This window comes from Loxodonta africana, chromosome 27, assembly GCF_030014295.1.
Source record: "Loxodonta africana isolate mLoxAfr1 chromosome 27, mLoxAfr1.hap2, whole genome shotgun sequence".
Lineage (NCBI taxonomy): Eukaryota > Metazoa > Chordata > Mammalia > Proboscidea > Elephantidae > Loxodonta > Loxodonta africana.
In genome coordinates, this window is record NC_087368.1 from 12,793,561 (window position 1) to 12,865,649 (window position 72,089).

The following is a 72,089-nucleotide window of genomic DNA, read 5'->3' on the forward strand; positions in this document are numbered from 1 at the left end:
CACTTCCCCCAGGTGCAAATCCAAGGGGGCACCAGTCACGTATGTAGTGACAGCGTGCAAAATGACATCCCAGGTGCCACAAATATTAAAGGCTCCTGACTGAGGCAGCTGGACAAGAGGGACAGAGGGGGGAAGGCATTTCTGCGGATGCATCGCCACTATCCCTTATGTGTGGGTCCAAAGGGCTTAATAGTCATCCCATCAGGCTGTTCCCTCGTTCAGCAGTCTTGAAGCATAACATGCGAGGAGGTGAGTGTGTCAACACTGAGATATAGACCCCCATCTTATTTCCTGCTTCAGCAAGTTTCCAAGTGCAAGAGAGAAATTTAGTAAATCTTTGACCAGAGTAAATTGTAAAAAACTGAAATCCATGTTCCTAAACTGCTTTTAGCAGGATTAAACTGAAATTAGCAATGCCTGCTTTTAGGCTCTTTAGCTGGCATAGCAAACTTGGGTAGTTAGGGAGGTATCTTTACTGTGGACAAGTCAAGATGTGGAAGGAATCCACCCAAGAAGGGAGGTTTTGGCACAGCTGCCTTTGTGTAAAATGCCCCTAAGAAACACTCCTTTCATGATAAGGATGTAGAAACAAGTTTCAGGAAGAAACCTTGGGCAACAGCTCTTTAGCTAAGTTCTCTAGGCAACCAGAAAGGTTTCACTTGGATAAGCATTTTCTAAGAAAGAAATCTTAGCGTGAGTTCTTATCAACAACTCTGGCCACAAGAAATGTTTTACATCAAACTAGACATTTTTATAATCTATTCTGAAGAGCACGCATTGTAAGTATCCTGTGACTATGATTGTAAATCTTTGTAGCCCACCTAAGCATACCTTAGCATTTATATCCGATAGAAGGCTCTTCCCTGCTTTGCTTGACCCGCTCTCTTCTGACTTCAAAGTTAGCCAACCAATGATTTTTGCTGAAATTTCTTTTCTTCAGCCCTGTAACCATCTCCTGAGACTCTCTTTGAAATCGTCATGTTTTCATTTATGTGAGCTGGTGGTTTCCTCTATTCAAATAAATTTTTGGAAAACAAATATATCCTCTGAATTCTCACTTACAGCCTGAGTGGTTTTTGCTACAGCACACATAACCAAGTAAGTGAATTGTTTAATATACTTAGAGCAAGGCAGGGCTATCCAGTATTATGGAGAAAACCCCAAAATAAATACATTAAACTTTCTATGGTAGAAAAGTGACCAACAAGTCTACCATGATCGAACAGTCAGGGCACCAAATTTATATAAAAAGTAAATTAGTAGCATTATAATCTGAGCTGGACTGGAAAATTATATAAACTGGATGTGGACTGACACTAAACGAGTCCTCCAACTTGCAGTTTATTTATATTAACTCCTAAGCTTTACTCATATAATAATATCCAGGGCCACCAAGAGGTGGTAATGTCCTAAACTCTTGTTGCAGACCCAGGCATGACAGGGGCCCCTCCAAATGGGATTAATATCACAAACATAAGTATACTTTTTTAAAAAACTTAAATTAAAACAAAAATCATTTTTTCAAAGAACTTCCAAGTATAGCTTAAAATTGAGCATAAGATGTGACTTCCCTTTATGGGTTTCCAAAACGGGAGTTAGTGTTCGTGGACTTAAATTGTTTTCAAATTTTAAAATTTTTGTGTGGAAGTTTATAAACTTACATAGTCCAAGTATTACATGCATATGTAATAAATTTTTATCCTGGTCTTTTATGTATACAATTTCTATTATGAATTCCATTTGTTTTGTTTTTTAATCTTCAGGAAACCTTGAATTATCAATTTGTCATGTGCCTGATTTTTTCTCTCGGTGGCACTGATAGTATCAATATTAAATGTTATATTTAATAAATATATCCACACATTACATTGCTTTGGATAAAATTTTAAATTGTGAGCTCTAACATTATTTATTCTGATCTAATAAACAATGAACTTTTTATACCCTTCACTTTCATTCTTCTGATTTTAATTGAAATTTTAATGCATTGTAGTGTGTGTAAGGCATATTACCTATTAACAATTACCTAATATGCTTTTTTTTTTATTATTATTATGCTTAGGATAAATTTATGCACTGAATACAACTATAATACTCTTCCCATCTTTCTAATACCTTAACAAGTAAAAATCAATTATTTACATTTTTTTCTCGTGATGCTGCTAATCTCTACACGTACAAAGTCTAAAAGATTTGCTTTAAAGAAACTGCCGTTGGGCCTCCAACATCTTCCTTCTCGTTGTGTTTGTATCTGCAAGTCTGAGAGAAATTGTTAATCAGGACTAAATGCTAGTAGTAATGTAAGAATTTTGTTGTTGTGTGCAATCTAGTCAATTATGACTCACAGCGACCCTGTAGGACAGAGTAGAACTGCCCCTCAGGGTTTCCAAGGAGTGCCTGGTGGATAGCAGCCTGAGTTAGGAGCCCCTGAGTGTACAGTTTAATGCTAAGACTACAAGCCAAAAGATTGGCAGTTCAAACACACCAAGAGGCTCCTTGGAAGACAGGCCTGATGTTCTGCTTCCAAAAGATCACAGCCTTGAAAACCATATAGAAGAGTTCTACTCTGCACACTTGGGATTGCCATGAGTCAGGATCAATTCCTCAGCAACTAACAACATCAAACTTAGTCATGGCAATACTATTATTGTGTCCAATGTACACATGGAAAAAAAAAAAAGAACTGAGAGAGGTTAATTAGCTGCCCCAAATCATCCAGAGAGCTGGAATAAAACTTTAAATTTCTTTCCTAACCATATACAACGAGAAAGGTACATCCCTTTGTAAGCAGGAAGCTCAATTTGTCCCACAGTAAAACAAAATCTATCAGGTAGCAAAGTACTTCATAATGAGCTTTAGCTGTCATTTCTTTTCAAAGAGAGAGGAGACAGAGATGGTGCCTTGTTTAATGAGAGCTTGCATGCAATTCATTTCCTTTTAAGGTAGAATATAATCAAGAGTCCTTTGATTTTTCTCTAAGCACCCCTGCTATATGGCAACCTTCAGAAAACATCAATCAGAAAGATGTCAGAGGGAATGTCCACATGAATCGTGTCTTTCCTATCATGTGCACAAATGACCCATCGGGGCTTATTTCTTTGCAACTCTGACCCCAGGGACAAGACCTGTCTAGCTCTGTTTACTGCCGTCTGTTCAATTACAGTTGGATAAGAAAATTGGAAACAACTGTAATTTCCAAAATATTATTTGCATAAGTTTTGATCTATATAGATATCATGCAGCATTTTGAAATCATGCATTTTAGAAAATTTTTAAATATTTAATGTCAATTATAAAAAAATTTTATTAAAAAAAATTTTTTATAGGATACAGTAAATGAAAAAGTCAGTTTATAACAATTTTTAAGATTATGTCTTAGACTGGTATCTTGGTTTGGGTTCCCACAGAAGCCAACTGTCATGGTTTGAATTGTGTCCCCCCAAAAACATGTGTCAGCTTGGTTGGGCCATGATTCCCAGTATTGTGTAGTTGTCCTCCATTTTGTGATTGCAATTTTATGTTAAGAGGATTAGGGTGGGATTGTAACACCACCCTTACTCAGATCACCTCCCTGATCCAGTGTAAAGGGAGTTTCCCTGGGGTGTGGCCTGCACCACCTTTTATCTCTTGAGAGATAAAAGGAAAGGGAAGCAAGCAGAGAGCTGAGGACCTCATACCCCCAAGAAACCTGCACCAGGAGTAGAGCACATCCTTTGGACCCAGGGTCCCAGTGCCTGAGAAGCTCCTCTACCATAGGAAGATTGAGGACAAGGATCTTCCTCCAGAGCCGAGAGAGAGAAAAGCCATCCCCTGGAACTGACACTCTGAATTTGGACTTTTAGCCTACTTTACTCTGAGGAAATAAATTTCTCTTTGTTAAAGCCGTCCACATGTGGTATCTCCGTTATAGCAGCACTAGATAACTAAGACACAGACCCTGAGTCAAGAATTCAAGTACAAGTAACTTATTTAGAAGGTGACCCCAAGACATACCAGCAGAGGAGAAGGGAAGTGAGACAGAAAAGTGAAGGCAGCCAATATAAGTTATGTTATCAAGCAAGTTCCCACTGTGGGCAAAGAAACTTAATCCCACCGGGGAACTCTGGAGTCAACGTAGACTGCATGGCTCAGAGTCATCCCACAGAAGGGGTAAAGAACCTGGGGTAAACAGCAACTTCTGTCAGTCATTGTTTGAGAGCTGCTCCCAGGAGGTGTTAATTCTCTGGCACTTTCCGCTTGCCATGCACAGGTGCAGAATAGGCTCTACCTGCCAAAAAAAAAAAAAACTCTCAGGTAAAAATATGCAGATACTAGCAGTTGGAATCAGGCCAGGGTGAGGTATTGTTGTAAGAGCTGAAGGGAAAATTAGCATCATGAGAAACAGAATTCAAATGCTAATGGACTCCAGACTTTCTGGGGCCATTGAACTGGATGAACCCCCACAACTATTGCATTGAGGTAATCTGTAAACTTTAAGCCAAAAATATCCCTGAAGCCTTCTTTAAACCAAACAACAATTTAGCTTAATTAGTAAAGAATGTCTCTGCCTTGAGCATTGTGCTTTTTTAGGATCTGTCTATATGGGATGAAACTGACAACAGCAACCTGAAAGATTAGATAAGAAACTTAGGGTGCAGCGAATTTCCGTTAATAGGGAAGAAACAATTTGGAAAAGAAGGGTGAGAATGGTTGCACAACTCAAAGAATGTAATCAGTGTTACTGAATTGCACATGTAGAAATTGTTGAATTAGTGTATGTTTCGTGCAAATTCTGGATGACAACAAAAAATTTTTTTTAAATGGGCAGAGGAGGCGGGGCCTAGATGGCAGAGTAGTCAGACACTTCCTGTGGTCCCTCTTACAACAAAGGCCAGAAAAAACAAGTAAACCAATTATGTATGACAATCTAGGAGCCCTGAATATCAAAGACAAAGTTGAGGAGTCAGACTGAGTGAAGGCAGAAGGAGTGACAGCTCAGAAGGAGCGATGATTTGCCAGACCTGACCTGGCTAGCACCCAGCAGACTGGATAGGCCACTGCATGCAGACTGAGGCAACCAATATCATTCAGGACACAATTCCCACAGCAGGAGAAACCAAGTGGCAGAGAGTCTGCTCAAGCCTCCAGAACCAGGGACATGTGGCAGGCACTGATTCTGCAAAAGTTAAATGCAAGTGTCTAACCTACTGCAAGGGATCAAAAAAAACCTTCCCCCTCTGGGAAGTATGCCTTTCCAATTTACCCTCTCCCTACCTGCTCTGCTTCAGTCCCAGTCCAGCTTCTGTGATTGCCACATCCCCTGGGCCGGAAGTGGGACCCATCACCTGCCCTGAGCCATTCTCCCAGCTTTGGAGAGGGAACAAATTAACAAACAGGAAAAAATAACCTGCCAGCTCCCCTAAGGCATGAACTCAGGGCAAGCAGAGCCCCTTTGCCTAGGCACAGGCATAAGGGGTTCATGGACTTTGAATACCTTTCACCCCTGCCAAGACCTGTGTCGTCCTGTTTCAACAGCTAAGGCCCTCATTAGCACAGTACATACAGTAGGGTATACATCTGAAGCCTATTTTCAACTGCAACAGCTAAAGGGGAGTGGCAGATACATGACATTTGACACCACATTAAGCAGGATCCTCACCTACTCACATCAGGGACCTGAGGACTGGTGGCTCTACCCTCTCCACCTAGCCACCCACTAAAGGGGCCCAAGAATAAGTGGTGCCTCCCTGTTCTTACAGCCAACAGCACTGGGTACCCGAAGTCTGGCTTCAAAACTCACCCACGTATACACTTTAGGGAACAGAGACACACCTTCCACCCAGGCACTCAGGGGCAGCCATCAGCCCCCTAACTTGCTCAGCATATAACCTCCTACTGCAGCCAGATACCTGTGCCTACTCCAATCATGACTACGTAGCCCTGCTCATCTAGGACTGCAGGTGAGAGCCTGCACCACACACTTGGTGACTGACAACCTGGACACCTGAGGTGAATCCACACAAGAAAAGTAAATGGAATCCTAGGGTTATGTACCTAGTAACAGCTCCAACCACCTGGTGACAGAATGTGAGAGCTTCAAAGACACCGATAATCAAAGTAGCTCACACAACCAGCCTATTTGGGCATATCAGAACAAAAGCAAACATAAAATAAATAAATATTATAATTTATTGATGGCTCAGAGACAAGAGTCAATATCAAATCACATAAAGAGGCACACCATGATGGCTTCAGCAAAGGACCAAAGCAAAGAATCAAGAAACTCCCGGAGGAAGATAAGATCTTGGAACTACCAGAGGTAGAATTTGAAAGATTAATATACAGAGCTCTTGAAGAGATCAGGCAAAACAAAGACCAAGCCAAGGAACACATGGACAAAGCAATAGAGGAACTTAAGAAGGTTATACAAGAGCATAATGAAAAATTTAACAGGCTGCAAGAATCCAGAGACACAGCAAACAGAAATCCAAAAGATTAACAATAAAATTTCAAAATTAGACAACTCAATAGAAAGTCATAGGAACAGAATTGAGGCAGTGGAAGTCAGAATTATTGATATTGAAGATAAAGCACTTGATGCCAATTTATTTGAGGGAAAAATCAGATAAAAGAATTTTAAAAAATTAATAAACCCTAAGAATTATGTGGAACTCTATCAAGAGGAATAATCTACTAGTGATTGGAGTACCAGAACAGAGGGGAGTAACAGAGAATACAGAGAGAATTGTTGAAGATTTGTTAGCTGAAAACTTCCCTGATATCGTGAGAGCTGAAAAGGTATCTCTCCAAGAAGCTCATTGAACCCCACACAGGGTAGATCCCAAAAGAAAGTTATCAAGACATGTTATAATCATACTCACCAAAACCAAAGATAAAGTGAGAATTTTAAGAGTAGCTAGGGATAAACAAAAAGTCATCTACAAAGGAGAGTCAATAAGACTAAACTCTGAATAGCGGTAGAAACCATACAGGCAAGAAGGCAATGGGATGATACATATAAAGCCTTGAAGGAAAAAAAATTGCCAGCCAAGAAATATAATGGTGAAATTAGGGCATTTCCAGATGAACGGAAGTTAAGAGAATTTGTAAAAGCCAAACCAAAATTACGAGAAATACTAAAGGGAGTCTTCTCGATGGAAAATCAATAATATCAGATAACAAAACAAGACTAGAACACAGGACAGAACAACCAAATATCAACCTAGATACGGAAGTCACAAAAATAAATCAAAACTAAAACATGTAAAAGATGACAACATTAAAACAAAAAACAGGGACTAAATAATGTAGTCATAGAACTTTCATATGAAGAGGAAATGAAGGTGATATTAAGAAATAAAAGATTGTTTTAAACTTAGAAAACTAGAGGTAAATGTTAAGGTAACCACAAAGGAAAGTAACAATCTTACATATCAAAATGAAAAACATAAAAACTCAGCAAATACAAAATCAACACAATGAAAAAGATGAAAAGAAAATAAAGAAAAATGGCTCAGCACAGAAAATTAAGTGGAACAAAGAAACTGTCAACAACACACACAGAAAAAAAAGAAAAAAAGACATCAAAATGACAGCACTATACTTATACCTATCAATAACTATGCTGAATGTAAATGGACTAAATGCACCAACAAAGAGACAGAGAGTGGCAGAATGGATAAAAAAACAGAGTCCATCTATTTGCTGCCTAGAAGAGGCATACCTTAAAGACACAAACAAACTAAAACTGAAAGGGTGGGAAAAAATATATTAAGCAAACAACAATCAAAAAAGAGCAGGGGTGGCAATATTAATATCTGATAAAATAGACTTTAAAGCAAAATCCACCACAAAGGATAAGGAAGGGCACTACATAATAATTAAAGGGTCAATAATAGGAGGACAAAACCATAATAAATAATCACCCACCCAATGACAGGGCTCCAAAATACATAAAACAAACTCTAACAGCTTTGAAAAGAAATATAGACAGCTCCACTATAGTAGTAGGAGACTTGAACACACCACTTTCAGTGGAGGACAGGACATCCAGAAGGAAGTTCAACAGAGACACAAAAGATGTAAATGCCACAATCAACCAACTTGACCTCATAGACATCTACAGAACTCTCCACCTAACAGCAGCCAAGTATACTTTCTTTCCCAATGCAAACAGAACATTCTTAAGAACAGACCACATATCAGGCCACAAAGCAAGCCTTAACAGAATCCAAAACATTGAAATACTACAAAGCATCTTTTCTGATGATAAAGCCATAAAAGCAGAAATCAATAACACGAAAGGAAAAGAAAAAAGAAATCAAATACACGGAAACTGAACAACACCGTGCTCAAAAACTACTTGGGTATAGAAGAAATCAAGGACAGAGTAAAGAAATTCACAGAATCAAATGAGAATGAAAACACATCCTACCAGAACTTTTGGGACACAGCAAAAGCAGTGCTCAGAGGTCAAATTACAGCAATCAGTGCACACGTCCAAAAAGAAGAAAGAGCCAAAATCAAAACATTAACCCTACAACTTGAACAAATAGAGAAAAGCAAAAGAAGCCCTTGGGCATCAGAAGAAAGGAAATAATAAACATTAGAGCAGAAATAAATGAAATAGTGAACAGAAAAACAATTTGAAAGAGTTAACAAGACCAAAAGCTGGTTCTTTGAAAAGATCAACAAAATTGATAAACCATTGGCCAAACTGACAAAAGGAAAACTTGAGAAGAAGTAAATAACCTGAATAAGAAATGAGAAGGACAATATCACAACAAGCCCAATTGAAATTAAAAGAATCATAACAGAATACTATAAAAAAAAATTAAACTCTAACAAATTTGAAAACCTAGAGGAAATGGGCAAATTTCTAGAAACATACTACCTACCTAAACTAACACAGGGGTAGGACAACAAAATAAACCTATAACAAAAGAAGAGTTTGAAGAGGTAATTTTAAAACTCCCAACAACAACAACAAAAAAACCCTGGCCCTTACAGCTTCACTGGAGAATTCTACCAAACTTTCAGAGAAGAGTTAACACCACTACTACTAAAGGTATTTCAGAGCATAAAAAAGATGGAATACTCCCAAACTCATTCTAAGAAGCTACCATAACCCTGATACCAAAACCAGGTAAAATAAAAAAGGCACCACAAAAAAAGAAAATTATAGACCAAAATCCCTCATGAACATTGAAGCAAAAATCCACAACAAAATTCTAGCCAATAGAATTCAACGACATTTCAAAAAAAAAAAATTCAACATGACCAACTGTGACTCATACCAGGTATGCAGGGATGGTTCAACATCAGAAAAAAAAGTCAATGCAATCCAACACATAAATAAAACAAAAGATAAGAACCACATGATCTTATCAACCGATGCAGATACCACATTTGAGAGAGTGCAACACCCATTCATGATGAAAATTGTCAGCAAAATAGGAATAAAAGGGAAATTCCTCAACATAATAAATGGCAGTTATACAAAGCCAACAGCCAACATCATCCTTAAATGGAGAGAGTCTGAAAGCATTCCCATTGAGAACAGGGACCAGACAAGGATGTCCTTTATCACACTCTTATTCAACATTGTGATGGAGGTCCTAGCCAGAGCAATAAGGCAAGAAAAAGAAATAAAGGGCATCCAAATTGGTAAGGAAGAAGTAAAAGTATCCCTATTTGCAGATGATATTATCTTTTACACAGAAAACCCTAAAGAATCCACAAGAAGACTGTTGGAACTAATAGAAGATTTCAACAAAGTATCAGGGTACAAGATAAACATATGAAAATCAGTTGGATTCCTCTACACCAACAAAGAGAACTTTGAAGAGGAAATCACCACATTAATACCATTTACACTAGCCCCCAAGAAGACAACATGCTTAGGAATAAATCTAACCAGAGACATAAAAAACCTATGCAAAGACAACTACAAGACCCTACTGCAAGAAACTGAAAAAGACTTACATAAGTGGAAAAACATACCTTGCTCATGGATAGGAAGACTGAACATTGTGAAAATGTCAATTCTACCCAAAGCTATCTACAGATAAAATGCAATCCCAATCCAAATTTCAACAACACTTTTTAACAAGATGGAGAAACAAATCACCTACTTCATATGGAAAAGGAAGAGGCCCCAGATAAGTAAAGCATTACTGAAGAATAAGAACAAAGTGGGGGGCCTCACACTACCTGGTTTCAGAATATATTATACCGCCACAGTAGTCAAAACAGTCTGATACTGGTACAACAACAGATACATAGACCAATGGAACAGAGTTGAGAATCCAGATGTAAGTTCATCCACGTATGATCAGCTGATATTTGACAAAGGCCCAAAGTCTGTTAAATGGGGGAAAGACAGCCTCTTTAAAAATAGTGCTGGCATAACTGGACATCCTTCTGCAAAAAAAAAAAAAAAAATGAAACAAGACCCATAACTCACACTATGCACAAAAACTAACCCAAAATGGATCAACGACCTAAATATAAAATCTAAAATGATAAAGATCATGGGAGAAAAAATAGGGACAACACTAGGAGTTCTAATACACGCCATAAACAGAATACAAAATGTAACTAACAATGCACAAACACCGGAAGAAAAACTAGATAACTGGGAGGTCCTAAAAATCAAACGGTCATCAAAAGACTTCGCCAAAAGAGTAAAAAGATAACCGACAGACTGGGAAAAAATTTTTGGCTACGACATATCCGACCCGGGTCTAATCTCTAAAATCTACAAGATATTGCAAAACTTCAACCACAAAAAGACAAATAACCCAATTAAAAATGGACAAAAGATATGAACTGTCACTTCACCAAAGAAGACATTCAGGTGGGTAACAGATACATGAGGAAATGCTCACAATCATTAGACTTTAGAGAAACGCAAATCGAAACTACAATGAGATACCATCTCACTCCAACAAGGCTAACATTAATCCAAAAAACACAAAATAATAAACATTGGAAAGGCTGTGGAGAGACTGGAACACTTACACACTGCTGGTGAGAATGTAAAATGGTACAACCACTTTGGAAACCAATTTGGCGCTTTCTTAAAAAGCTAGAAATAGAACTACCATACAATCCGGCGATCTCACTCCTTGGAATATATCCTAGAGAAAAAAGAGCTCTCACATAGATAGATATATGCACACCTATTTTCACTGAAGCACTGTTCACAGTAGCAAAAAGACTGAAACAATCTAGGTGCCCAACAGTGGACGAATGAATATACAAATTATGGTATATTCACAAGAGTTAATACTATGCAATGATAAAGAACAACGATGAATCTCCAAAACATCTCATATCATGGAGAAATCTGGAAGGCATTATGCTGAGTGAAATTAGACAGTCATTAAAAGACAAATATTGTATGAGGCCACTATTATAAGAACTCAAGAAAAGTTTTAAATACAGAGGAAAGCATTCTTTGTTGGTTACGAGGGTGGGAAACAGGGGAGAGGGGAATTCACTAACTAGATAAAAAAAAAAATTACCTTAGGTGAAGAGAAGGACAACACACAATACTGGGGAAGTCAGTATCATTGGGCTAAACCAAAAGCTAAGAAGTCCCCTGAATACAGCCAAACACTTCGAGGGACAGGGTAGCAGGGGCGGGGGTCTGGGGACCATGGTTTCAGGGGACATCTAGGTCTACTGGTATAACAAAGTGTATTAAGAAAATATTCTGCATCCCACTTTGGTGAGTGGCATCTGGGGTCTTAAAAGTTTGCAAGCAGCTATCTAAGATGCATCAATTGATCCCAACCCACCTGGAGCAAAGAAGAATGAAGAACACAAAAGACATAAGGAAAACATTAGCCCAAGAGACAAAAGGGGTCACATAAACCAGAGACTCCATCAGCCTGAGACCAGGAAAACTATATGGTGCCCAGCTACCACCAATAACCGCCCTGACAGGGAGCACAACAGAGAGCCCCTGATGGAGCAGAAGAAAAGTGCAGCGCAGAACTTAAATTCACATAAAAAGACCAGACTTAACGGTCTGACTGAGACTGGAGGAATCCCAGTAGACATGGCTCCTGAACTCCCTGTTAACCCAGAACTAAAACCATTCCCGAAGCCAACTTTTCAGACAAAGATTAGACTGGACTATAAAACATAAAGAGACCCTGATGGCATAGTGGTTAAGTGCTACAGATTGGCAGTTTGGAACCACTCCTTGGAAACTCTGTGGGGCAGTTCTACTCTGTTCTATAGGGTCGCTATGAGTTGGAATAAACTTGATGGCAGTGGGTTTGGTTTTGGTCTTTATAAAACATAAAATAATACTCTTGAAGTATATGCTTCTTAGTTCATGTAGACACACAAGACTAAATGGGCAGCTCCTGTCCAGAGGTGGGATGAAAAGGCAGAAACTGAGTGAATGGACACAAAAATCAGGGTGGAAACTGAGTGAATGGACACAAAAAATCAGGGTGGAATGGAGGAGTGTGCTGTCACATTATAGGAATTGCAACTAGGGTCACATAACAATACGTATATAAATTTTTATATGAGAAATTAACTTTAGCTGTAAACTTTCACCTAAAGCACAATAAAATAAAATAAAAAACTTGCAGAGCATACATAGGGTCTGCTATACCTGGGCATCCCAGAACTTAGAGCTTAAGACAAAAGCTGTAGGTGCTATTATTTTTTCAATGTGCAGTCCCAGAGAGCAAGAGTGAGGTGGAAGGGAATGAGACAGAGAAAGAAGGTTAAGGCAATTCAAGAGTGCATTTCCAAGCTGGCCATCACCTGACAACAAGTACGACCGATTACCCACTCATAAAGCTGCCCCCTAAGAGGATGCAGGAACTATTGCATCCCAGGACATCTGCCCAAAAGAAGAAAGGAGAATAAATTACCCCTCCAATTTTGTATCTTATTGTCAAAAAGCTTGCCGCGTGGTGCATTAACTCCTCAGGACTTCCAGATTCTGCAAGTGTGGGCACCATGGGTCCCATGGCTTCTCACACCTCAAAGGTAAGAGGGAAGCCAAGAGCGGGAGGCGAGAAGCATCCCCCGTGGTCAGGCAAGGGCTGTAGGGCTGTACTTGTGTGAAGTTGGATAGAACCCCCACATACTTGGTCATTCCAGTGGCAGCCAGGGTAGGAAAAGCGGCCAAAGGCCTCGGGGACAGACTAGGCCAAGAGAATTTGAGGTGCTGCCTAAGATATACCAGAAACATTTTCCTTACATTTGTGTTTACTACATATTTGTGTACATGAACACACGCACACACAACACACATTCACATCTTAAACACATATAAAAAAAAGTAACAGTTTTTAAAAAAGACAGTGGCAGAGATCCAGTCAAATTTTATTTTCTCCTATAGTTTTTGGTATAGTTTTAATATTTTACACAACCAAAGTAAAAGCAACTGGTAAAAAATAACAATAATAATAATAATAATAATTACTTGATGGGCATAGACAAGACTTTCCTCTTCAACAAAAGCTTGAATCTTTTCAGAAGCTGTTTTCAAAAGCAAAAGGAAGTTACTTTTAAAACATGAGAAGTATAACTATTGCCTTACAGTAAAGTTAGTTTCTGAAGAATTTGAAAATATGCTTTGTTTCTATATATTGCATCTCTCATTCATTCAATTAGTCAACAGTTAATACTCACTAAACACTCCCTGAGTTCCTACTATGCGCAAGGTACTGTGTTAGTCCCTGGTGATGCCAAGAAGAATGACCACATCCTGGGGGCTTATATTGGAGCTGGGAAAACAAAGTATGGCAGAGACAATTAAAAAAAAAAAAAAGGTGGCCATCAAGTCAACTTCAACTCCTAACCACAGTGTGTTTGTCAGAATAGAACTGTGGGTTTTTAATGGCTGATTTTTAGAAGTAGATTGCCAGGCCTTTCTTCTGAGGCATCTCCAGGTAGACTCAAACCTCCATCCTTTCAGTTACCAGCCAAGCATGTTAACCATTTTCACCACCCAGTACAAACAAAAACCAAAACCCAGTGCCATCGAGTCGATTCCAACTCATAGCGGCCCTACAGGATGGAGTAGTACTGCCCCATACAGTTTCCAAGAAGTGCCTGGCAGATTTGAACTGCTCACCCTTTAGTTAGCAGCCATAGCACTTAACCACTATACCACCAGGGTTTCTGCACCACCCAGTAACAGAGACAATTAAAACTCACTGGATATCCAAAAGCTTTCTTGCATTTCCCAGTCTCCATTGCAACCAAGTTGGGGCCATGTGACAAATTTTGCTCAATGAACTGTGAGCAGAGTGATGCATGTCGCTCATGCGCTAAGGCAACTATGATCTGGAGTGGCCCCTCCAACTCTCTCTACCCCTGCAGCAATGGGCTTGGAGGCCACACTTGCACGATCACATAACTACAAGAGGGACAAGGGCTGCCAGGCCTGCGTCAGAACTTGCATGAATGAGATATAAGCCTTTATTGTGTCAAACTACTGAGATTTCAGGGTTTTTGCCACAGTATGGCCAAGCTTAGCCTGACTAATTATAAATAATTACAAAACTCCATGTGATGACTGATGGAACAGGTAAATTCACTGTTTCACAGAGAAAAAGGAGTAACAAGGCTGGAGTTGCACACGTTGTTGTGTTGCTCTCGAGTCAATTCTGACTCATAGAGACTCTGCAGGACAGAGTAAAACTCCCCACCAAGGACCCACTTGGTGCCCACACATAGGGTTTCCAAGGTTGTAATCTTTCCATAAACAGATCGTCACATCTTTCACCCACAGAGCTGCTGGTAGGTTCGAACTAACCTTTCAGTCAGCAGCTGAGTGCTTAACCGCTGTTCCACCAGGGCTCCTGTGGAGTTGTACATACACCTCCAATATTGAATCCTAATACCCAAGTGGAAAAGCCACTTCCACCATAGCCTGGACCTACTGCAGACTCCGCCATTGCTCCGGAATCCACTAACAACTGACGGTCTTATGGGTTATTGTTTTCCAGGAAATATATCACAGTAGCACACCCATATACCTTGCCACCAAAAACCAGAGAGGCCTGGCAACTCACGTGCCTTTCTATGTGGTGACTGGGACAAGGTACAGCAATTTGTCTCTCACTTTAAAAGGAATGGGAACTCTGGTGGTATAGTAGTTAAGAGCTATGGCGACCCTATGGGGCAGTTCTACTCTGTCCTATAGGGTTGACTATGAGTCAGAATGGACTCGATGGCAATGGGTTTGTTTTTTGTTTTCTGGTTTTAAAAGGAATATCCTGACATGCCCCAGACCAGTGGACCCTTAAATATTTCATCAATGACCAGAACTTTTCAAAAGTGTCAGGGTACAGGTAGTGAAACTCAACAGTCTCCATTGCATTGCATCAGCCACACCCTATTTTCCTTATCATCCTGATGATTAAGAGATTATTTTTGTTTTGTTTTCGCCGTTTACAAACTTATGGGCATTTTGCAAAGAGATTGGGTGGCAGAGTTGCGTACCCTTCCTCCAAGGCAAAAGCAGACTTTCAAATAGAAATGGAAGTGGTGCCTTGAAGCTTCCCAGGAAGATTATCCAAAGGGCTGGGTTGCTGGGTTATCTGCAATGGGTACTGCTTTAGCCAAGGATTTTTGGGTTTAACTAATGGAAAGCCATTTCAAATTAGGAATAAAAAGAGCAGAGAAGGATATACTACAATACACGTGTCTCACTGTATCCTCCAGAAGGATGAGGACCAGGAAATGGAAGGCAATCAGGAACCACGGTGTCCTCTCCTGAGGTTCATTCTCATTCTCTCTCTCTCCCCCTCACCCCCACACTGTCTCCTGGCCCTGCTGCCCTGCTCACATGTGCTGCATTCTTCTTTCTCTGTACGTGTGCTACATTCTTTCTCTGTGGTTGCTATCCTCCTCTTCTCTGTGCGTGTAGGGCCCAACAGCTCCCAGGCCTGTGTCGCTTGTCACTCCACCCACTGCCAAAACCCACTGCTGCCTAGTCAATTCCAACTCATAGCAACCCTATAGGACAGAGTAGAACTGCCCCATAGAGTTTCCCAGGAAGGCCTGGCGGAGTTGAACTGCCGACCTCTTGGTTAGCAGCTGTAGCACTTAACCACTAGGCCACCAGGGTTTCCTCTTGTCACTCCGGTTCCAGCCAAACCCAGGAATGCACTTGTCTCCGTGCCTGTTCCAAACCCCCGGGAAAGAGAATTCAATGGGCCCAGCTTTCCATAAGGCATACCGTCAACTATGGCCAAGGAAGTGTAAATGTGGCTGCTGGGTTCTCATCCCTGTAGGGGTGGGAGCGGTGGAGTCACGATGAGCTGGAAAGAAACCTAAATATGTATGTGTGCCTTTCAGAATTGCTTTGATAACACTAAGAAGCAGCCTCTATAAGGGTAAGGATAGGTTCATTATAAGTCAGAATCTACTAGATGAAAATGGGTTTGGTTTTTTGTTTTTTTATAAGACCGATCATAACGTATGCCCAGCACAGGGAGACCTGGGTGGCCAGCAAGCAGCAGTAACGATTACCACAAAGAATGAAAAGAACGAGGGTAAGGAAAACACCTCTACTCAGAAACAACACTGAACGTTATGCCATGAGAAAAGCTAGAATCCAGCTACACCCATTTAATTCACTTTGAGTCCTATTCATTTCTTTCCATTGTGAGTTATAGGACATAAAATAAATATCTCTTTTAAATTTAGTTACATTTTTATTTGTATTGGGGTCCCTGAGTGGTGCAAACAGTAACGTGCTTCCTGCTAACTGAAACACTGAAGGTTCTAGTCTTCTCAGAAGTGCCTGGGAAGAAAGGCCTGTTGATGGACCTCTGAAAAATCAGCCATTGAAAACCCTGTGATGGACCACAATTCTATTCTGTTACATAAGGCTGCCCTTGTTACCTAAAGGTGGTCCTGCTCAGTGTGACTTCTCATCAATAAAGACACACCTAGGGAGGAGAGAGGAAGACCGTTTATTGCAAGTGTGCAGGAAAGGAGCAAGGAGGTGTATACCTCAAATCAAGCTCCCCGAACAAAGAGAGGCAGAACCTTTTATACCGTCTCTCACAAGGAAGTACATGCAAACTTTAGGTACTACATAGGTTATCATGGCATGCAGGCGCAGTAAGACAAATGGCATTTTTTCCCTTGGCACGTAGGCTATTAAACTGGGCTTGACTGTCTTGAGCCACACTCAGCACTTTGAGGACGATGCACAGGAGAGGGCAGGTGAGCAGTTCCCACCTGAACACACCCATAACCATCACCTGAGGCTTTGTTTCATAATGGCCAAGCAGCTCCTGGCTGTGTTGGCTATCACCGTGAGTCAGAATCTACTGGCTGGCAACAGGTTTGGGTTTCTTGCTTTTTGGGGGCGGGGAGGGGGGCAGTGAGGCAGTATTTATATAGGCTATCTTCAAAATTTAATTAAAAGATTGGGGAGACAATTAAGATTTTTAAGGTACAGTAAAAAGATCCTATATATTACTACTTAATTTCTAGAATGACTTCTCTAAGGACTGGTTCTAACTCACTCTCATGGCTCAGATATAAATCTGTGAGACAGCAGTTCATAAAATCAGTTACTACAGGTGTTGTAAATAATCGCGAATCAACTTTCCATCTTAAATTAGAAGATAGAAAACATTTCATTAAGCAAGAATTTTTGCCATTTAAAAACCTTTATCTTTGTCTAAAATCTTGTGACTTTTTGTTATATTTATGTCAGGAAAGATTGCCAATTCAACTTCATTTATTTAAACCACCATAAATGTATCATAAAATAGCACTAAATCAAAAGCAAATTGATGGTGTACAATATATCTGATGAACCTGGATAAGGCTAAATTAAAGAAATACACATACAATAAATATACACTTACTGTATTAAAAATACTAATACTGAAGTATCAAGGTTACCCAAAACAAGGAAGGACTAAGAAACTTTCAGAGATTGGAGGACACTATTCTTGTTGGGTGCCAATTCCTACTAATGGTGACCCCATGTGAAAGAGTCGAACTGCCTCCTAGTGTTTTCTAGGGTGTAATATTAACAGAAGGAGATTGCCAGGCCTTTCTCCCTGAAGAGTACCTGGGTAGGTTTGAACAGCCAACCTTTCCTTTAGCAACCGAGCACTTAATGGCTGTGCCACCAGGGCGCCTAAAAAGTAATACAGGGGGCACCTGGATTTGAACCAGGGACCTCTTGATCTGCAGTCAAATGCTCTACCACTGAGCTATACCCCCATTGCTGGTAACTAAGGAGACATTACGACTAAATGCAACACAGTATTCTGGATTGTATCCTGGAACAGAAAAAGGACATTAGTGGAAAAACTGGTAAAACTTGAATAAAGTTTGTGGTTTAGTTAGTAATGTCGCACCAATGTTTACTTCCTAGTTTTGCTAAATACACCATGGTTATGTAAACTGTTAACCTTAGGGGAAGCTGGGGGAAAACCACACTGGACCTCTCCCTACTGTTTTGACAACTCTTCTGTAAATCTAATCCGCCCACCAAAATTAACACAAAATAAAGTGTTTCAAGAAAGGGAGATGACAAGGGTCTGATTTATAAGATTGAATGCATAAACCCAAACCAAAAAACTAAGCTCACCACTGTAGAGTCAATAGCAACCCCATATGATTTCCAAGGCTGTAAATCTCTACAGAAGCAAACTGCTACATCTTTCTCATGAGGAGCTGCTGGTGGTTTTGAACCGCTAACCTTCTGGATAGCAGTCAGTCACTTTAACCACTGCACCACCGGGGCTCCTTAGAATGTTCAAAGGAGAAATAAAAAAATGTATAAGCAAGCACATGGGGGGACAGGGGGACACCTGTGTAGATGTGTATGTGTATATATACGTGTGTGTGTGTGTGTCTTTCTGGGTATATGACTGTGTTTGTATGTTGAGGGGGTCAGTATGTGTGAACACACATCCCTTCTGTGAGGGAATTAATGAGCCAAGTTATTTGCAGGAAACTGAGAGTGAGCACCTCCTTAAATATCGAGCACTAGGTTCCTTGGATAGCCTGGTAGTGTAGTGGTTTAGCCATGGCTGCTAACCAAAAGGTCAGCAGTTCAAATCCACCAGATGCTCCTTGGAAACCATATGGGGTAGTTCTATTCTGTCCTATAGGGTTGCTATGAGTCAGAACTGACCCAACAGCAATAGGTTTGGTTTGGTTTCTTTTTTAGGCACCTTGCTGACCTGAATTTTTAATGAAACTGCTAAGAAGAGCAAAAGAGCAAACAGGGGGCACCTGGATTTGAACCAGAGACCTCTTGATCTGCAGTCAAATGCTCTACCACTGAGCTATACCCCCATGACAATAACAGGCTTCATATAAACACTTAGGCTATTTTTATGACTTACATCACACCTCATAAATACCTTTTCTGTCTGAGGTTCCTCCTGGATTTAAACACGTCTCTAATTCCCTCCTAAGCACGCCCACCTCCTGCTTTTCACAGAGCGCGTATGCTCGTTCTCTTGCAGCATCTAAAGCTCAGGGCTGTATTCTCAGCCTAATCTTCTAAGTTGTAAAACACACCACCAACTGCTCATAGATCTCTGGGCACACCAGTGAACAGTTTTTTAGCATTATGAGCCACCAAAAAATGCTGGGATGTTATTAGGAGATCTTTATTAGGTATCCACAGATAGATTTCAGGGGTTCATGTACAACTCTGAAAATTATAGGCCAACATTATATATGTGCATTTTTTCATCAGATTTTCAAAGGTGACATCATTTTACCAGGAGCAAACGGCAGCCAGAGAGCCTGCTCACAATCTCTCTGAGGGCCTCAGACACCCATTCCCAACCTCACCACTCTGAGGTATCTACAGGGACCAGCACGCCCCAAACTAAACTTGTCATCTTCTTGCCCAAACCTGCATCTCTTCCTATCCTGCTTTGTGGTAATAATAATAATAAAACCTACTACCATCAAGTTGATCCCGACTCACAGCGACCCTATATGACAGAGTAGAACTGCCCCACGGAGAATCCAAGGAGCCCCTGGTGGATTCAAACTGCTGACCTTTTGGTTAGCAGCCAAACTCTTAACAACTACGCCACCAGCGTTTCCAATGATAATCATAAGGTAAAAAAAAACAGTTACTGTCGAGTCAATTCTGACTCACAGAGACCCCCATGTGTGTCAGAGTAGAACGGTGCTCCACAGGGTTTTCAAGGGCTGGTTTTTCAGAAGTAGATAGCCAGGCCTTTCTTCCAAGGTGCCTCTGGGTGGACTCAAGCCTCCAACTTTTCTGTTATCAGCGGAGCATATTAACCGTTCGTACCACACAGGGACTCTAATAACAATAGCTCGTGTTTATCGGGCATTTATTACATGCCGGGCAATGCCCTAAAAGCTCTGCCCTCACATTCTATGTTATCATCACAAAAACTCCCTAAGATAAGAAAAAAAAAAAAGATAGGTAGCATTATTAACATTCTGATTTTGTGGATAGGGAAACTGAGGCACAGAACAAGTAAAATATCTAGTCCAAGGACACCCAACTAGGAGGTGGTGGGCAAAGGTTCCTGTGTAGGCACAGGGCTGAGTGCAGGGCATGCCTCCTTACCCATCTAATCAGCCTTCCTCCCTCTCTTGGTTGGTGACACTTGGCTGATGACACTTGGTTGGTGACACTTGGTCAGTGATTGTGTTTTCAGTCATTTAGGCCAAAATACTTACAATTCTAGGCTTTTCCCACCCTCTCCTTCCCCAATTCCTGTTAGTCATCAGGAACTGTTGATTTTACCTTTGACGTCACTTAAGTCCTAGCACTTCCTAAGTGGCCTCCTGGACCCCACCCGGGGACAGATTATCCAAGAGGCAAGGTAAGCATGGTGCTTACCTTGCTTATCAGATCATCTGTAGTGAACAATTTCACATGGCTTTCACCACATCAAAGATTTTACTATGATGTGGTGAAACCCATATCAAAGATGTCCCTACAGAAGAGAGTTGAATTGCCCCCATAGGATTTCTAAAAAGTGGCTAGTGGATTTGAACTGCTGACATTTTGGTTAGCACCTATAGCTCGTAACCAATGCTGACCCCACCCTTCACATCCCTTCGCCTGGCCCACCCAGGGCAGCCAGTTTTAAAACAAAGTATACCTAAGTTACCACACTTTGAATGCCTTCAGGATAAACTCCAATTCTCTTACCACAACATGCAAATTTCCTTACATTTTGACCTCTACCTGTCTCTTCAGCTCCAGCTCCATCTTCTGCCACTTCCCGCATCATGTTCTAGGGTCCAGATGATTGGAACTGCATCCACCTGGCTCCATCCTAGGCCCGGGCTATTTTCTTTGCCTGGGACTCCAACCACCCTTTCCACCATCTCGACCTCCTTCCCACCCTCAATCTGCTGAGATATTATTCATCTTTCAAACCCTAATTGGCCATCGGCTCCCCTCCAAAGCCTCCCTTAACCTTCCCCTCCTCTAGACAGACATTATCAATGCCTCCTCAGCATGACTTCTGAACCTGACCTCGCGGTACAGCTCATATCACTGTTTCCTATATGGTCACTGTGAGTCAGAATCAACTCCACAGCACCAGGGTTTGGTTTTTTTTGTTTGTCTGTTTATCTTGATTATAAGGAGCCCTGGTGGTGCAGTGGCTAACCCAAAGGTGGACAGTTCTAACCCACCAGCTCCTCTGCGGGAGAAAGATGTGGCAGTCTGCTTCTGTAAGCAGTTCTACTCTGTCCTATAGTGATTCTATGAGTCAGAATTGACTCCACGGCAGTAGGTTTAGTTTGGTTTACTTATCCTGACTGTGAAGACATTGAAGGCAGGGATCATGCCTTTTTCATCTCCGGGTCCACACTTGCCACATTTCTGGCACATGCTACTATGTGCTCAGTGTGTGTTGTTCAAACTGATCTTCACTAGACCCCCACATGCCTGGGTCTAATGAAGATAGCCAATATGGGGGTGCTCGGCTGCAATAAATGAATTGGGAGAGGTAATAGAAATTCCTCAAAACTTAGAAAGAAAAAAGAGTTCGATTCCCAAAACTTCATTCCAGTTCACGTTGACTCCCAGCAAAGTTCTATAAAGACCCTATTCCCTGACTTTCCTCAAGGTACTGCCAAGTGTGGGCATATTTGCTGAGTGGTCCTTGCAGCCACAAGGTTCTAAACTTCCATAGATAGGACCCTGGGAACATTGCTAAGTGAGATTTTGTCACAAAGCTTTTAACTTTAGAAGAAGCATATGGGAAGCAGAATGAAGTCATTAAGAGTATGTGTTCTGAGTTCAAATCCTGGACATTGTAGCTTTTTTACTTCGAAGAAGATACTGAGCATCTACAAGTCTTCATGTAAAATGGAGATTTAGCAGTGGTGTATCTAGGGTATTGCACTGGCCCAGAGCAGTGGTGCCACTAAGCAGTTTCTATTAACCGCGGACGGCACTACATCCTTCCTCAAGCATTTGTTAATTAAAAGATTAACAGGCTTGACTTGTATTTTTGAGCTGATACTATGGTAAAGTTATCTAAAACAGGGGTGTCAGATGTTTGGACAGGGGTGCAATCTCAGTACTTGCCGTAGGCACCATTTTTCGTAGATACAATGCTGGCCATACCTGGTTGATAAAAACTGCCCAGTGGTGCCACAGCTCCCAGGGCCAGTGCAATACTTGCTACACCTGCCATACCCTAGTTACACCTATCTTTAGAATTTTGGTGGGAAATAGAGGAAATAATACAGTAAAGAACCTAGACTGGTGCCTGACATACCAGGAATGCTGGGCACATTGGCTATATTTGAGCAGCCGTGACCTACAGAAGACAATAATGTCAAGACAAAGTCAATCCATACTCTCCTAAAGCAAAAACAGGAGTGCTTAGGGGGCACCTGGATTTGAACCAGGGACCTCTTGATCTGCAGTCAAATGCTCTACCCCTGAGCTATACCCCCTGATGCAATATATTTGTTTTTATAGCCTATCTCTCTCTCAACATTCTGGTCCTAAAAACCACCAGTGACTCAAGGGAGCAATAATTACAGAGAATGTTGCCTAGAGGGAGTCTGGGCATCACAAGGCTTAGAAGTTTATTATTTAAAAAATAAAAAACCTAAATCCAACTCTTCCTACAGTGATTGGACTGGACAATGGGATGGAGAGGGATGCTGGTGAGGAGTGAGCTTCTTGGATCAGGTGGACACTTGAGACTATATTGGCATCTCCTATCTGGAAGGGAGATGAGAGGGTAGAGGGGGTTAGAAGCTGGCGAAATGGACACAAAAAGAGAGTGGAGGGAGGGAACGGGCTGTCTCATTAGGGGGAGAGCAATTGGGAATATGTAGCAAGGTGTGTATAAGTTCTTGTGTGAGAGACTGACTTGATTTGTAAACTTTCACTTAAAGCACAATAAAATTTTTTTTTTTTAATTCATGGGGAAAAAAAAAAAAAAAGACAGGACCCCTGAGAAGTTCTCTGAGCCAAGAAACTCCTCTTAGATTTGTCAATACCCAAAACAGTATACCCATCTGCTATATCTCACTTACAGCAAATCTCAGTTCTAGGTAAAAATCATCAGGTTCTCAACAAATGGCAGCATCAATATAACATGGATGATTGGATTCTTGTCATGTTTCCCTTCGCCAGGGTTCCTAGCAACCGAGAATCTCTTCCTCTTCAAAACTTCACAGAACTGAGCTCATAACTGGCACTCAACAGATATTTGTTTCATTAAATTGACTCTAGGAAAAAATATGTATAAATAACAATTTGTGTAAGAGTATTTCCAAGCCCTAACTGTAAGATGATTTTAGTCACACAAAAACAGATGGTCAGTGAGTTATACTCTTATGTAACATAACTTGCCTGAAATTTTGAAATATTGTCAACTCTGAAAGGTCATTTGATGAAGCCAAAGTGGCTACAAACAAGAACCTGTTAGTCAACTAAGTAAACTATTTATCATCATCCCAAAGATTCTTCTTCAACTCATAAACTCAACCTCAGTTGGAGCAACCTGTACTTCTGGGCCTCATAAACATCTGCTCTGGCCCTAATAAATCTTCCAGGTGTTTCTTATGGAAATCTTGCATGTTTGGACCTGTGGGGAAGTCTCTCTTCTGCTAATTTCCCAGACCATATACATTTTTCAGGTTTTCCAAAGGATCCTATGTTTGGAACACAAAATGTCAGGGTTGTAAGTGGATAGAAGAGTCCGGGAGATAGGAGAGACTCCATTCCTTTCTTTTTCTCCCATGCCTCAGGTTAAAATTGAGAGCTAAGAAAAGATTCACAATGCACGCTTCACTCATTGTTCTTTTCTTACCCTGGACATCAGTAGGAGTTGAGTTTTTAGTAGTAACGGATGTACTGTGCATTTCATATCTAAGAATCCCAGCTTTGGAAGGGATTTAGAGATCATTTATCCCAACCCCTTGTTTTGCAGACTAAGAAACACAGAGAAAAGCTAAGGTCCTTTCTTCCAATCACAGGGCATGTCAGTGGCAGGATCCGGAAAAAGAAACCACTCTACTACCAGCTCGTGAGAGGCAGGGGCCCTTCAGAAGCCCCCAGTGTCTCGCCCTATGCCTGAAACAATGTAGGTGCTCAGTAAATGCTTTTGAAATAAATATCAGAGTGTAGTTATATATAGGGTGACCAAACATTCTGGTTTGCCCGGGACTATCCTTGGGCCCTGAAAGTCCCTCATCCTGGGAAACCCCTCAGTCCTGGGAAATCCCTCAGAAAACTGGGCTGACTGGTCACCCTAGATATTACCTTCTTTTTTTCTCCTACACAGTTATTTCCCAAACGTAATCCTTCGTTTTCCACTGTCACAATTCTTACCATCCCCACGTGCCTCCTATACTAGTAAAACAAAACCCAAACCCATTGCTATCAAGTCATTTCCAACTTACAACAACCCTGACAGTGCCGTGGTTAAGAGCTATGGCTGCTAACAAAAAGGTCAGCAGTTCAAGTCCACCAGCCACTCCTTGGAAACCTCATGGGCAGTTCTGTTCTGTCCTAAAGGGTCACTATTCCTATGAGTCAGAAATCTTTACAGAAGCAGACCGCCACATCTTCCTCCCACGGAGCAGGTGGTAGATTCGAACTGCTGACCTTTTGGTTAGGAGCCAAGCATTTAACCACTATTCTACCAGGGCTCCTTCTTAAACTGGTACTTACTTAATATTTGTTGTGAAGTCAACCTACTATTTTTCACTCAGCCTCATCCTAGGCAAAAATACCCTTAAAACCATGCCAGTTGTATTTCTTTCTACTCCACATAAATAAAATACATAATTATTGAAATACTTTAAATTGTATTTTAAGTACGCTTGCAACTTGTTACACACTGTTCTAAGCACTATACAAATATTAATTTATTTAATACTGAAAACTACCCAATACTCAAAAAAAAAACCCACTGCTACCCAATACAGGAGGAACTATTATCATCTGTACAAATGAGGAGAACTGTACTCTACAAATAAGGTTAAGTGAAGCTAAATAACTTGCCCAAGGTCACAAGGCCACAGTAAATTTGTCCACTCTCAGCGGTAACTACAGCACACTCTGGGCAGCATAGTTGTGCCCTTACTGGCCCTGAGGCTCCTGTCTGCTTTTTGAGGTTTGTATAGCACACAAGGCCCAGAAAAACCCCTGCCACAGATAGGGGCTTAATAACCATGGTTGGACTGACCTGCTCTTGTGTTCCTAACTCCCTCTTACCTCCACCGTCAGGTGTGAAATTGCTGTCCCAAAAAAAGGGTCAAAACATAAGCAAAAGTTAACATATGTTTTAATTACAAGATACACAAGCCAAACAATCTTAGCACTCAAAAGTTTACATCCAAGCTACGAAAGGAAGGAGAGAGGATCACAGCACCAAGCAGCTTGCAGAGACCTCGGAAAAATTGTTGTTTAGTTATTCAAAATATGTGGTTTTGGAAACTGAGTCCCCCCAATACTTCTAGACTCCACAGGACTATCTTATAAGGGGAATTCAATTTTAAGTTTTTCGATGATTACAAGGTTTTCCCCCTTGTATTAAAATATTTCTTCTCAGTTGAATTCTTTTTCATTTTTTAATCCTCAGTTTCCTCAATTGAAACAAGGCAATTTTGAAATTAGAGGATCTCCTAAATGCTTCCCAACCGGACAATCTATGACTCACAATTAAAAATTATACCTCATCTTTACCTTCTAGTGGGGGACCAGGTCACAAAGTACAAGAATGACCAAATAAAGGTAGAAAAAAGGGATTAAACTGTGTGGAAAGTTTCAAATGCAGTATGTCTTGGTTAGCTAGTGCTGCTATAACAGAATGACCACAAGTGGATGACTTTAACAAAGAGAAATTTATTCTCTCATGGTCTAGTAGGCTAGAAGTCCAAATTCAAGGTGACAGCTCCAGGGGAAGCCTCTCTCTCTGTCAGCTCTGGGGGAAGAGTCTTGTCATCAATATTCCCCTGATCTAGGAGCTCCTCAGGTACAGGCACCCCAGCGCTGCATTCTTTGTGGTATGAGATCCCCATGTCTCTCTGCTCACTTCTGTCTTTTATATCTCAAAAGAGATTGGCTCAAGACACAATCCAGTCTTGTACATTGACTCCTGCCTCATTAACATAACTTCTGATAATCCTATCTCATCAATGTCATAGAGATAGGATTTACAACACATAGGAAAATGACATCAGATTACAAAACGGTGGACTATCACACAATACTGGGAATCATGGCCCAGCCAAGCTGACAGATATTTTTGGAGGATACGATTCAACCCATGACACAGTACAACATAAAAATAAAAGGAAAATATTTTTACCAGGGCCACAAGATTCACCATCAACATTACTACTCTAATTTTTTCTCATTTTATTCTTCAGAACATATTTCTTTCTTATGAATACTGTTAAAACACACAGATGTCTTACAGTATTGTCCAGGATTCTGGGGAGTTTTTTATTTTTAGCAATATCCGTGTTATAATATTAGAAAGAACTTGGGTAATGAAGCAGGAGTCCCTGCTTAGCACAAACAATTAAGAATTCAGCTACTAACCGAGAGGTTGGCAATTTGAGTCCACCCAGAGGAATCCTGGAAGAAAGGACTGGCGATCTGCTTCTGGAAAGTCATAGTTTTGAAAGCCCTATGGAGCAGTTCTACTCTGCACACATGTGGTAACCATGAATTGGAAAAAACTCAATGGCAACTGGGTTAGTTTTTCTAAGAACCAAGCCATCTCAAAAAACCAAACACGTGCCTTTTTGTAGAAATGGAGGGCACATGTAAGTGCTTATCTCGCTTGATGGTGAGCTACTCTGCAATCTCCAACTTAAAGAACAGATTTTGCCTGATTCACAGATCAAAACAAATTCTTCCTCTAACTCAGTGGCAAACCCACATGACTCTCCCTGCCCCCACTTGGGTATACCACCACCAGTACTCTGTATTCCACAGGCGCTCATTGTATTTATTTTAGCCCCTTTCATTACCCACTTAGCAACAAAACAAAATGCAGCCAATATTACACAGTAGTCTATTTTTCTGTTCCTGAAGAAGCAGCACCTAGATGTAGCCCCACGTTCAAAACTCCAAATCTATCGATCCTATCTTCAGGCTTCCCACTCCATTAACATGTGGTCTAGGGGAGTCTTTCAAGTTTTTGTTAAGTCTTCAGTCAGATGAGAAAGTTGGAGACTGGTGCATGATAATTTAATTAAAATTAAAAAGGAAAACAAATGTCCCAGGTAAGGGCAACAAAATGAATTATCACGGAAAAGGCTGGCCAAAACAGTATTTTGACTAACTGCTTTGCATTCTACATCTCAAAAGGCTTGTGGGGAGAGGGAAGTGGGGACTCTGTTCTACTGTACCCTTGAGGTCATAGCGTGTGCTGTATTTTGTTTTAAAATTCACTCTTATTCATTCTCTCTTTCTCCACCTCTCTCTACCGCTCTCTCTTTCTCTCTCACAAATGGATGTAGGTTCTCCCAGGGTTCAATTTATTCTCTAAGTGAAACAAAAGTCCTTTATCAAAGTACATTCAAGCTACTCAGATAGTCATTTTTCTACTCCAAAAGTTACGATTTCAGGAAAAGATGTGCCTGTTTTATGGAAAGGTTTGTTCCTTAAAAGTCACTGTAACAACCACATCAGTGTGTCCTTCCATGAATGCCTTCCCTAATTTATTTCACAGAATATTGTCTTCTCTGGCATATATTCCCCTCCCTAAACTTTCCTCAGAAAGTCTGAAAAATCACCAGTTTGCCAGCTGTTTGGCCAGTACCCTGAATATAAGGTTATTGGGCAGATAATTTAATTCATATACATGGTGGTTCACATGCAATCCACTTAGCTACACTGGAACTACATATCCCAGAATTCCCTTCCCTGAATGGTTCTCCATTCAGGTTGCCCATAAGAAAACGTGCAGGAGATGTGGGAGGTAGAAAAGATGCAGTAGGCCTGTTTACATTCATATGGAGGGCATAGGGTCGGGTGCTGCTGCAGTCCACTCACAGTCACCTGTTCACAGTAAGGGCTATCTTGTTGGCCCGGGGCAGCACAGTTCCTCTGCCTCCCACTGGATCCCCCGCCTCCTTCAGCTTCTCTGAATCCTGGGCCAAACTCCTGAGCAGCTGCAGAGTGAAACGTGCTAGCAGTACTGCAGCTCACTAGTATCGTTGAAGTTGAAGTTGGAGGCTTGAAGGCATTGAAAAACTAGAGTTCCAGATTGTCTTTGTGGGTTGCGGTTTGTCCTTTTCTCGCCCACTTCACATCTATCTTACCTTCCCAACTGCTGGCCTCGCTGACTTCAAGCCCAACATCGGACACAGGGACAAAAGAATTACTTACATTGCTTAGCCAGCTCCCACAATGGCATCAGGTTTAATCTTATTAGATATAAAATCCTTTATATCATTCATATGGCTGTGATTCTCTGATTGAATTTTAATTAATACTGTAGGAAATAAGTTAATAAATGATCTGTGGGAGCTGAAATGCTCTCATCTAACCCAAGCCTGCTTTGGAAGACCTCACAGTGTGGCTGAGGATTTGGGTAGTGGCATCCATTCTTGAGCGCTCACCTTCTCTGAAACCTCACTGTGAGCAGCCAACAGCAGAATGGATTCTGGCTCACCTTAGGGGTCTGTCATCCTCACCTTACCCTTAGCCCCATCTCCATTCTACTTCTCTGCCCTTGCATTCACCACTTTCAAGCCATGAACCTGCTGATCCCACCGATTCAATGTTAGTTTATATCTGAAATCAGATCTGTGCCTATCAAATCATGATTTCTGCAAATATATGGTTTGTTTATTTCTCATTAATCCTTAAGATAGCACTGCCATTGAAAACTTCAGATCCAAGTGTCTCTCCTTCATGGTTTAGAGGAAAGAAAACTAGGTTGGCAGTCAAGTCCAATTCTGCTACTACTGGTGTGAGCTTTGGGCAAACCCTGGAACCTCTTTGGATCCTCTAACCCTCATCTGCAGATCTCAAACATTTCATTCTAAATCAATCTTTTAAAAAACATTCTAAATACTCCAAGAGAAGCTCTGTCATAAAAGGAGCTGGAAGTAAATATTTCTAGAAGCAAATACTTAGACTTCTGTATATTCTCAAGCTTATATCCAACACAGGCGCAGCTGTGTGAAAGCATCTTCTGGAATGAAGCTCAGGTCAAATTTGCTATTCAATCATACTTACTAAATTAACTGTGGTTTTTAGTGTATTTATTTACATAGTTTTTGATGCTTTATTTTTATTTCGACAATATTTGTGTTTTTAATATATACTACCTCAAATTCTATTTAGCAATATGTGAAATATAAACTGTAAAGAAATATTCAAATATTCTGGTAGCTCTAAAGAAAAACCATCTCAGTGTAAAACTCCTTTATGATGTTACCTGGAAACAGTATTATATTAACTTTACCAGGAAGAACACAGTTCTCAAAGAGACCTGAGTTACTTCTAGGAAGAAATTTAGGCTTGAGAAAACACTGAGCATAAAGTTTTTGCTGATTTGGCCCAGGTTACATAGAGTGAAACAGCTTGAGTCTTTACTTATAAGACAACTCTTTCATCTACAATGACCACCCTCCCCCCTCCCCCCCGCCCCATTCTACCTGAGTTAATGAACACCCAGGCCCAGGTCCCCACTTTGTATACGGATTGTCAGGCACTGACTTCTGTCTTGTTCCTCTTACAAGGCCTAGGGGTCTATGTCTCCTTACCCAGGGACTACCAGATCCCTGATACAGAAGCCAAGCCCAGTGGCCAGCACTCTACTCTCTGTGGACAGTTAGTACACGTAGTGGTTGCCTCCTTGCCCAAATCTCTTGGGATTACCTATGAGGCCATTTCTTATGTACAATGAAGGATAATTCAGAGGGTAAAACTAAGAGCCCAGAGGGCAGAATCAAGAGCCCTGGAAAATCATTCTCAGTCAGTAGCACTGACCCCTAATCAAGACACTAGCCACATACGCCTAGCTGGATTTCAGAATTGCTGTGGACCAGAGGCTGCTGAGTGTCACTTGTTTTCTCCTTTTTTGAATGGGAATGTCTATTGCAGTTATCCTATGCCTCTCCTACCATTGTGGGACAAATAGTCAGGCTCTTTAGTTCATAGGTTTTCAGACTGAGAAGGGCAGTACTCAAGGTGATGGACATGAGAAACTGCATCTGAGAAGCTTCCTTTGCACCTGGACCTTAAGCCTGAGCCTTATGGGGTGATGAGACTTTGAGGGTCTTGGGGAGGAGTGATTGCATTTTGCACATGGGAAGAATGTAAACAATTGTGGTCATGGGGCAGATTGTGTTTTAAAACATGGTCCCAAATTTCTTTAACATCCTACTCGTTGAAAAATGGTATCTATGGTCCCCTCCCCTTGATTCTGGGAAGTCATCGGTGAAGCATCTCCAACCAATAGCATACAGAAGAAGTCATATTATGTGACTTCTGAGGCCAGGTCAGAAAGGGAAATGCAGTTTGTTATGTATTAAATTGTGGCCCCCAAAAATACATGTTGTACATGGAGGAACCTGGAAGACATTATGCTGAGCAAAATTAGTCAGAGGCAAAAGGACAGATATTGCATAAGACCACTATTATAAGATCTTGAGAAATAGTATAAACTGAGAAGAACACATACTTTTGTGGTTACGAGGCGGGGGGAGAGAGGGAGGGTGGGAGAGGGCTTTTTACTGATTAGTTAGTAGATAACAACTGCTTTAGGTGAAGGGAAGGACAATACTCAATACATGGAAGGTCAGCTCAACTGGACTGGACCAAAAGCAAAGAAGTTTCCAGGATAAACTGAATGCTTCACAGGTCAGCGGAGCAAGGGTGGGAGTTTGGGGACCATGGTTTAAGGGGACTTCTAAGTCAATTGGCAAAATAATTCTATTAAGAAAACATTCTGCATCCCACTTGAAATGTGGCATCTGGGGTCTTCAGTGCTAACAAGCGGCCATCTAAGATGCATCAATTGGTCTCAACCCACCTGGATCAAAGGAGAATGAAGAACACCAAGGTCACACGATAACTAAGAGTCCAAGAGACAGAAAGGGCCACATGAACCAGAGACCTACATCATCCTGAGACCAGAAGAACTAGTTGGTGCCCGGCCACAATCGATGACTGCCCTGACAGGGAGCACAACAGAGAACCCCTAAGGGAGCAGGAGAACAGTGGGATGCAGACCCCAAATTCTCACAAAAAGACCAGACTTCATGGTCTGACTGAGACTAGAGGAATCCCAGCGGTCACGGTCCCCAAACCTTCTGTTGGCACAGGACAGGAACCATTCCCGAAGACAACTCATCAGACAGGAAAGGGACTGGACAGTGGGTAGGAGAGAGATGCTGATGAAGAGTGAGCTAATTATATCAGGTGGACACTTGAGACTGTGTTGGCATCTCCTGTCTGGAGGGGGGATGGGAGGATAGAGAGAGTTGGAAGCTGACAAAATTGTCACGAAAGGAGAGACTGGAAGGGCTGACTCATTAGGGGTAGAGCAAGTGGGAGTACGGAGTAAGGTGTATATGAACTTGTGTGTGACAGTTTGACTTGATTTGTAAACGTTCACTTGAAGCTCAATAAAAGTTAATTAAAAAAAAAAATACGTGTTGTAAATCCTAGCCTCTATCAACTCAATGGCTATGGGTTTTATAGCTGTGGTTATAATCCTTTTTGGGAAAGGGGTTTTCTTTGTTATGTTAATGAGCCAGTACTAGTGTAGGGTGTGCCCTAACTCAATCTCTTTTGGGATTTAAAACAGCAGATTAAACAAGCAAAGATAGGGAAAGATGGATGCCATGCCACATGAAGATCACCAAGGAGACAAAGAATAGAAGCTGAAAAGAGAGGAGGACCTTCCCCAGAGCCGACAGAGAGAGGAAGTCTTCCCCTAGAGCCAGCCTTCTGAATTCAGACTTCTAACCTCCTAAACTGTGAGAAAATAAATTTCTGTTTGTTAAAGCCATCCACATCTGATGTTTTTGTTTAACAGCTAGATAACTAAGAAACAGCTTCCAACTGCTTCTAACAGGATTCTTGCTCTCAGATCCCAGCCACCATGCTGCGAGGAAACCCAAGCTGCCACAAGGAAAGGCTATGTATTGGTATTCATGCCAATAGCCCCAGTTAAGGTCCAGACAGTCCAACAATTAGACGTATAAGTGAACAAGACTTAGATCATTTCAATCCTAATTATCAAGTCATCCCCAGCCTTTAAGTCTCCCTGGCTAAGGCCCCAGACGCTGTGGAGCAGAGACAAGCCATTCCCATTATGCCCTTTCCAAATTTCTGATACACAGGATCCATAAGCAAAATAAATATTATTGTTTTCTGCCAATAACTTTGGAATGGCTTATTACGCAGCAACAAATAACTGGAATTACCTTCCTGTATTCCCTGTCATTGCTATGCCTGTTGGGACATTCCATAATTACATGCCTCAGTGAAAAGAGGAGATTGTAATGCCCTTGGGTCCTGTTCCTTTTCTGCCTTGCTGGCTCTCCTCCACCAGTATCCCAAGACACTAGCCTAACCTCTGTACCCTGTCCCTCCCTTCACCTGATCTGATTTGCCATGGTAAACTGCACTGACTTATGGATGAATCCCAAGATAGTATAAACATAAGGGTGAGTAGCATGACTATGACTAGGCAGTAAACAAGGAAAAGTAAATCATAGTTTAATAATTGAAACTTGGCAATATGGTCTTGTGAGCTGAACCTGAGACTTCTGAATTCTTTATTTCATTCTTATTTGTCCTGGCCCTTCCATCTGTCAAGTTGCGTTACCTCTCCAGCTCCCATTGGTCTAAGACAGGAACCAATGACCAGTGGATGACGAGCTGCTGGCAAATCTTCAGCTTCACTTGGTAGAACTCCAAACCAGATACCATTGACTCAGATCCCTCTCTAGGCAAGCCAGGATTTCTATGAAGAGAGTACAGGCAACAGCAATATCTTCTCATCTACTCAAAATTCCTGGTCTGCACCCACAACTCCTCCCACGCTCAGTCTCCCAAAATGACATCTGGCACACAGCCCCTGTGCCCTGTTCCCTGCCTCATTCTGCCAGCCAATGCCATCAACAGCCCTCTTACTGAAAAGCCATGTGTTACCCAGTATCTCAACAGTTCTCAAAATAATGAGTAATGGCAAAAAGAAGACCTCTGAATGGGGGTGCTGCTGCCAAGACTAGATGGAATAACCACTAGATTGCCACTGAGAAGGGATGTAGCAGCAACTCCTTTTCACTGGCCTGAGAACTTGGGTGTCGTATCTTAGAATCAAGTGACAAGGCATCTGTGGAGGGCAATGTGTCAGCCTAGGAGGTAGGTGGTGAGATTAAAAAAAAAATAGAAAGGAAAAAAATGGAAATTGACAGATGGTGGATCAAGCAGCTGAGAACTGTTTCTTCAGCTTGACACGGTTGGCATACAAATTTGAAATGGAGCTTGGAAAACACCAGATTATTTACCATAGACCAAGCCTTCAGCACCCACAGGCTTTAAGTTTTTATTTGCTTTGCTTTCACTAATGTTGCTTTACTTTCCAGAAACCTTAGAAAAAGATTATGTAGCAATTTAGCAGGGGAAGGGAGGGAACGGTAGATCAAAAAGAATTCAAGTCCTAGACCTAAACTTTGAAATCTCAAAATATTTTCTGTTATAAAAAGATGTCCCACTTTCAGAACCCAGTTCTGTAAATAGTTTTCAAAAGTCAGAGGACTTGCAGAGGTTTAATTTGCCTGGCGAAATTTTCATTTGCCTCTTCTATATTTTCTGGAAACCCTGGTGGCATAGCAGTTAAGTGCTATGGCTGCTAACCAAGAGGTCGGCAGTTCAAATCTGCCAGGCGCTCCTTGGAAACTCTATGGAGCAGCTCTACTCTGTTCTATCGGGTCGCTATGAGTTCGAATCAACTCAACAGCAGTGGGTTTGGGTTTTTTTATTATTATTATTTTTTATTTTCTGTAGCTACCCTTTATGGTTTTCAGTCTTTAAAATTCTTTGTTAACTTGGTCATCTGCTTCTAGCAAGTATAGTCAAAGTGGCCCTGCCACCACCAATTTGCAATCAAAAAGAAGAAGGAATAAAAAAGAATAACTCATGAGCACAGCTTCTAGGAAACAGGATCTTTCCCAACTGCCCCTCCTCCTGTATTCTCCCTCCTGCCTCATCCTACCATGTCCCAATCTAATGTCCTTGTGAGCTACACAGCAGATGGAAATCTGTAATTGTCAAAAACATAAGTCAACTGCCAAACATACATAATAGGAAACATAAGCCACAATTCTATTTGTTCCGCAAACATTCAAAAATCACCAAGTTATCGTCAGGATAGAAAATAAAAACAAGGAAAACTATGTGAACACATACTACATTCAAGGATTCTGTACACCCCAACCATTTCAGCCACAACAGGCTCATAATGAGGAGAATCTAACTCTTTCTGAGCAGGCTGGCACCTGGCTCCTGACCTGATGGTCGTTATTAGGTCTCCCAGGTTTCGTTTTGGCTCTAGGCCACCACCTTCCAATGGAAACGTAACGTGAACCACAAATGTGAGCTATGATATGTAATTTTGAATTTTCTAGTAGCCATACTAAAAAAGTAAAAAGAAACAGGTGAAATAAATGTTAATAATACATTTTATTTAACCCAATATATCCAAAGTATTACCATTTCAACATATAATGAACATGTAAAAAATTGTTAATAAGATATCTTACAGTCTTCTTTTAAGTCTTTGAAATCAGGTGTGTTTACACAATTCAGACTAGCCACATTTCATGTGTTTAATAGCCAAGTGGCTAAATGGCTACTGTATTAGTGCATCTGTATACAAATAAGCCTATCCTTGTTTTTATAACTAATATATGTTCCTTTTATTATAATTACATTCCTAAGGACGAGATTTTTTACAGTTCACACATTTTAAACAACCATTCTAAATAGGAGTTCTGGTCACAACAGGAGGCCTAAAGGGTTGCACAAATGGTGGGATATAAACTGCATGATATTTCCAGTTTTCTCTGAAATATGTGGCTTTTCTGGGTGAAGAAACTCAAATGGGAATCGCTGTTTCCTGAAAGTAGTCTCGCAGATAAGATACAAGATGCCTAGTTAAATTGGAATTTCAGATAAACAATTTTATTAGTATAAGTATGCCCCAAACATTCCATAGTATTTCATATTTCATACTTATGTTAAAAAAGAAATTGTTTATCTGAAATTCCAACTTTTATTCTGTATTTTACAAATAAATTCAAATACTGTTTTTATTTGTTAAGTATAACTACTCTAGGACTTCATTTTACTTGGATCCACAGTCAATACCCTTGGAAGCAGCAGTGAAGAAATCAAATGACGTATTGCATTGGGCAAATCTGCTGCAAAAGATCTCTTTAAAGTGTGTCATGGATTGCATTATGTCCCCCCAAAAATATGTGTATTAACTTGGTTATGCCATGATTCCCGGTATTCTGTGGTTGTCCTCCATTTTGTGATTGTAATTTTATGTTGAGAGGATTAGGGTGGGATTTAACACTACCCTTACTCATGTCACGTCCCCGATCCAAGGTAAAGGGAGTTTCCCCGGGGTGTGGCCAGCACCACCTTTTATCTCCCAAGAGATCAAAGGAAAGGGAAGCAAGGAGAGAGTTGGGAACCTCATACAACCAAGAAAGCAGAGCAGGGAGCAGAGCACGTCCTTTGGGCCTGAAATTCCTGCGCTGAGGTACTCCCAGACCAAGGAAGATTGGCTAGAAAGACCCTCCTCCAGAGCGAAAAGAGAGGGAAAGCCTTCCCCTGGAGCCGATGTCTTGAATTTGGGCTTCTAACCTACTAGGCTCTGAGAGATAAATTTCTCTTCGTTGAAACCATCCACTTGTGGTATTTCTGTTAAAGCAGCACTAGCTGACTAAGACAAAGTGTTAAAGAAGCAAAGCTGTCATCTTGAGGACTAAGGTGCGCCTGACCCAAGTTGTCATGGTATTTTCAATCACCTCATATGCATGCAAAAGCTGGACAGTGAATATGGAAGATAAAAGAATAATTGATGCCTTTGAATTACGGCATTAGTAAAGAGTATCAAAAATACCACGCCCTTGCAGAAGAATGAACAAGTCTGTCTTGGAAGAAGTACAGCCAGAATGTTACTTAGAGGGGAGGAGGATGAGACTTCATCTCAGGTACTTTGGACATGTTATCAGGAGGGACCAGTCCCTGGAGAAGGACATCATACTTGGTAAAGCACAAGGTCAGAGAAAAAGAAGACCCTCAATGAGATGGATTGACACAGTGGCTATGACAATGGGCTCAAACAGAGCAAAGATTGTGAGGATGGCGCAGGACTGGACAGTGTGTTGTTCTGTTGTACCTAGGGGCACTATGAGACAAACTGACTCGACGGCACCTGTCTTAGGCTGGTTCTCTACACAAGCAAAACCAGTAAAGCATATAAATACACAGTGAGAGATTTATATCAAGGAAATGGTTCACATGATTTTTAGAGGCTGTAACGTCCCAAACCCTTGAGGCAGGAAAGAGGCTACAGTAGCAAATGAAACCAAGATCTGCAGGCTGAAGAACAGGTCTGTTGCAGGCTATGAAGATCAATGAATCTCAAGAACGGCAGACAAGACCACAGGTAATCTGCTAGCTCAAGTCCCAGGAACCGGAGGTCAGACGAACAGAAGCCAGCTGCAGGATCTAGAACAAACAAAAGCCCTGGCAAGAGAAGCAGGAAGGACTAGGCAATGGAGGGCAGAGAGATGAAGTCTGAGGGAGTGGTGAGCTGCCACAGGCCCTGCCCCTGCCCATACCACTCAAAGCAGATCCCATCGTGCAGGGGATCACATATTAAATCTCAACAGGGAAGTGATCACAACATTATGCAACTGCCAAAACACTGAGAATCGTGGCCCAGCCAAGTTGACACAACCTTAATCATTACAGTCCGCCCCTTTTCACCTTGGCACCTGTGCACATTTCCCCAAATCATACATAATCTCTGGGTTATTTGTTTCCTCTCCTGTTTTTCTTCTGTTTGTCTGGCCAATGGTTTATCGATTTTGTTTAACTTTTCAAAGAAGCAGATTTTGGTCTCGTTAAATCTTTCAATTGTTTTTCTGTTCTCTATTTCGTTTAATTCTGCTCTAATTTTTATTATTTCCTTTCTTCTCATGCCAGAGGACTTCTTTTGCTGTTCTCTTTCTACTGGTTTGAGTTGTAAGGTTAATGTTTTGAATTTGGCGATTTCTCCTTTTTGGAAGTGTACATTTACTGCTATAAATTGATCTCTGAGCACTGCTTCTGGTGTGTCCCAAAGGTTCTGGTAGGAAGTGTTTTCATTCTCATTTGATTCTGTGAATTTTTTTATTCCATCCTTCACTTCTTCTATAACCCAGTAGTTTTTGAGCAAGGTGTTGCTGTTTCCACTTTTTTTTTTTTTCCTTGCTTTTTCTGTTATTGATTTCTACTTTTATGGCTTTATGGTCAGAAAAGATGATTCATAATATTTTGATGCACTGGATTCTGTTAAGGCTTGCTTTGTGGTCTAATATGTGGTCTATTCTGGAGAATGTTCCATGTGTGTTAGAAAAGGAAGTATACTTGTCTGATGTTGGGTGGAGTGTTCTACATGTGTCTATGAGATCAAGTTGGTTGACTATGGCGTTTATACCTTGCTTGTCTTTTTTGAACCTCTTCCTGGAAGTTCTGTCCTTCCCTGAAAGTAGTCTCCTACTATTACTGTGGAGCTTATCTATCTCTCTTTTCAATGCTGTTAGAGTTTGTTTTATGTATTTTGGAGCCCTGTTTTACAGTGCGTAAATATTTATCATGGTTATGTCCTCCAGGTGTATTGACTCTGTAATCATTAAATAGTGTCCTTCCTTACTCTTTGTGGTGGATTTTGCTTTAAAGTCTATTTTGTCAGATATTAATATTGCCACTTCTGCTCTTTTTTGATTGTTGTTTGCTTGATATATTTTTTTCCATCCTTTGATTTTAGTTTGTGTCTTTAAGTCTAAGGTGTGTGCCTTCTAGGCAGCAAATAGATGGATCATGTTTTTTTATCCATTCTGCCAGTCTCTGTCTCTTTATTTGTGCATTTAGTCCATTCACGTTCAGTGTAATTATTGATAGGTATGAGTTTTTTTTTTTCTAAGTTTAAACAAACCTTTTATTTCTTTATATCACCTTGACATCCTTTCCATACATGAAAGATCTATGTCTACATTTTTTTTAGTCCCTCTTTTTTGTTTTAATGTTGTCATCTTTTACATATTGATGTCTCTTTTTCTCTAATTTCAGTGTTTTAGTGTATTTATTTTTGTGACTTCCCTATCTGGGTCGATATCTGTGTGATACCTGTTCCGTTTTCTAGTCTTGACTTGTTATCTGATGTTATTGATTTTCTAACTGAAGGACTCCCTTTAGTATTTCTCTTAATTTTGGTTTGGTTTTTGCAAATTCCCTGAACTTCTATTTATCTGGAAATGCCCTAATTTTGCCATTATATTTGAGAGACAGTTTTGCTGTATATATAATTCTTGGCTGGCAATTTTTTCCTTCAAGGCTTGATATATGTCATCACAGTGCCTTCTTGACTGCATGGTTTCTGCTGAGTAGTCTGAGCTTAGTTTTGTTGACTCTCCTTTGTAAATGACTATTCAGTTACTCATAGCCACTTTTAAAATTCTCTCTTTATCTTTGGTTTTCACAGGTTTGATTATAATGTGTCTTGGTGACTTTCTCTTGGGATCTAACTTGTGTGGGGTTCAATGAGCATCTTGGAAAGATATCATCTCATCTTTCACTATATCAGGAAAGTTTTCTGCCAACAAATTTTCAACAATTCTCTCTGTATTTTTTGTTCTCTCCCCCCACCCATTCTGGTACTCCAATCACTCATAGGTTATTCCTCTTGATAGGGTCCCACATAATTCTTAGGTTTTCTTCATTTTTTTAATCTTTTTTTCTGATTTTCCTCAAATAAGTTGGTGTCAAGTGCTTCGTTTTCAATCTCACCAATTCTGACTTCCATTACCTCAATTATGTTCCTATGACTTTCTATTGAGTTGTCTAATTCTGAAATTTTATTGTTAATCTTTTTTATTTCTCTTTGCTGTCTCTCTATGGATTCTTGCAGCCTGTTAAGTTTGTCATTATGCTCTTGTATAACCTTCTTAACTTCCTCTATTGCTTTGTCTGTGTGTTCCCTGACCTGTTCTGCATTTTGCCTGATTTTCTTCCTGATCTATTGGAGAATTCTGTATATTAGTCTTTTGAATTCTACCTCTGGTAAGTCCAAGAAGTTATCTTCCTCCTGAAGGTTTCTTGATTCTTTGTTTTGGTGGCTTGCTGAAGCCATCATGGTCTCTGCCTCTTTATGTGATTTGATATTGATTGTTGTCTCCGAGCCATCAATAATTTATTATATTTATTTATTTATCATTTGCTTACACTGTCCTACCTTCTTGTTTTGTTTTTATATGCCCAGATAGGCTGGTCACGTGAGCTAGTTTGGTTATTTTTGCCTTTGAAACTCTCACATTCTGTCTCCAGGTGGCCAGAGCTGTTACTAGGTATGTGAGCCCAGGAATCTGTTTGCTTTTCTTGTGGGGATTCTGCTCAGGTGTCCAGGTCATTGGTCACCAAGTGTGTGGTGTAGGCTCTCACCTACAATCCTAGACAGGCAGGGGTGATTGGAGCAGGCACAGCTATTTGGCTGCAGTGGAGGGTCATGCACTGATCAAGGCAGGGTGCTGACTGCTGCCCCTGAGTGTCTGGGTGGAAGGCATGTCCCTGTTCCCTAGACCACATAGGTTGGTGGGTTTGCAGCCAGATTATGGACACCCAATGCTTTTGGGTGTAATGACTGGGACTCACCATTTCTTCTAGGACTTCTGTCACAGGTGGCACAGTGAAGTGGGTGGAGCTACCAGTCCTCAGGCACCTGATGTGGGTAGGTGAGGACCCTGCTTAATGGTCAGGGCAGGGCCAACTGTGGCACAAATCTGCCATTCCCCTTATAGCAGATACCCATGAAAATAGGCTTCAGGTATAAACCCTGTTATAGTGTGCTACTGAGGGCCTATGCTGTTGAAATGGGCTCACACAGGTCTATGCAGGGGTGAAAGGCATTCAAAGTAATGGACCCCTTATGCCTGTGCCTAGGCAAAAGGCCTGTGCCTGCCCTGTATTCCTGGAGTAGGGGAACTGGCAGAATATTTTTTTCCTGTTCATTAATTTGTTCCCTCTGCAAAGCAAGGAAAATGGCTCAGGGCATATAATGGTTCATACTTCCTGCCCAGTGAGCACAGCACTTGCTGAAGCCTGACCAGGACCCAGAGCAGAGCAGTGAAGAAGTAGGTAAATGGGAGAGAGGTACTTCCCTAAGGGTATTTTTTGTTTTTTTGATCCACACAGTGGGTTAGACACTTGTACTTGTCTTTCACCAACTGAGCACAATTTCTTGCTGGTTCTGGAGGCTTGAGTAGACTCTCAGCCACTTGGTCTCTCCCAATGTGGAAAACTGGTTCCAAACACCACTGCTTGCCTCACCACACACATCAGCCAATCTAGCCTGCAGGGTGCCAGCACTGGCCAGGTCAGGCCTGGCAACTCCTCACTGCTCCTGAACTGTCTCTCCCTCCCCCTGCCACTCAGTCCAATTCCTCAACTTTGTCTTTGATGTTCAGGGCTCCTAGACTGCCACATATAATCAATTCACTTGTTTTGGTGGGTCTTTGCTGTAAGAGGGACAATATGGTGGCTACTCCACCACACTGGATGCCTGTGCTCCATTAACTTTAATCACAGGGCATGATTGTACTAAGAGATGCCCTAAAGAATCTCCTGCATTCCCAGATGTACTCTTCTTTACCTCCATTATGTAATACCAATCTAATTTTCTCTTGGTAATCAGGATCAATCACACCAGCCAGTATGGTAACTGCCTTCTTTGCCTGTTGATCCAGCAGCATAAGGAGCCCAAAGTGACCAGGTGGCATTCTTACTTCCAGTTCAATGGAATCAGTGATGTTTCTCCAGGTGGGAGCATTCCACCCTTTGGAACTAAGACTTCTAGATCTGCAGAGCATAAGGTCATAGGAATAGGGAGCAAAAAATCTTGTGAGTGGGTCACTAGGAGTAATAGTGAGTGGTGCCACTCCCATTTCCACCCCTTGATTCCTGGACCCATGAATCCTGGCTATGGGAGACACAACACCATACACTGGAAGCTGGTATAGAGTATATACAGCCTCTAGGTGAACACTGCCCCAACCCTGCAAGGTATTGCAACCCAGCTGGCACCGTAATTGTGTCTTTAGGAGTCCATTCCATCATTCTATCAAGCCAGCTGCTTCAGGATGATGGAGAACATGGTAAGCCCAGTGAATTCCAGGAGCATGGGCCCACCACTACATTTCATTTGCTGTGAAGTGAGTCCCTTGATTCAAAGAAGTGCATGTGGGATACCATGATGGTGGATAAGGCATTCTTTAAGTGCATGGGTGTTAGTTTTGACACAAACATTGCATGCAGAGAAAACAAATCCATATCCAGAGTAAGAGTCTATTCCCGTAAGAACAAAATGCTGCCCTTTCCATGATGGAAGTGGTCCAACGTAATCAACTTGTCACCAGGTTGCTGGATGATCACTTTGAGGGATGGGGCCATACTGGGGACTCAGTGTTGGTCTCTGATGCTGGCAGATTAGGCACTTAGGAGTGGCTGTTGCCAAGTCGGCCTTGATAAGTACAAGTCCACGTTGCTGGGCCCACGCATAACCTCCATCACTGCCACCATCGCCACTTTGTTCATGAGACCATTGAACAATGATGGGAGTACCTGGAAAAAAAGGGTGAGTGGTTTCCACAGAACACGTCATCTTATCCACTTGATTGTTAAAATCTTTATCGCCTAAGGTCACACTTTAGTGAGCATTCACATGAACACAAATATCTTCGCTTCTTTGGCCCATTCAGAGAGATCTATCCACATACCTCTTCCCCATAAATCCTTGTCTCCATTTTTTCAATCATGTTCCTTCTAAGTCTTCGACAATCCAGCTAAACCAGTGGCCACAGCCCATGAATCAGTATACATACAATCACACATCTGGCCATTTCTCCTTCCAAGCAAAGTGAACAACTAGGTGCACTGCTCGAAGTTCTGCCCATTGGGAGCATTTCCCTTCACCACTGTCCTTCAGGGAGGTCTCAGCAAGGGGCCTTACTGCTGCCACTCTCCATTTTCAAGTGGTGCCTGCATGTCACGCAGAACTATCTATAAACCAGGCACAAATTTTCTCTTCTTCAGTCAACTGATCATAAGGACTCCCCATGAGGCCATAGGTGCAGACTGGGAGATGAAAGGTAACATGGCAGGAGTGGAGAACATGGGCATTTGGGCCATTTCCTCATGCAAATTACTTGTGCCTTCAGGTCCTGCTCAGGCCCGATCTTGTATATACCGCTTCCATTGAATAATGGAGTGCTGCTGTGCACGGCCAAATTTATGACTCTGTGGGTCAGACAACGTCCAGTTCAAAATGGTCAGCTCAAGCTACATGGTGACTTGGTGGCCCATTGTTAAGTGTTCTGTCTCTATTAAGGCCCAGTAACAAGTCAAAAGCTGTTTCTCAAAAGGAGAGTAGTTATCTGCAGAAGATGGCAGGGCTTTGCTCCAAAATGCTAAGGGTCTGCACTGTAAGTTACAAAGAAGGGCCTGTCCTTCAAAAAAAGGATGAAGAAAAAGGCATTGGCCAGGTTAATGGCTGAAAACCAGGTACCAGGAGATGTGTTAATTTTGCAGTTCACTCCTCCAAGGAAACTCCTCTTCCAACTGATTGACTGCTCACATCAGATCACAAAACGGAGGCTGATTACATAATTTCTGCCAAACCACTGAGAATGATTGCCTACTAGGGTTGACACATAACATTAACCATCACAGTGGTGTTGAAAATGTTCTGAAGTATATATTGATGATGGTTGAATAAGATTGTAAAAGTACATAAAGCCACTATACTACACCCTTTAAAGCTACTAAAACAAATTTTATTTTATGTGAAATCTACCAGTTAAAATAGTATAAAGCAATCCGGAAAAATACTACAACAAAACCAAAAAAAAATCCCCACTCAGGTGAGTTGAAGAAAGGGTCTGGTTCTGGAGCTGACGTTCCCTAGCTGTGAATGAGGGGTGGCTGTGGAGGACATGCAGCAAATTGCTCAACCTCTGGTGACCGAGGCAGAGCTGGAGATGGGGGACTTGGTGCTCTATGGAGCTTTGTTGTTGAGCAGGAGCAGGATCAACACCAGCAGGTGATCTGGGAGCCACTTCTGGAGGTGGCCCAGGATTGAACTCTACGCCTCCAGCTGACTGTCCATCTGATGCTGGCAATGGAGCTGGTGATGGAATAGTTGGTGCACTATGGAGCTCCAGTGTTAGTGCAGGAGCAGGATCAACATCAGCAGGTGGTCCAGGAGCTGGTTCTGAAATGACCCATGTGGTCCCTGTCCCCAGGAGCTCACAATCTGTAGAGGAGACATGAAGATGGATAAAAGCATGAAAACAAATACATACAAAGAAAAAAAGCATGTTTTATAGAGGAAATAAAGCAGGGTGCTATGAGTTAAGGCTGGCGTGTGACCCAAAAGGCCTCACTAAGGTGGCGTTTATGTATGATCAGAATGATAGGAGGGACCAGCCCTGCTGGAGCCTGGGGACAGCGTGCCAGGGAGAAGACACAGCTGGTGCAGAGACTGGGAGGCAGATGTGAGTTTGTCCAGAGAGGGGGTTGAAATGCAGCTGGTATGGCTAGAGGGAGCTGAGGAAGAGAGGAGGCAGGGAGGAAGAGGACAGGTCCAGGACCCATGACCAGGTGGGCTGGAGAAGTTATCTCCTGCTCTGTGATAACAACATCCCCAAAACAAATGACTCACAACAGCACACAGCACACAGAACACAGTCTCTGTGGGCCAGGAATCCAGGCATGGCTTACCTGGTGACTGCCCCAAGTTCTCAGGAGCCTGTGTTGTGGTCTCAATTGAGCCTTGAATGGGGAGGATCTGCTCCCCACTCACTTCCATGTTATGAGCAGAACTCTGTGAGCTGTTGGACTGGGGGGCCTCACTTCCTCTCCATCTGTTGATCAGGACCCTCCCTCAGGTCTTTGTCACATGAGTCTCTTCATGGGCAGGCCATACATCACAGCTGCTTCCCAGAGGATGGGAGGGAGAGAGAAATAAATGACAGACAGAGAGAGAGGTGACAGACAGAGAGAGAGAGAATAAAAGAGAGCCAAGAAACATTGCCCCAAATAGGGTCATTATGAGTTGAAATCGACTCAGTGGCACCTAACAACAACATTCTTGAGAAGCGAGTCCCTGAGTCAATCCACACTGAGGGGAGGGGGGTCACACAGGATGTAGAGACCAGAAGGTAGGATTCTTGGGAGCCATCGCACAGGCTGCCTACCCCCTAGTCTGAGATGAGGCACTGGGTCCGATTCTATATAATGGAAGTTATTGGAGGGTTTTATGCAGAGGGCGACAACATCTGATGTTCATTTAATTCCAACCCCCTCCTGGTGCAGACTGGGAAATGAGGCCAAGAGGGGAAGTGACTTTCCCAAGCTCACACCACCAGAACTCAGCCCTGTTTGGAGATGTACTCCATGCTGCTTCCCACCCTTGCTTGAAATTCTTCCATCTCTGAGTTTGTGCGTTAGCTACAGGGGCAAATTATCCAATAGGCAAGGTAAGCACGGTGAACACCACATCTTTGATATGGCAAAACCCATGTGAATTTGCTCACTACAGATTAGTAAGTAAGCACAAGGAGACCTGTGCTTACCTTGCTTACAGGGTCATCTGCCCCCGTCAGGGTTTGTAAATTTGAAAAAGGCTTTGATTCCGTAGGAAGGTGCTGTGGGTTTGGGAGAGGGACAGATGCCAACCATACCTAGAAGCAGAGTATTAGACGTGGTGAAAAAAATATGGAAAGGTGAAAATGTTCATTACAGGTGATCTGGTAACCAGGTAAGCCCTGTGCTTACCTTGGCTATTAGATAATCCACCCCTGATTAGCTACAGGTAATGCCAGCCCACGGGTTCTATAGGTGTTATATATACCTGCTGAGATCCCTAAGAAGAAGATGCTAGAATGATCCCTATTGTGTGTGTAGAGGGACTGGGGAGGCTCTGAGAATCACAAAAACTTGTTCAGGATCTCAAACTGGTTGAAAGGGGTGAGCTTTGTCTGAACCTAGCTCTGTCTGCTGAAAGCTTGGGCACTGGCTGTACCCAGACCTTCCCCAGGCTCTGGGGGCGGGGAAGGGGCTGTGTTGGTGTCACTGTGTACAGTTATGGAGATGGCATGGGGAGAGGTGAGCATTCAGCAGCCCAGAGGGGACTTTGGGGAGCTCTTATCTGACATCAGGCCTAAGTCAGGAGACCCAGGACATAACCTCACTTCCTTGACGACAGAGTACATAGAACTTGGAACCCTGGTAACCAGGCACCCACATTCTACAAGCAGCCCCTACCCAGCTCACTTGAGTGGAGACACTCAAACTAGTGACATGTTTTCTTGTTGTCCCCCATCTTCCCTTCTATCAAAGCTTGAGAGACCCAGGAGTTCGACACTTTCACGAAGGCTGAGACATGGTTTCATCCCTCACCCCCGAAAGCTGAGGCCATTTACCAAAAAGAATCCGAAGGTAACACAGGGTGGCCCAGGGCTGCAATCCAGGCCAGGCCACCACTGTGATCCCACCTAGGCAGATCCGCACCCCTCCCCAAGGTCATACCACCCCCCAGGCCATGCCAGCCCTTGTCCTCATGGGGTCCCTGGAAATGGGGGCTGGGAGGAAATGTGGACAGAACTGATAGGAGGCAGAAAGTTGCTGGATGAGGCAGGGTCCATTTGGGAGAGAGATGGTGGGGGTCAGGGAAGGAGGCGCCATGTGATCTGGGGAGATCTGGGAGAGGAGGAGTGATAATGAGGATGATGAAAATGGGGCTGCTGCTTCAGGACTAGCACACATTGAGGGCAACCCCAAGCTCCATCCCCACGGCCTCTCACCACACTGGGTTCATGGGGCTGAGTCTGACCGTGGCTGGGCCTAGTCCATCAGGTTGGATGCTTTGGGGAGGCTGGGGGCTGGGGTGGCAAATGAGGGGGGCTATTTTACTTCCCTGCCCTAACCCCCCTGATTGCACAGAACACAGGGATGTAAGTCTACCCAGGGGTTCCAGTTCGGACCAGGCCTTAGGGAGGGATGGTTGGAGTCACAGGTGGAGTCAGCACTCTCACCTGGACCTTCTCAGAGATCCAGCTAACCCTGAGTGGGGCGGTCAACGTGCAGCCCTAGCTGCTGGCATTGCCTGGGCCACTGCTGACCCTGTGCCAGCCCGGCTTCTGCCAGATCCTGCTGCAATAGTCAGAGGTTGAGTTTTCTATCTTTGGACGTGGTCAGGGCTGGATGGTGCAGCCCACAGGCCAACCTGCTCAACATGGGGGAACTGGGAGCTCCTCAGAGGCACAAGGGCTTGAGGGGCAGAGAGGGAAGAAGGAGGCTGGGAGGGGCTCTTGATGTCTCCCTGGCTGCTGCTGGCATTGTCTCTGCAGAACTCCCCACAGGAGATCCCCAAGGAAAAGGAGGATGGCATCATCTACTCGGTCTACCCCAAGAAAGGGGCCAGGAAGGGCTGGCACAGGCTCTGGGTGAGTATGGGGGGAGGGGAGTGGCATCTCCACCCAGGGACCCGAGATGACCAGAGGGGGCCCGGGGCCCAGACACCACCCTGTAGACCTCAGTTCCCCCCCGCCCCAGGACTTTCCCTCTCGAGGGTCACCAGTCCCCTCCCAAAGGAATCTACCTTCCTCCCCCCTCCCCAATGCCCTCCCTGCCCTGGCCAGCTACAAAGTCACACTTCTCACATTTGTAGGAATAGCAGAAACAACTTTTTTATAGTGTCTTTACTTCACATAAGCCCATGAGTCTTTTGCATGTTGCTGCTGTTTCAGTGTTTAACTTCCAACCCCAGGGCCTCAGGCAGCAGTCCGCTGGACTGTCCTTCCACACCTTCTCCCAGCCTCACATATCACACTCAGCAGGCTTCTTTTACCCTAAAGTGCAGGGCTCAGGCTACGACACACCTTTTTCTACAATCTGCAATCTCAGGGAGCACGTTACGTGTCCCCTTCAGGTCAGGGGCTGTATCCTCACTTGATGCAGAACGTTCCAGAAGGTAGGCCTGTCCCCACAGCGACTGAGCCTCTCACTGCTGCTGGCCCTGGACTGGTTTCTTCTGCTGGCCTTTCAAGGGCTGCAGGAATGCTTACGTGTGTCCTCATACACTGACCCACCCAGGACAGACTCCCAGGAGTGGCATGCTGGGGGAAGGATGTGCACATTTCAAGTTAGGATCACTAGAGCCAGACTCCTTCCCAAAACAGCTGTTGCAGTCCTGTGGCCCAGCAGATTGTGATGCTGGCTGAGTCTCTGCATCAAGCCCGTTCCAGGTGTTATGGTTCTTTTCCATTTTGCCATTCCGCTGTCAGGGTGGCCAACAGAACTGCAGGGTGGCTTTGAGGCACCTGTTGGCCCTGAGAAGCTGAGCCACCTCTCAGTCCCTTACCAACCATTCACATTTGCCCTCTCTGAGCCATCTGTTCAGATCCTTAGTTCTGTGGGGGTCTTTCTCCCACCTGAGGATCTCCAGGCTCTCACCCTTGGCTGGGTTTGGGTGCTCCATAGCTTCAGGTTCTCAAAACCCCCTTTATGTACAGAAAGAAAAATCCATGTCTGGCCTGTCTCATGGGTGTGTGTGCTCTGTGCACTGTCTCCAGCTGGGAAGGAGTGAGCTTGGACCAGACCTTCCCCTCCAAGTCAGGAGCAGAGCAGGCTTCACGTAGCACAGAGGGAACATAATGGAGCCCTAGTGTCAGACAGTTCTCGGGTCTGGCCAGGTGACTTCAAGCAGACACTGGATATCACCAAGCCTCTGTTTTCTCATCTCTGGAATGGGGTGTTTTGTGAGAACTCAGGGGGACTCTGCTTTTCCTCCAGGGAGATACCATGGTTACTTCGTTAACAAAATCCCTTCAGGTTCCTAATGTTTGTAATCATCCCCCACTCCAATCCTGCTTGGAAAGCCAAGTCCTGTTTTCTGCTGAAGGCACTCATGTCCCACCTCCTGCCACAGGTCACTGAGGGAGAGGGAGTGCCTGGTCTGAGCTCTGGGTCCCCAACCCTCCTGGTGGTTCATGGGCTGCCTCTGACAATATGTCCCTCCTCTGTCCCACCCCAGTGTGTCTGTGGTTCTGACGAGGACCTGGATGAGGTCTGGGTGATGAAAACATTCAAGGCAGGCTCACTGGAGAAGCTGGTGGAGCTCCTGGTGCCCGCCTACCTAAAGGGTGACTTCTCCTACATCGAAATCTTTCTGGGAGCCTACAGAACCTATGCCACCACCCAGCAGGTCCTAAAACAGCTGCTCCAAAGGTGAGTGCCCCGTTCTCCACAGCCCAATGAGGACTCTACCCCTACCAGTTGTGAGTCTGGAGAATGTCACTTCACCACTCAGAGCCTCAGTTTTCTCCCCTGAGAAGTAGGGTGGTAAAGGTCCAATCAGTTAGCATTACTGTCAGGACCACATGGGATAAGCCACAGGAAGTGCATACCCAGAGCCCAGCTCTATGGTAAAGGCTGCTGGAGGGGTGGGGATGTTCACATTTATTATTTTCCTCTCCCCCATGAAGAAGCTGTCTGCCTCACCCCTCAGTGACTACGTGCCCTTCAGCAAACCTACTTCCCATTTGTAAAGTGGAAGTTGAGATTCCATTTAGTGGGTCCCTGCCCTTGGTTAAGTGCTACAGCTGCTAACCAATAGGTCGGCAGTTGAATCCACCAGGCGCTCCTTGGAAACTCTATGGGGCAGTTCTACTCTGTCCTGTAGGGTCGCTACCAGTCGGAATCGAATAAACAGCAGGGGGTAGTGGGTTGTCCTTGGTATAGCCAGAACAGGGATCCCTGGAGACTGGTAGAAGGGCCCCAGGACTCTCAGATACCTGGGAAGGTGCTGGTTTGGTTCATTCATTCACCAATCATCCATGAAGCCCCTACTGTTGCAGACACTGTTCTAGGTATTTAGCATTGTCCAGTGAACAAAGCAGATAGGAAGCCCTGCCCTCCTGGGCCTCCAGTTCGAGAGTCAGACAGGAACACTAGACATCTTAAGCAAGTAGTGTCCACAGTGCATTAGATGTGACACCCTCACACCACCTCTAGGTATGGAAGTAACCACCCCTATTCTGCTGAGTACGGTGAACCCCAGGAGCAGCTGAAAGGGTGAGTGGACTATGGGTGAAGGAGGGGCTCCTGTCTCTACAGAAGGGTGGAGGTTTTAGGGGGTCTGTGTCTGGACTGGGGTTGGCAGACCCTGGGCACCATACATCTAGATTCCACTAGAGGGATGAGTTTAGGGGTGCTCCCTGCAGGGCATAAGCAGTCACAGAGAGCTGGGAGTGGAACCCGGGTGTACTGGGGAGCACAGGGGAGGCTGGGGGCTCAGAGAGGCTCCTGAGAGAATTCATCCTCCCACAATCCCCTCACATCACCTCTTGTCCCCTCCCCTATTTGGGGCCCAAAACAGGAGGTGGAGGGCATGGGCGTGGAGAAAATTGTTCCCAAATTCCGATCCCCAGTTGTGGGAGCTCAGCTGCAAGTGGGACCCCGTCCCAGGGGAGAACAGTGTCCACGGGAGAAGAGACCCTCACACACGTGCAGAGAATCAGGCAGCATGCTGGTGCACATGCTATAGAGGAGGGACCCTATGGCCTGGGCATCTGGGTCAGGGCATGGACCCTGTGTTACCCAGCATCAGATAATCCTGGAGTGCCACTGTGTGCCAGGCTGTGAGGTGAACATGCAGACACACATCTCCATGCCCTTAGAGGATTACTGTCCAGTGGGGAGAGGGCCAAGGGACAGAAAGGGATGTAATTCAGGCTCCCTGAGGAGGGAGAGTTGGTCAGACCATGAATGGGAAGCTCCCTGGGACAAGGCTCTGTGCTAGCCCCCTGTCAATGACAAAGCCTGCCACTGCCAGGGCAACCAGAGGGCATGAGGCAGGGTGGTGCCGACCTCTGGAAGGGCAGGGGCAGACAGAGGGACTGGCCCCTTGCAAGGGTGCCCTGGGAGGGCAGTGTGGTGGGAAAAGCCAGGCCTCTGACCCTGCTCTTCACCACCCACCCCCAGGGCCATCTCTTTTATCCTGGGCACATGGCTGCAGGAATACTCGGAGGATTTCAATCAGCCCCCAGACTTCCCCTGCCTAAAGCTCGTGCTGGAGTATGTGCAGGTGAACATGCCAGGCTCACATCTGGAGCACCATGCCCAACTTCTTTTGGCACAGCTGGATGAAATGGAGGTCACTGAGGCAGAGCCAGAGGGTGAGGAAGACTGGGCATAACTACATGTGAGCTTGTGAGGGGGACATGGGAAGACCCTCAGAGGTTGGGGTTGAGCCAGAGCTCAGAGTAACTTCAGACCCTCCTGTGGTAGACCACAGTCTGGGAAGACTTCCTGGGGTGGAAATCTTGGGAATGGGCTTCTCTTCGTGGCAGCGGGTGTTTTCCATCATTGGCAAGGCATGAGGAGAGGCAGTCATGTTGGTGAACCTTTCCCCTCTTGCAGCTCCAGAGCCGGGGCCAGCGCCAATTGTAAAAGGAGCTCGAGAGCTATCTTTGTCCCAAGAACCAGATCCCGGACAATTTCCTGGGGTACATTCTGCTCCTGTAGCACCACAAGAACGCCATAGTGCACCTCCTATTATGTCATTGGCTCCAGCACTGGCACCACATAGAGAGCTGGCTAAACGGGCGGACCCTTCTCCTGAGCCACCTCCAGATATGGCTCCCGGACCACAAGCTGATGTCACTCCTGCTCCTGCTGCTGCTCCAACACCGGAGCTGCAGAGAGCATCAGCTATTCCATCACCAGCTCCATCGCTGCCACCAGACCCAGAGCTGCTGGAAGGGTGGGATTCTTATCCTGGGCCACCTCCAGATCCGGCCCCTGTACCAGCTGGTGAGGTTGATCCTGCTTCTGCACCAAAACCAGAGCTCCACAGAGCACCACTGCTTCCATCACCAGCTCCTGCAGTGGACCCTGACGAAGAGCCAGCTGGAGGCTCAGATTCGTATCCTGGGCCACCTCCAGAACCGGTTCCCGGACCACCGCCTGATGTCAATCCTGCTCCTGCTCCTGCTCCTGTTCCAACACTGGAGCTTGATGTAGCCCAGGTCTTCCCCCAGGTCCATCAGCAGAAGCAGATGGAGAGTCAGATGGAGAGGTGGATTCCTATACTGAGCCACCTCCAGAACCGGATCCTGGACCACCAGCTGAAGTCGATCCTGCTCCTTCTCCAAGACAGGAGATCAACAGAGCACCAGCTATTCCGGCACGAGCTTCAGCTCTGGCAGCAGATGGACAGCCCGCTGGAGGTTCACATTCTTAACCGGGGCCACCTTCTGAGCCGCATCCTGGACCACCTGGTGACATCGATCCTGATCCTGTACCGACATCGAAGTTCAATAGAGCACCGCCTATCCCATCACCAGATGGAGAGCCCGCAGAAGAGCTGGATTTTTACCCTGGGCGACTTCCAGAACAGACTCAAGGAACACTTCCTGAGTCAGATCCTGCTCTTTCAGCAACATTGGAGCTGGGTACAACAACAGGTCCAACATCACCAAGTTGAGCACTGCCACCTGACAGAGAGCCTGCTGAAAGATCGGATTCTTTCCCTGGGCCAAGACCATAATGAGCTCCTGGACCGCCTGGTGAGGTTCATCATGAGCCTGGACTAACACTGGGGCTCCATAGAGCACCATCACCAGCTCTAGCACTGGCACCAAATGGGGAGAAAGCTGGAAGATCAGATCCTTATCCTGGGCTACATCCAGAGCTGGCTCCTGGACCACTGGCTGATGTCAATCCTGCTCCTGTTCCTCTACCAACACCAGAGCTCACTGTAGCCCAAAGCCCTCCATCTCGATCTCTGACCCGGGCACCAGGAGAAGAGCCTACTGGAGGGCTCGATTCCCATCCTGGGCCACCTACAGAAATGGTTCCTCAACCACCTGCTCCTGCACCAACACCGGAAGTCCTTAGGGCACCAGGTATTTCATCACCAGGTCCGGCGATGAAGCTAGACAAAGAGTCAGCTGGAGGCGTGGATTTCCATCCTGGGCCACCTCCAACTGGCTCCCAACAAACAGCTGATATTGATCCTGCTCTTCCATCAACACAGGAGCCCCACAGGCTATTAAGTCCTCCACCTCTAGCTCTGCCTCGGGCATCAGAGACGGAGCCAGTTGCCCTACCTCCTCCACAGCAGCTCCTCATTCACAGCCAGGGAACATCAGCCTCAGAACCAGACATTTTCTTCTTCTCACCTCAGTGGGTATTTTTTTTTTCTTTTGTTGTAGTATTTCTCAAGCTCAATTTATACTTTATAGTTTATACTATATTAACTGGTAGATTTCCCATTAAATAAAGTTTTGTTTTAATAGCTATAAAATGTGTGATAGAATGGCTTTACCTACTTTCACAATCCTATCCAACCATCACCAGTATCTATTTCAGAACACCTTTGTCACCACTGTGATGGCTCATGTTACATGTCAACTTGGGTAGGCCATAATTCTCAGGGATTTGGCAGAAATCATGTAATCATCTTCCATTTTGTGATCTGATGTGAGCAGCCAATCAGTTGGAAGAGAAGTTTCCTTGGGGATGTGGCCTGAAAATTAATACATCTTCTGGGGTATGCAGTCATTACTCTGGCCAATGCCTTTTTCTCTATCCCTGTTTTACAGGGCCACCAGAAGCAGTTTGCCTTCAGCTGGTCAGGCCAGCAATACACCTTCACTAATTTATCTCAGGGGTATATCAACTCTCAAGCTCTATGTCATAATTTAGTCCACAAGGAACTTGATCGCTTTTCCCTTCCACAAGACGTCACACTGGTCCGTTACATTAATAGCATTATGCTGACTGAACCTAGTAAGAAAGAAGTATCAGTACTCTAGACCTATTGGTAAGATATTTGCATGCTAGAGGGTAGAAAATTATTCTGACAAAAATTCAGGTGCCTACATCTCAGTGAAAAATCTAGGGCTCCAGCGGTGTGGGCCATGTCAAGATATTCCTTGTAAAGTGAAGGATAAGTTGCTGTATCTGGCCCTTCCTACAACTAAAAAGGAGGCACAACACTTGTTGGACCTCTTTGGATTTTGGAGGCATCATATCCCTCATTTCAGTGTGCTACTCCAGCCTATTTATCAAATGACTTGAAAAGCTGCTAGTTTTGAGCAGGGCCCACAGCAAGAGAAAGCTTTGCAACAGGTTCAGGCTGATGTCCAAGCAGCTCTGCCAATTGGGTCATACGATCTGGGAGATCCAATGGTTCTGGAAGTGTCAGTGGCAGACAGAGATGCTGTTTGGAGTCCTGTTTGGAGTCTCTGGCAGGCCCCTATTGGTGAATCACAGTGCAGATCCTTAGGATTTTGGAGCAAAGCCCTGCCATCCTCTGCATTTAACTACTCTCCTTTTGAGAAACAGCTTTTGTCTTGTTACAGGGCCTGAGTAGAGACTGAACACTTAACCATGGGACACCAAGTCACCATGCAGCCGAGCTGCCCATCATGAACTGGGTGTTGCCTAACATACAGAGCCATAAAGCTGGATGTGCTCACCAGCACTTCATCATTAAATGCTAGTGGTCTATATCATATCATACCTGAACAGGACCTGAAGGCTCAAGTAAGACACAGGAGGAAATGTCCCAAATGCCCATGGTCTCCACTCCTGTTACTTTACCTGCCCTTTCCAACTGTTCATCTACGGCCTTGTGATCAGTTGACTGAGGAAGAGAAAACTGGCATCTGGTTTACAGATGTGTCTCTGCATGATATGCAGGCAACATCTGAACATGGACAGTGGCAGCAAAGCACTACAGCCCCTTTCTGGGACCTCCCTGAAGGACAGTGCTGAGGGAATAGCCTCTCAATGGGCAGGACTTCAATCAGTGAACATGAGTTTTCACTTTACTTGCAAGGATAAATGGCCAGATATGCAGTTGTACACTGATTCATGGGTTGTGGCCAATAGTTTGACTGGATAGCCAGGGACTTGGAAGGAACATGATTGGAATTTGGAGCCAAGGAAGTATGAAGAAGTGGCATGTGACAGACCTCTCTGAACAGGCCAAAGAAGCAAACATATTTGTATCTCATGTGAATGCTCTGACTTAGGCAGCGTTCTCTAAAGAAGCAAAACCAGTAAAGTGTATAAATACCTATAGAGAGAGAGAGATTTATATCAAGAAAAAGGCTCACACGGTTTTAGAGGCCATAACATCCCAAGTCTGTGGGTCAGGATAGAGGCCTCTCCTAATTCACATAGCCTCAGGTGCTGCTGAACCCAAGATAGGCAGGCTGGAGAACAGAGCTGTTGCTCACAGGCTGTGAAGATCAATGAATCCCAAGATCAGCAGGCAAGACCACAGGGAAATGGCTAGCTCAAGTCCCAAAAACTGGAGGTCAGGCGACCAGGAGCCAGTTACAGAATCCAAAACGAGCAAAAGCCCCTGAGCCCTGCCAGAATGTCTGCACACATTGGATGCAGGCCACATGCCCAAGGAAGCTCCCCTTCAACCAATTGGCTACTCACAGCATATTGCACCATGGGGGTGATCACATATCAAATCTCAACAGGGAAGTGACCACAACATAACATGACTGCCAAAACTCTGAGAATCATGGCACAGCCAAGTTGACACACAATCTTAATTACCACAGTTCACTCCTTGTCAACTTGGCACCTGTACACATCTCCTTAAACCATACATAATCTCTGAATAAAGACAATTATAAAGTCATTCTTCTGCCTAACATGATACAATGAACACACATACAACCAAAAATGCACTAGCTCTGTTTACATCTTATGTTTTATAAGTGGAGAAAACAAAAATATTTGATGCACACACACAAAGCAGAATTACTAATAACAGTTACAGTCCTCGTTTCTGCAACTGGTCACGTGGCCATACCTGGTATTCAGAAATACCTTCTTCCACCACCCATTCTGTATTCCCTTTGCCCTCAGCAAGCACCTCAGCTGGTCATGGCTCTTTGCCTGGGAGGCTGGCCCAAACCATCATTCCCACAGGGTCTGGGCCATTAGTAGTCATGTCAGAACTCAGTTGCTGTAATTTTCCATTGACTTTAATCACAGGGCATGTGTGATGGTTAAGATTGTGTGTGTCAACTTGGCTGGGCCTTGATTCTCAGAGTTTTGGCAGTTGTATGATGTTGTGATCACTTCCCTGCTGAAATTGATATCTGATCACCCCCATAATGGAATCTTCTGAGTGGTATCAGTGCAGGTAGGGCCTGTGGTGGCTCACTCCCCACTCAGCCTTTATCTCTTCACCCTCTGCCATGTACTTCCTTCCTGCTCATCTTGCCAAGGCTCTTGGCTTGTTCTGGATCCTGCAGCTGTCTCTTGTTCATATGACCTCCAGTTCTTGGGACCTGAGCTAGCAGCTTACCTGCTAGTCTTGGGATTCATCAGCCTTCACAGCCTGTGAGTAAGACCCCTGCTCTCCAGCTTGCCAGTCTTGGGTTTGCCAGCCCCTTTGGCTACAGGAATCAGGAAAAGCCTCTATCCTGATCCACTGACTTGTGACTCTACAATCACCCAAGCTCTTTCCTTGAAGTAGATCTCCCTCTATGTATATTTATACACTTTACTAGTTTTGCCTCTCTAGAGAACCCAGCCTAAGACATTTGGTAGTGAGAGTGGTTCTAGAGAAACAAAATTGTAAGGATGAGTTTTCTAAATTAGTTCTCAAGTCTGGTTAGTCTCAAAGATGTTGATGACTCTGCCTTCAGTAGTAAAGAGGGCACTGCTAATCCATGGCATGAGGTGCCAATTCAAATATGCAAATTATCACCATCAATAGATCAAGTATTGGTAAAAGACAAGGCAATGGGTAATTGCATATATGATACTTTTCAACAATTTTCTCATAATGAGAAGTATAAGGAAGCTGGTTGGTTGGTCCTACTTTCACTTGACAAACTGGTGAAAGAAAGAGATGTGCTCAGGGCTTCAGTGTCAATGCTTAAGTCCCACATAAACAACCTCAAAATTTCTACTTGTGCTTTGAAAGAAAACCTTATTTCTTGTAGTAAGAGCTCTGATATTTCCAAAAACCAAACCCGAGTCTTACTGTAAGAGTGGCTGAATTACAATCCTACTTCAATCGCCAACCTTGAGAGCTGTCTGAAGTTAAAGTGAGGGCACTGATTGGGAAGAAATGCAATCTTGAAACTTGCAATGTGGACATATGGGCAGATAATTAGAAAACTGGAGACACTGAGCCCCTAAATTCCATTTAATCACTCCTGCCAATAGAACCACTTCCATCTGCAGAGATTACTTCATGTGTGTCTGCTACACCACCCTGCCCAGTAAAGGCATTAGCCCCTCCACTTCCATTTAATGAAATTAGCCCTAGCCCAGCTGCCTCTAAAGAGCCCCTGCCTGAGCTATTGCCTGGGGCATCATCTGAGGCAGATACTTTATAAGACAAAGCTGAATGTTCTCAAAACAATTCCACACTACAGATTCTGGCTTCTAGACCTATAACTAGACTTAAGTCCCAGCGAACCCCAAAAGATGAAGTACAAAGTGTGACCCAGGAGGAGGTACACTACACTCCAAGAGAAGTGCTTGAGTTTTCTAATATGTACAAACAGGAACCTGGGGAACAGGTGTGGGAATGGATATTAAGGGTGCAGAATAATGGTGCAAGGAACATAAAGATGGATCAGTCTGAGTTTATTGATATGGGTCCACTAAGCACATATTCTTCATTCAATGTTTCACCTCGACAAGTTAGGAAAAGATCTAATACTTCATTTGGTTGGGTTGCTGAAGCATGGATTATCCAGCGGCCTACACTAAATCAAGTTGAAGTACCAGACCTGCCTTGGTATACTGTAGAAGAAGGTATTCAAAGGCTTAGAGAAACTGGCATGCTAAAGTGGAAATCCAGCATCCTTGAAGACTGCTGTGATTGCTATTTTATGTAAATCGGATTTGACAGTGGAAACTGCCCTAACTGAATTAAGACACCTAAATACAATGGGGCTGATTGGACCCTATGATAGTAGTGGTCAAGTGGTGGCACTCAATCGACAAAGGCAAGGTGGGCATGGTCACAGTAGTGGACAGCAGAGTCAAAGCAGTAATCAGAATACTCTGACTCATGGACTTATGACTGCTTAGTCATGGTGTCCCTAGGAGTGAAATAGATAGGAAACCTACTATTTACTTGATCTGTACAAATGGAAGACTTCTAGGTTAGGTCAACAGCAGTCTAACTCGAATCACTCTCGGTCAACTTCCATACTTGAGTGAATTTAAAGACCCACAACTCTTTAAATGAAGGCAAGGCCAGGGCCCCAAGAGGAAGGACTCTAATACCCTGCCAAAAATATATACAATTATTCTCTCTCCTAGGTTTCCCCAAAGGGGTCTACAACCTTTTATGAGAGTGAATTTTCATTGGAGAAAAAAAAATAATCAGACTTTTTGGGGATTACTGCATATTAGCTCTGAAGTGACACTAATTCCAGGAGACCCAAAATGGCACTGTAGCCCACCAGTCAGAGTGGGGACATATAGAGGACAGGTTATTAATGGAGTCTTGGCTCATGTTTATTTCACAATAGGTCCAGTGGGTCCCCAAATCCCCCTGTAATGATTTTCCCACTTCTAGAATGCATTATTGGAATAGATATACTCAACAACTGGCAGAATCCCCACATTGAATCTCCAACAAATGGAGAAAGGGCTATTTCAGCAGGAAAAGCCAAGTGAAAGCCATTAGAACTGCCCCTACCTAGGAAAATAGTAAACCAAAAACAATACTGAATTCCTGGAGGAATTACAGACATTACTGCCACCATCAAGGACTTGAAGGATGCAGGGGTGGTGATTCCCACCACACTCCCCATTCAACTCACCCATCTGGCCTGTGCAAAAAACAAACGGACCTAGGAGAATGACAGTAGATTATCGAAAACCTAACCAGGTTGTGACTCCAATTGCAGATGCTGTTCCAGATGTAGTTTGATTTCTTGAGCAAATTAATACATGTCCTGGTAACTCGTGTGCAGTTATTGACCTGGCTGATGCCTTTTTCTCCAAAGCTGTTTCAAAGGACCATCAAAAGAATTTTGCCTTCAGCTGGCAAGGCCAGCAATACACCTTCGCTTGTCTACCACAGTGCTCCATGAGCTCTTCAGCCCTATGTCACAATTCAGTCAGCAGGGACCTTGATCACCTTTCCCTTTCATAAGATGTCACACTGGTCTAGAACATTGATGATGTTATGCTGATTGGACCTAGTAAGGAAGAAGTATCAATGACCCTAGACTTGTTCGTAAAACATTTGCCTGCTAGAGAGTGAGAAATTAATTCCACAAAAATTCAGGCACCTTCCATCTCAGTGAAATTTTTAGGGGTCCAGTGATATGGGGGATGTCGAGATATTCCATCTAAACTGAAGGATAGAGGTGGGGCCAAGATAGCTGACTAGGTAGAAGCTACCTCGGATCCCTCTTGCAACAAAGACTCGGAAAAGCAAGTGAATCGATCACATACATGACAATCTACCAACCCTGACCATCAAACACAGATCTAAAGGGTTGATCTGACCTGCCCCCCCTGGAGTGTGAACCCCTGCTGCTACTAGAATCTGGTGCACACAACTATCACCACTACTTCTCTAGGTGGATAGGTGACAGTCTGCACCACACACTTGATGACCCAAAATCAGATTGTACTCAAGAATTCTGAATGGACTCCGGCTTATATATCTGGTAACAGCCCAAACGAGCTGGTAATAGGACATAAGTGAGTCAAGGGCTGCAACAATCAAGACAGCACAATCTAGTAGCCCATCTACGTACATTGAAAGAAAACAAAAGAAGATAAGACTCAGTGAGCAAATATAGAATAAATCACTACAATATCTTAGTGATGGCTGGGAGACAGCAGTCGATATCAAACCACATAAAAAGCAGACCGTGATTGCTTCTACAACTCCCCAAACTAAAGAATCAAAATCTTTCCCAAATGAAGATACAATCCTGGAATTGCCAGATACAGAATATAAAAAACTAATTTACAGAATGCTTCAAGACATCAGGGATGACCTCAGAAAAGAAATAAGGCAATCTACAGAAAAAGCCAAGGAACACACTGATAAAGCAGTTGAAGAACTCAAAAAGATTATTCAAGAACATAGTGGAAAAATTAATAAGTTGCAAGAATCCATAGAGAGACAGCATTCAGAAATCCAAAAGATTAACAATAAAATTACAGAATTAGAAAACACAATAGGAAGTCAGAGGAACAGACTCAAGCAATTAGAATGCAGAGTGGGAGATCTGGAGGACCAGGGAATTGACACCAATATATCTGAAAAAAAATCAGATAAAAGAACTAAAAAAAAATGAAGAATCCGTAAGAATCATGTGGGACTCTATCAGGAAGAATAACTTGCGTGTGATTGGAGTTCCAGAACAGGGAAGAATAACAGAAAACACAGAGAGAATAGCTGAAGATCTGTTGGCAGAAAACTTCCCTGACATCATAAAAGACGAAAGGATATCTATCCAAGATGCTCATTGAACCCCATTTAAGATTGATCCAAAAAGAAAATCACCAAGACATATTATCATCAAACTTGCCAAAACCAAAGATAAAGAGAAAATTTTAAAAGCAGCCAGGGATAAAAGAAAGGTCTCCTACAAAGGAGAATCAATAAAAATAAGTTCAGACTACTCAGCAGAAACCATGCAGGCAAGAAGGCAATGGGATAACATATATAGAGAACTGAGGAGAAAAACTGCCAGCCAAGGATCATATATCCAGCAAAACTCTCTCTGAAATATGAAGGCGAAATTAAGACATTTACAGATAAACACAAGCTTAGAGAATTTGCAAAAACCAAACCAAAGCTGCAAGAAATACTAAAGGAAATTGTTTGGTCAGAAAACCAATAATATCAGATACCAGCACAACACAAGGTCACAGAAAGAACATCCTGCTATCAACTCAAATAAGGAAATCACAAAAACAAATTAAGATTAATTAAAAAAAAAAAAAAAAAAAACGCTCAGAACAGGGAATCATTGAAGTCAATATGTAAAAGATCACAAAAAATCAAAAAGAGGGACTAAATACAGGTGGTAGAGAACTGCCATATGGAGAGGGATACAAGGTGATATAGGACAATACAAGATAGGTTTTTACTTAGAAAAATAGGGGTAAATATTAAGGTAACCACAAAGAGGTATAACAACTCCATAACTAAAAATAAAAATCAAGAAAAACATAATGACGCAGCAAACATAAAGTCAAATACTATGAAAATGAGGAACACACAATTTAAAAAGAAAAATGTCTCAGCACAAAAAAGTAAGTGGAAAAATGAAATTGTCAACAACACACATAAAAAGGCATCAAAATGACGGCACTAAACACATAAAAAATATATATATGTATAGTTATCTATAATTACGCTGAGTGTAAATGGACTAAATGCACCAATAAAGAGACAGAGAGTCTCAGAATGGATAAAGAAACACGATCCGTCTATATGCTGCCTACAAGAGACACACCTTAGACTTAGAGACACCAACAAACTAAAACTCAAAGGATGGAAAAAAATATATCAAGCAAACAATAAGCAAATAAGAGCAGGAATAGCAATATTAATTTCTGACAAAATAGACTTTAAAGTTAAATCCACCACAAAGGATAAAGATGGACACTACATAATGATAAAAGGGACAATTGGCCAGGAAGATATAAGCATATTAAATATGTATGCACCCAATGACAGGGCTGCAAGTTACATAAAACAAAGTTTAACAGAACTGAAAAGTGAGATAGACCCCTCCACAGGTGTCTAGGAGACTTCAACACACCACTTTTGGAGAAGGACAGGACATCCAGTAAGAAGCTCAATAGAGACCCAGAAGACCTAATTGCTAAATCAACCAACTTGACCTCATGGACTTATACAGAACACTCCACCCAGCTACTGCAAAGTATACTTTTTTTTCTAGTGCACATGGAACATTCTCTAGAATAGATCACATATTAGGTCATAAAACAAACCTTTGCAGAATCCAAAACATCGAAATATTACAAAGCATCTTCTCAGACCATAAGGCCATAAAAGTGGAAATCAATAACAGAAAAATTAGGGAAAAGAAATCAAATACTTGGAAACTGAACAATACCCTGCTCAAAAAAGATTGGGTTATAGAAGACATTAAGAGGGAATACAGAAATTCATAGAATGCAACAAGAATGGAAATACTTCCTATCAAAACCTATGGGACACAGCCAAAGCAGTGCTCAGAGGCCAATTTATATCGATAAATGCACACATACAAAAAGAAGAAAGAGCCAAAATCAGAGAACTGTCCCTACAACTTGAACAAATAGAAAGTGAGCAACAAAAGAATCCATCAGGCACCAGAAGAAAACAAATAATAAAAATTAGAGCTGACTGTTTACAATAGCAAAAAGCTGGAAGCAACCAAGGTGCCCATCAATGGATGAATGGTTAAATAAATTATGGTATATTCACACAATGGAACACTACGCATCGATAAAGAACAGCGAGGAATCTGTGAAACATTTCATAACATGGAGGAACCTGGAAGGCATTATGCTGAGTGAAATTAGTCAGATTCAAAAGGACAAATATTGTATAAGACCACTATTATAAGAACTTGAGAAATAGCTTAAACTGAGAAGAAAACATTCTTTTGTGGTTATGAGAGGGGGAAACGAGGGAGAGTGGGAGGGGGCATTCACTAATTAGATAGTAGATAGGAACTACTTTAGGTGAAGGGAAAGACAACACACGATACAGGGGAGGTCAGCACAACTGGACTAAACCAAAAGCAAAGAAGTTTCCTGAATAAACTGAATGCTTCAAAGGCCAGTGTAGCAGGGGCAGGGGTCTAGGGACCTTGGTTTCAGGGGACATCTAAGTCAATTGGCATAATAAAATCTATTAAGAAAACATTCTGCATCCCACTTTGAAGAGTGGCATCTGGAGTCTTAAACGTTAGCAAGCAGCCATCTAAGATGCATCAATTGGTCTCAACCCACCTGGATCAAAGGAGAATGAAGAACACCAAGGACACAAAGTAATTAAGAGCCCAAGAGACAGAAAGGACCACATGAACCAGCAACTACATCATCCTGAGACCAGAAGAATTGGATGGTGCCTGGCTACAATCGATGACTGCCCTGACAGGGAACATAACAGAGGACCCCTGAGGGAGCAGGAGAGCAGTGGGATGCAGACCCCAGATTCTCATATGACCAGAGTTAATGGTCTGACTAAGACTAGAAGGACCTCAGTGGTCATGGCCCCCAGACCATCTGTTGGCCCAGGACAGGAACCATTCCCAAAGCCAACTCTTCAGACATGGATTGGACTGGACAATGGGTTGGAGAGGGATGCTGGTGAGGAGTGAGCTTCTTGGATCAGGTGGACACTTGAGACTATGTTGGCATCTCCTGCCTGGAGGGGAGATGAGAGGATGGGGGAGCAGTTAGAAGCTGGCAAAATGGACACGAAAAGAGAGGGTGGAGGGAGAGAGCGGGCTGTCTCCTTAGGGGGAGAGTAATTGGGAGTATGTAGCAAGGTATATATGGGTTTTTGTGTGAGAGACTGACTTGATTTGTAAACTCACTTAAAGCACAATAAAAATTATTTAAAAAAAAAATTAGAGCTGAACTAAATGAATTAGAGAATAGAAAAACAATTGAAAGAATTAACAAAGCCAAAAGCTGGTTCTTTGAAAAAACTAACAAAATTGATAAACCATTGGACAGACTGACTAAAGAAATACAGGAAAGGAAACATATAACCCGAATAAGAAACGAGATGGACCACATCACAACAGACCCAACTGAAATTAAAAGAATCATATCAGATTATTACGAAAAATTGTACTCTAACAAATTTGCAAACCTATAAAAAATGGATGAATTCCTAGAAAAACACTACCTACCTAAACTAACACATTCAGAAGTAGAACAACTAATAGACCCATAACAAAAAAAGAGATTGAAACAGTAATCAAAAAACTCCCAACAAAAAAAAGCCCTGGCCCGGACGGCTTCACTGCAGAGTTCTACCAAACTTTCAGAGAAGAGTTAACACCACTACTACTAAAGGTATTTCAAAGCATAGAAAATGATGGAATACTACCTAACTCATTCTATGAAGCCACCATATCCCTGACACCAAAACCAGGTAAAGACATCACAAAAAAAGAAAATTACAGACCTATATCCTTCATGAACATAGATGCAAAAATCCTCAACAAAATTCTAGCCAATAGAATTCAACAGCATATCAAAAAAATAACCCACCACGACCAAGTGGGATTTATACCAGGTATGCAAGGTTTGTTCAATATTAGAAAAACCATTAATGTAATCCACGATATAAATAAAACAAAAGACAAAAACCACATGATCTTATCAATTCATGCAGAAAAGGCATTTGACAAAGTCCAACATCCATTCATGATAAAAACTCTCAGCAAAATAGGAATTGAAGGAAAATTCCTCAACATAATAAAGGGCATCTATTTTTTTTTTATACAAAGCCAACAGCCAACATCATTCTAAATGGGGAGAGCCTGAAAGCATTTCCCTTGAGAACGGGAACCAGACAAGGACGCCCTTTATCACTGCTCTTATTCGACATTGTGCTAGAGGTCCTAGCCAGAGCTATTAGGCTAGACAAAGAAATAGAGGGCATCTGGATTGGCAAGGAAGAAGTAAAATTATCTCTGTTTGCAGATGGCATGATCTTATACACAGAAAACCCTAAGGAATCCTCCAGAAAACTACTGAAACTAATAAAGAGTTCGGCAGAGTCTCAGGTTACAAGATAAACATACAAAAATCACTTGGATTCCTCCACATCAACAAAAAGAACACCGAAGAGGAAATCACCAAATCAATACCATTCACAGTAGCCCCCAAGAAGATAAAATACTTAGGAATAAATCTTACCAAAGATGTAAAAGACCTATACAAAGAAAACTACAAAGTACTAGTGCAAGAAACTAAACAGGACCTACATAAGTGGAAAAACATACCTTGCTCCTGGATAGGAAGACTTAACATAGTAAAAATGTACCTATTCTACCAAAAGCCATCTATACATGCAATGCACTTCCAATCCAAATTCCAGTGACATTTTTTAATATGATGGAGAAACAAATCACCAACTTCATATGGAAGGGAAAGAAGCCCCAGAGAAGTAAAGCATTATTGAAAAAGAAGACGAAAGTGGGACCTCACTCTGCCTGATTTTAGAACCTATTATACAGCCACAGTAGTCAAAACAGCCTGGTACTGGTACAAGAACAGGCACATAGACCAATGCAACAGAATTGAGAACCCAGATATAAATCCATCCACATATGAGCAGCTGATATTTGACAAAGGCCCAGTGTCAGTTCATTGGGGAAAAGATAGTCTTTTTAACAAATGGTGCTGGCATAACTGGATATCCATTTGCAAAAAAATGAAACAGGACCCATACCTCACACCATGCACAAAAACTAACTCCAAGTGGATCAAAGACCTAAGCATAAAGACTAAAACGATAAAGATCATGGAAGAAAAATAGGGGCAACGTTAGGAGTCCTAATACAAGGCATAAATGGAATACAAAACATTACCAAAAATGACGAAGAGAAACCAGATAACTGGGAGCTCCTAAAAATCAAACACCTATGCTCATCTAAAGACTTCACCAAAAGAGTAAAAAGACCACCTACAGACTGGGAAAGAATTTTCAGCTATGACATCTCCGACCAGCGCCTGCTCTCTAAAATCTATATGATTCTGTCAAAACTCAACCACAAAAAGACAAACAACCCAATCAAGAAGTGGGCAAAGGATATGAACACACACTTCACTAAAGAAGATATTCAGGCAGCTAACAGATACATGAGACAATGCTCTCGATCATTAGCCATTAGAGAAATGCAAATTAAAACTACGATGAGATTCCATTTCACTCCAACAAGGCTGGCATTAATCCAGAAAACACAAAATAATAAATGTTGGAGAGGCCGCGGAGAGATTGGAACTCTTATACACTGCTGCTGGGAATGACTACTGGTACAACCATTTTGGAAATCTATCTGGTGTTATCTTAAACAGTTAGAAATAGAACTACCATACAGCCCGGAAATCCCACTCCTCGGATTATACCCTAGAGAAACAAGAGCCTTCACACAAACAGATATATGCACACCCATGTTTATTGCAGCTCTGTTTACAATAGCAAAAAGCTGGAAGCAACCAAGGTGTCCATCAATGGATGAATGGTTAAATAAATTGTGATATATTCACACAATGGAATACTACGCATCGGTAAAGGACAGTGACGAATCTGTGAAACATTTCATAACATGGAGGAACCTGGAAGGCATTATACTGAGCGAAATCAGTCAGAGGCAAAAGGACAAATATTGTATAAGACCACTATTATAAGATCTTGAGAAATAGTATAAACTGAGAAGAACACATACTTTTGTGGTTACGAGGGGGGGAGGGAGGGAGGGAGGGAGAGGGTTTTTTACTGATTAGTTAGTAGATAAGAACTACTTTAGGTGAAGGGAAGGACAATACTCAATACATGGAAGGTCGGCTCAACTGGACTGGACCAAAAGCAAAGAAGTTTCTGGGATAAACTGAATGCTTCAAAGGTCAGCGGAGCAAGGGTGGGAGTTTGGGGACCATGGTTTAAGGGGACTTCTAAGTCAATTGGCAAAATAATTGTATTATGAAAACATTCTGCATCCCACTTTGAAGCGTGGCGTCTGGGGTCTTAAATGCTAACAAGTGACCATCTAAGATGCATCAATTGATCTCAACCCACCTGGAGCAAAGGAGAATGAAGAACACCAAGGTCACATGATAACTAAGAGCCCAAGAGACAGAAAGGGCCACATGAACTAGAGACTTACATCATCCTGAGACCAGAAGAACTAGTTGGTGCCCGGCCACAACCGATGACTGCCCTGACAGGGAGCACAACAGAGAACCCCTGAGGGAGCAGGAGAACAGGGGGTTGCAGACCCCAAATTCTCATAAAAAGGCCAGACTTAATGGTCTGACTGAGACTAGAAGAATCCCAGCGGTCATGGTCCCCAAACCTTCTGTTGGCCCAGGACAGGAACCATTCCCAAAGACAACTCATCAGACATGGAAGGGACTGGACAATGGGTTGGAGAGAAATGCTGATGAAGAGTGAGCTACTTGTATCAGGTGGACACTTGAGACTGTGTTGGCATCTCCTGTCTGGAGGGGAGATGGGAGGGTAGAGAGGGTTAGAAACTGGCAAAATTGTCACGAAAGGAGAGACTGGAAGGAGGGAGCGGACTGACTCATTAGCGGCAGAGTAAATGGGAGTATGTAGTAAGGTGTATATAAGTTTATATGTGAGAGACTGACTTGATTTGTAAACTTTCACTTAAAGCACAATAAAAATTATTTTTAAAAAAATTAAATAAAGTGAAGGATAATTTATTGCATCTGGCTGTTCCCACAACTAAAAAGGAGCTGCAATGCCTAGTGGGCCTCTATGGATTTTGGAGGCAACATATTCTTTATTTGGGTTTGCTACTCTAGCCTATTTATCAAGTGACTAAAAAAGCTGCTAGTTTTGAGTGGGGCCTAGAATGGGAGAAGCCACTCTGTCACTTGGGCCATATGATCCAGCTGATTCAATGGTGCTTGAAGTGTCGGTGGCAGATAGAGATGCTGTTTGGAGTCTTTGGCAGCCCCCTTTTAGGATTTTGGAGCAAAGCCCTGTCATCCTCTGCAGGTAACTACTCTCCTTTTGAGAAACAGCTTTTGGCTTGTTGCTGGGCCTTAGTAGAGACAGAACAGTTAACAATGGGCCACCAAGTCACCATGCGGCCTGAGCTGCCCATTATGAACTGGATGTTTTCTGACCCACAGTGTCACAAAGTTGGACGTGCACAGTAGCACTCCATCGTTAAATGGAAGTGGTATATACGAGATCGGACCCAAGCAGGACCTGAATGCACAAGTAAGCTGCATGAGGAACTGGCCCAAATGCCCATGGTCTCCAGTCCTGTCACACTACCTTCCATCTCTCAGTCTGCACCTATGGCCTCATGGGGAGTTCCTTATGATCAGTTGACTGAAGGAGAGAAAACTTGTGCCTGGTTTACAGATGATTCTGTGCAATATGCAAGCACCACTCAAAAATGGACAGCAGAAGCACTATAGCCCCTTGCTGGGACATCCCTGAAGGACAGTGGTGAAGGAAAATCCTCCCAATGGGCAGAACTTCAAGCAGTGCACCTGGTTGTTCGCTTTGTCTGGAAGGAGAAGTGTCCAGATGTGCAATTGTATACTGATTCATGGGCTGTGGTCAATGGTTTGTCTGGATGGTCAGGGACTTGGAAGGAACATGATTGGAAAATTGGAGACCAGGATTTATGAGGAAGAGGTATGTGGATAGACCTCTCTGAATGGGTCAAAGAAGTGAATATATGTGTGTTCCTTGTGAATGCTCACCAAAGCATGACCTCAGCAGAGCATGATTTTAGCAATCAAGTGGATAGGATGACCTGTTCTGTGAAAACCAGTCATCCTCTTTCCCTAGCCACTCACATCATTGCTCAATGGGCTCATGGACAAAGTGGTCATGGTGGCAGGGATGGAGGTTATGCATGGGTCCAGCAACATGGACTTCCACTCACTAAGGCCGACTTGGTGACAGACACTGCTGAGTGCCTAATGTGCCAGCAGCAGAGGCCAACACTGAGTCCTTAATATGGCACCATCCCTCAAGGTGATTAGCCAGCAACTTGGTGGCAAGTTGATTACATTGGACCACTTCCATCATGGAAAGGGCAGCATTTTGTTCTTACTGGAATAGATACTTATTCTGGATATGGATTTGCCTTCCCTGAAAAAAGTGCTGCCAAAACTACTGTCTGTGGACTTACAGAATGCCTTATTCACCATCATCGTTATCCCACACAGCATTGCCTCCGATCAAGGGACTCACTTCACAGCAAATAAAGTGCGGCAGTGGGCCCATGCTCATGGAATTCACTGGTCTTACCATTCTTCTCATCATCCTGAAGCAGCTGGCTTGATAGAATGGTGGAATGCCCTCCTAAAGACACAATTATGGCACCATCTAGGTGACAGCCAGGGCAGTTCTACCCTGTCCTATAGGGTCGCTATGAGTCGGAATCGACTTGACGACAATGGGTTTTAACGGGTTTAGGTGACAATACCTTGCAGAGTTGAGGTAATATTCTTCAGGAGGCCGTATATGCTCTAAACCAGCATCCAATATATGGTGCAGCTTCTTCCATAGCCAGGATTCATGGGTCCAGAAATCAAGGGGTGGCAACGGGAGAGGCACCACTCACTATTACCCCTAGTAACCCACTCACGAGATTTTCACTTCCTGTCCCCATGATCTTATGCTCTTCAGTCTGGAGGTCTTAGTTCCAAAGTTCCAAAGGGAGGAATGCTCCCACCTGGAGACACATCACTGATTCCATTGAACTGGAAGCTAAGAATGCCACCTAGCAACTGGATCAACAGGCAAAGAAGGGAGTTACCATACTGGCTGGCGTGATTGATCTGATTACCAAGGGGAAATCAGATTGATATTACACAATGGAGATTGAGAGGAGTATGCCTGGAACACAGGAGATCCCTTAGGGCATCTCTTAGTACTACCAGGCCCTGTGATTAAAGTCAATGGAAAACTATAGTAACTCAGTTCTGACAGGGCTACTAATGGCCCAGAACCCTCAGGAATGAAGGTTTGGGTCATCCTGCCAGGCAAAAAACCATAACCTGCTGAGGCCTATTCATTTAAAACTTTTATGACTAAGTTAAATGGAGTTTATAAGGATTGTCCAGGTCAAATATAAGGAAGTCCCAGAGGCTTAAAACACCTTACTACATTCTCCTAGTCTTTAATCCCTGTTCTATTCCAAGTAGCCCATATACCCTCTCTGGTCTCTTTTATTTCCAAGGATAAAAACCCAAACTAAACCTGCTGCCGTTGAGTAGATTCCGACTCATAGCAACTCTATAGGACAGAGTAGAACTGCCCCGTAGAGTTTCCAAGGAACGCCTGGAGGATTCGAACTGCTTACCTTTTGGTTAGCAGCCATAGGACTTAACCACTACGCCACCAGGGTTTCCTTCCCAAGGATACAGACCATTAAACCTCATGCCCTCTTGCCCAGAGGAACCCCTCTTCCATGAAGATCCCTTGATGCAGAGCCCTTCATTTTGGGCAGAAAATAAACAGGGAGATCGATAACGGTGAACTAGAAAGACACTGAGAAGCCACCTCATCTCAAGTGGGAAACATTCCTCAGCGGAACTTGAAAACAGCCTTTGACAGCCAGTGCAGAGGACTCTGCTTAGCATTTTGCCCAGAGCTGTGGCTAGACCAGCCCTATTCTTGCGCTTAATTTGTACAATTAAAGAAATTATTATTAATAAACACGTGTTGCAAATTAAATAAATCTTAAAGTGTCAGCAATTATTTACCTCTTAGCCAGCCCATTTCCACAAGCAGTAGTTCATTTCTGGGATGTATTTGCACTTTGCTTTAGAGGCAAATTTCTCTGGAAATCAAAACTAGTATTTATCTTGTGCACTCTTTTTCTTCTTTTGAAAGGGAACTGACCAGGAAGTTTTCCTGTGGCCTGGTTTCTTCCTTCCCCATTTCACCGTTGTGGTAAACCAGTAATTTTGAAACTGTGGTCAGTGGGTCACCTTCATTGTAAATACCTGAGGTACTTACTAAAAATGCAAATTCTTGGCCTCATCCCAAACCTGTCAGGGTGGGATGGGGACTTGCCCGGGAATCTTTATTTCTTACAAGCTCCCTAGGTAATTCTTATGTTCACTAGATTTTGAGAATCATTGCAGTAACCACAGCTTAGCTTTACCGGAAAGTGTTTTTACAAGCCACCAATGTACCTAGAAGGCAGTTAGGTGTTTGACAAAACTACTCGCCATTTGGGGCTCTAGTTCTTCTGTTACTTTAATTATGGCAGAAAGCACAAGCTTTATTCTAGATGGGATTCAACGCCAAGTCAAAGAAGTTTGTTTTTCCTAATATATGTTGTCCTTTATTTCTTCTTTCTCATTTGCCTACCTTAACATCCCGTCGTCTTTAACGTATTCAACACCTTTCTCTTTCATGTCTTGATTCAATGTTCAAGTTATCGTTTTCTTGTTACCCGACTTACATGTTCTCTAAACAGTGACTTCACAACAAATACACAGATTCTGTGACATTAACTCGAGACTGACAATGCTAATTCATTCAATCCAAGTCATCTTCCAGTTTAGTAACAGCAATGCTTAAAGTGTTTAGGGATGCAGCTCACCACTTTTCTTTAAGACCAGAAACCATTCTGTCCATTCCTTTTCACGATGGCCTGGGTTGAATCAATCTTTGTGACTAAAATTATCCTAGGTCTTCAATTCTCCAATGAAATGCCCTTTCCCCCCATTTATTTCAAATCAGGGCTTCGAACATGTTTTTTGCAGTTCGAACCCCTGCTGAGAATTTGTATTTCTAACAAGTTCCCAGGAAGTTATACATAAGAATCACCAGGGGAGCTTGTTAAAATATAGATTCTGATTCAACATATCTGTGGTGGAAATGCAAATTCTCAGCAGGGAACTTGTTTAAAAATGCAAATTCTTAGCAGGGATTCAAACCAGAGTGAACCAGTTTAAAACTCTGCTTTAAATACCATCTTTCTCCCACCTTCAAGCTAAATATAAAGCTTCCTTTGTCCTGACTCCATACTTTAAACACACTTCAATAATTACACATATCATACTGCAATGTTATATTTGTTTACCTGTCTGTTTCCCCTACTAAGTGGTAAATTTCACCTGGGCATGTATCTAATTAACAACCTTGATATCTCCAGTACTTAGCACAGTATCTGGCACAGAGGAAGCAATCAATAATATTTATATTAAACTGAATTATTCTCAAACTTTTATGAGTAGAAATATATCTCATTTAATGATGCCCCATACAACACTGATTTGTTATGTCACTGTTCATATCAGGAATATTATTATAGGCATAATATGTATAATAGTGATATATATTATATCTGAGCAGTACTGTTAATATATGTTTTTCTTATGATCAGATAGCTGGTAGAATCCAAAGCAGCACCGTCCAAAAGAACTTTCTGTGATGATGGACATTTTCTATATCTTCATTGTCCAATATGGTAGCCACTAGCTACATGGGGCTATTGAGCTCTTGAAATGTGACTAGTGAGACTGAGGAAGTCAATGTCTAATCTTTCTT

At 42.9% G+C, this 72,089-nt stretch overlaps 3 non-coding genes and 1 pseudogene across 3 annotated transcripts; 1 reads left to right on the forward strand and 3 right to left on the reverse strand.

The window, feature by feature from the left end:
- Positions 1 to 18,144: 18,144 nt before the first annotated feature.
- TRNAC-GCA (transfer RNA cysteine (anticodon GCA)) lies at positions 18,145 to 18,216 on the reverse strand. The gene has a single exon. It is a non-coding gene; the product is annotated as a tRNA-Cys (tRNA).
- A 1,011-nt stretch (positions 18,217 to 19,227) lies between these two features.
- TRNAC-GCA (transfer RNA cysteine (anticodon GCA)) lies at positions 19,228 to 19,299 on the reverse strand. Its single transcript has one exon. It is a non-coding gene; the product is annotated as a tRNA-Cys (tRNA).
- A 3,552-nt stretch (positions 19,300 to 22,851) lies between these two features.
- TRNAC-GCA (transfer RNA cysteine (anticodon GCA)) lies at positions 22,852 to 22,923 on the reverse strand. The gene has a single exon. It is a non-coding gene; the product is annotated as a tRNA-Cys (tRNA).
- Positions 22,924 to 52,727: 29,804 nt separating this feature from the next.
- On the forward strand, positions 52,728 to 69,226 carry LOC135228719 (uncharacterized; annotated as a pseudogene).
- The last annotated feature ends 2,863 nt before the right edge of the window (positions 69,227 to 72,089 follow it).